This window comes from Nicotiana attenuata, unplaced genomic scaffold, assembly GCF_001879085.1.
Source record: "Nicotiana attenuata strain UT unplaced genomic scaffold, NIATTr2, whole genome shotgun sequence".
Lineage (NCBI taxonomy): Eukaryota > Viridiplantae > Streptophyta > Magnoliopsida > Solanales > Solanaceae > Nicotiana > Nicotiana attenuata.
In genome coordinates, this window is record NW_017670643.1 from 189,038 (window position 1) to 261,126 (window position 72,089).

A 72,089-nucleotide genomic window follows, 5' to 3' on the forward strand; every position below is an offset into this window, starting at 1 on the left:
GGGGATGTCCCTTCGACCAAGCCTGGTACATTTCGGCCATCTGCTGCTTTAACTTATACATCTCCTCTCTCATTGTATTCACATCCATTGCCTCCTCTTCTCTGGATGGGTCAACGATGCTTGCTTCTAGATCTTGATTGGCCATTTTCGACTTGTCTTTGGAGCGTGTGTTGTAAGAGTGGGTTGCCAGAATGCCAGTCAGCTTATCACCTGCCTGGACTCATCAACAACAACTTGTTAGCGGTTAGGGCATTTAACAAATAGGTAACCGCACATTGATGGATGGATGCACCTAAACAATCAAACGTTGCTATTATGTCGCTGTTCGACTACATGCGTCATCCCGGCTTTTATTTCTTTCTCTTGCCAGTTAGTTCCCACTCTTATCTTTCCTTCTTGTTTTTCACCCTTGCCTTTGTCTTCTCTCGTTCCTATTTCCTTCCTTTCTTGAGTTTTGTTTTTCCGCTCTTTTCTCTTTTTCTTTTTTTTTTCTTTTCTCTTTTCTTCTCTTTTTTTTTCCTTTCTTTTTCCCCTTTTTTTTTGGTTATGGTCGAATCCTATGGAGATTGCCTACGTATCACGACCCCGCGTGAATCAGACCGAGCGTAGTTCTTGCAAAAAAATAAATGTAAAGTAAAAGCAGAATGTTTTTTGGGAATTTCCAAGTTTATTGATAGCAACTACGTCTATTACAAAGATTCAAGATAGACTCTGATGCAAAAAGAACTACAGACTCCACATCACTATCCTAGTTCAAACAAAGTACAGACTCAATCCACTGACTGTCTTTTAGCAAAAGGGAAATACAAACTCCGACAGAAGAAATACGAGCCCAAGTGACTCCATGAAATACAAACTCAAAAGGTAAACTCTAGCAGACTCACAGACAACTATGAATACATTAAAGTCCCTGATGCCCGCGGGACATCGTTCGGTCTCGCCGCGGGCCTATATGCAAGTTCCCCTTGGAGTCTGTCTAAGTCATTCATTATCTGCTTCGCGAATATCAGGATTGATGCAAAGAAGGTGGTACTGGTCATGTTCTCGCACATCTGGCATTTCCGGGTAATAGAATGAGCAACGGTTAAGATTTTCTCTCGGATTCTTCCTTTCTCTTGAAGCAACCGCCCTATCTGCTGGGCCCTAGCCTCCAAAGTCTGCTCAAACGCATGGCTTTGTTCTCGAAGTTGTTGCAAGTCCATTTCTAGCCGTGCTAATGCCCTATAACAGTGTTCTCTCTCGACTTCGAAGTCCTTCGCCTGTTAAATCATTTGGTTTTCTGCGGCAGTGGCCTTTTCCTTTAATCTTGCGACCTTATTGTCATATTCTTCTTTTAACTGCTTAACCATGCGAGCCCGTTCTTCTGCATTTTTAGCCAACTGTCTCCGGACCCCAACTAATTCCTTTTCTGCTTTGTCGAGGTCAAAACTGTAATCATTCACCTTTTGCCTTAGATTTGCTATAAGCTTTGTATCTTTGGCACTTCTGACGGGGTTATCGGCCTCTAGCTTCATCTTTTGGATTTGGGATCGTAAGACTTCATTCTCTTTGGCCAATCTTTTTCTCTCACCTTCGTCAGCGTCGGCCTGCAAGCTATTTTCAAACCGGAGGTCTTGGACCTGTTTTTCCAATGCTCCTATGCGGGCCCTGTACTCGTTTTCTTTAGCTAACCAAGCCCACTGTTCTTGCGATGATTCAGCAAAGTCCTGGATGTGTGGTTTTTTAGCTGGCCTTTCGTGCTCACATTCCCTTCTATACCAAGCAAGATATCCTGGCGACACTTCACCTTTGGCCCGATCCCGTACGCAAGTATCCTTTTTTAAGTATTGGCATTCGTTCCAAATCTGGCGAACTATTGTTTCAGGGAACTGGCCATCAGGGCCAATCTCAATCACTTGCAAACTAAGATCTTCATCCTTGGGCACTATCTGGCATCTCCCCAGCTGCCTCAACACTCGATACGGGGTGTAAGGCTGAATGCTTCTAAGCCCCATTAGAAGGAAGTGTGGTCGGGCTGCCATATACGATTTCATCAACGGGTAACCATCCCAGTGTCCACTCTATTCGGCTAGCCGTGAGGGACCGGAAATATGTTGTCCAGCCCGTGACTCCTTCCGGCAATTTGGCTCCTTCAGTCCTCATGTAAAATTCTTCTATGCATGTTTTTTCTGGAGACCCGTAGCTCAAAAACTGCGGGCGATGACACAGATGCTCGATCATCCACATTTGTAATAACAAGTTGCACCCCTCGAAGCAAGTTTCCCCGGCTTTGCAAGCTGTAAGAGCACGAAAGATGTCGGTCAATATCATAGGTGCAAGTGTACTTTTGGCCTGGGTAATTAACGTGCTGACGACTCCGGCTATTTTTATATCGATGTTCCCATCCTTCCTCGGAAATACTAAAAGCCCCAAGAAAGCCACCATAAAAGCGAAACATCGATGCTCCTCCCACTTCTGGCGGTTTCCTTTGCTACATATCTTACTTTCTGGGTTGTTGAACCCCCCAATATGACCATAGCGATGATATATGAAGCTTAGGGTACAAAAACCATTTGCCAAGTCTGTGTTATGGACGGCCCTGACTATCTTCAAGGAGTCTAGAAATTTGTGTACAGCTACAACTCGGGGTGCAACCAAGTATTTGTTCCTCAACGGAACCTCATCCTTTCCAATGTAGCCCGCTATTTCCTCCAATGTCGGGGTAAGCTCGAAATCCGAAAAATGGAACACATTATGTGCTGGGTCCCAACATGTGACCAGTGCTCTAATAATATCTCCCCGAGGCACAATATCAAGCAGACCGGTGAGCCCTTTCAAATGTTTCTTGACCGCATCTTGCCCTTCTTTGCCCAAATCGTTCCACCACAGACGCAACTCCAAAGGGATTTTATGCATGACTGAAAAGGGTTCATTTTGAGTCGTGCTCATCCTGCACATTTATGAAGGTGATTTAATAACTTATTTGACCTAAAAAAGAAAAGCAAATAACACTATTTTTGTTCAAATTTCCAATTTAAAACAAACGGCCGGTTTTGCAGTTACGGCCTTTCAGCACTTCGGGGAGAAGATTTTAAGGCTGTACCCGTTGACCATTGGGAAATGACTCAAGATGGCCATTTTTGCACAAACAGCCTTCCGGCGCCCGTTTGGGGACATTCGGCTATTTTTGACAAAACGGCACCCCCTGATTTATTCATGACAAAATAAAAATTGGTATTTTTCGGCTATTTTTGCAAAAGGGTGGTTGGACCCGATGAGGGTTGCCTACGTATCTCACATCCGGTGAGAATCAAACCTGCGTAGTTCGGTCAAATAAATCTAACTATTTTGGAAAACACCCCTAATTTGAAAAATAACCCCCTTTTTTTTGGTTTTTGTTGGCAAACTCTCTTTTCTGAAAGCAAGATTCTTTTTATATTTTCTTTTTGATGGCAAATAAAACGAACTAATTTGAAAATAAAACTCTTTTTGTTTTTCTTTTCCATTGGCAAACAAAACAAACTACTCTTCTTCTTTTCTCAAAAATCCGGCAGCATTTCGGCACTACTTGGCCATTGATTTTTTCTTTGGTATAGGTAATTAATTCTCCCCACTGCTACTTCGCTTTTTTCTCTTTTTTTTTTTCTCTTTTTTTTCCAATATTGCCCAGATAATCAAAGCCGGTCAGCATGTAAGTCCAAAACAGATAAATGCACAAGTAGGATGCATCAGGATGGTCCATTATTCCGGGTACACCTGTCCTAGACGGACCCAACCCCTGTGTTGAGTCCCCTAAGTCAAAATGCACGTGATGCAGATAAGCGTTCCTACTAGGGATCCGGCATGGAGTCAAGTTCTTCTAGGTTCAAAACCTGGGTATGTGTTCTAGACTGTGTACCCGAGCGGACAACTCGAGTCGAGGAGGGGGCTACGTACCGGGGACCCGCGGGATCGTCCGGCTTAGTAACTTGTCCGGCCTCTTTCTTATTTCAAGGTATGACACTAACAGAATAGGGAGTCTCAACTAGTAAGCACATCCCCGGAGGTGAGAAGAGAAGGGTTTCGGCACAGTTTATATATACAGTTCAGATAATATCAAAGAGGTAAACATTTAGCACATTAAGCATGAAACATGTAAGAAAATCACATAAAGCCAAATACAACAATATATCTAAGCTCGAATTCTGAACCTTGAACCAGAGATTCTGGGTTCGATCCCCAGCAGAGTCGCCAGAGCTGTCACACCTCCTTTTATAGTACCATATAATAAAGGGAGTTATTTCCAACTTGAAGTGACAATCGGAACGGGATTTATTATTAAATTATTTTCAGAGTCGCCACTTAGGAAATTAGTGGTGTCCCAAGTCACCGGTTAGATCCCGACCCGAGGAGATTATGACTCTGTTATCAGTCCGCGAGCCAGAAATCCAGGTAAGGAATTCTGTTAACCCGGGAGAAGGTGTTAGGCATTCCCGGGTTCCGTGGTTCTAGCACGGTCGCTCAACTGTTGCATTTGATTTTATCTGATTTCAAAACATGTTATGTCCCATGTGCTTTTACTAGTAAACCGCGTTCATTTTTATTTTTAAGAATTGCAACGCTGTGAAAATGCATCACGAACCACGTCGCACCAGTGCACCCGTGATTGTTAACACACTTTGACTACGTTGAGATTTGGATTTGGGTCACATAAATGTGCACCCGAATTCAGGAAAGTGATATTATTAAAGTACGCACCTAAAGCCACTACACGTTTTATTGTTTTTGGGGAAGGTCGTGAAATTCGCTAAACGACCTATCCCGGAGTCTAAACATTTAACTTAAGCATTTGTCAAGGGACCCGCGATCTATTTGCTTAGTGACCTTGAGAAATTTGAGAAACACTATTAAGTATTCTACTAATAAGAGAAGGCCCCAATCAATTAGTTATTACCAAGATACTCAAATAGATGTTGAACAAAGTACCCAAGGAAACGTTTGAGTTTGTGGGCCTTAAAGCAGGCCCTTACGAGAAATCAGGCCTTGAAAAAACCTTAAATGTTCAATAAATAGTTGCTGTCCAGGCATGGGCCTTGTAGTAAGCCCAATAAGGAGATATTACTAATTGCTAAATCAGCCTAGCCTGGAGACAAGCCCGACTTAGTATCCTTGTCATAGTTGGGCTGTTGGTTTGGCCCAAACTTGGGCACAAAGACACTACTTTAAACCTGGGCCTGTGTCAAAGCTCAAATTGCGAAAAAACTCAGCCACTGGCCTTAAGTCATACGAGAACAGAATCAATTAAATATGAATATGTTGAATCTACACTAAATAACTTGCAACTAATTAGTATCATCTTGTTTTAATTATAGTTTGTGCCCAGGCTTGTAGATAATCGCAGGTCTTTGATATTTCTAATGCGTGGATCCTATTTTAAACTAACAGATTCCCAAGAGCTAATTTGGCACTTATCATTGGCCGGTTTTAAAATACTATTTCGAACTCTATTGGCCTACCAACATGAATCATCACAAAAGGTTACAACCAAGTAATATGAACGTTCATAGCCTTTACAGTTCATACAAATTTCAGCTCAAAACTAAACAGTCCAATCATGTCATTAACCGCAGAAAGCAGACATTAGATTCTAGCATGTGAATCGCTATAATCAGAATAAAACTCATTGCACAGTCCATATGTACAGTCCAGTTATACAGTCCAGTTATACAGTCCAAGGTTTACAATGTAAACACAAATTTAAAGCAGGCTTAACAAATGTACATCCATGAGTATCTATCCTAGCAAGATAACTTGAACACACATCTCAAGAGGTAAGCAAATGGGCCTTCATTTCAATATTCCAACTCAATGATACATCAAGTTAATCTCAAGAATATGTACCTGGAAATAAAATAGAAATGGAGGAGGAGAGGTCAGCTTAAGGCAGTAATGAACAACAGCCCAAATCCAAAGCAACTAGACCATTTTCAGATCCACAAATACCACAGCAAACCCAGGAATGACTAGCAGCAGATTAAACACCAAAAGCAGATGAAAACCAGATATGATTGGATCAACATACACTCAAAATCAACCCAGAAGTCCCTGAACCTGAACCAAACACGGTCTAGAAGATGCCCAAACTATTTTTAAACCTTCTGTTGCACTGAAATCTGATCTACAAATGAAATTCAAACTTGATCTAAGAGTCCCAATAGAACAGTACCTATTTTTGGATTTTCTACTGTTTTTCTTTGTGGTTTTTGAATTGTATTTGTTTTTGAATTTCAGACTTCAAATCTGTCAATACTGGGGGGTGAATTTTAGGCCTCTCAAACTTGTGAATCAAGGCAAATGAATGCCTATTTATAGGTGAACTTAGGTCCAATTCAGATTTTTCCCTTTACCCCTTAGTCCCTATTCTAATTTCAGTGTTTAACCTTTATTTTCTGACTTGTTACACAAGCAACTAACTTAAGTTTATTAGAACTTACACTATGGTCCCCCCTAGAAGGTTCTATGCCTATTACAATCCCTACTCTACCCTTACCCCTTTTCAAAAACTACCAAACCTGCTGAAAGTACCCTTTTCCCATGTCCAAACTACCCTTTAAGCCTTCTGAAATTGCTAGACTACCCAAGCCCCTTTTAATTTAACTTAATATTGACTATGTTAATTTCATCTAACCTAAATCAGCTATAACCATTCAATTATCCTAAATATTGAATTAAGAAACAATTATCAATTTAAATTGGAACTAACATCACCACTGCCATTAACCAGACAGTGTTTGAACAGATTTGGAACAATAGCTAAACCAAGATTGAAATGAAATAAAACACAACCAAATCAAACTACTGCTAATACAATGCTATTAGAATCACTAGAACACAAGAATAAGGATCAGAAGAAAGAAAACATACCTAATCGGATTAAGGGCTCGGACAACTTTGTTGCTTGAATCCTTGAGGATTCTTGACACGTAACATCCCCAATCATGTATTTTCATAAGAATCCACATGATTGAGGAAGTTACGGTCAGAAATCTCAAAGGTTTTATCTAGGGTTTTGCCAGTTTTTTTTAAGATCTAAAATTGGGGGAATTCCAGTAAGATTTGAACGATTTTGGTTGGGGGGTTAACGATGAGGAAGCCATAGGGACTATGGGGTGTGAATTTGGGCCGGTTTGGATAAAGTTGTATTTTGGCCGGAACTTTTGATTCAATATTCGAGAAGTTTGGCTAGGAATTGGAAGATGATATTATGGGGGTTGGAAAGAGGAGAGGAAGATGAATCTATGGTGTATTTTTGGTGGTCATTGGAGCTTCGCCGCCGGCGGCGGCGATTTGCGGCCGGCGGCGGACGGCGGCGGGACGGTGGTGGGACGGTGGGGTACGGTGGCTTATGGCGGAGACGGTGACCGGCGTTACAGGGGTGGGTTGGTACGAGGAAGAAGAGATATTGTTTTGATTTTTGTATAAAATTTCGGACAGTTATATTTGATCTTGGGGACTAATCATGGCCGTCGGATATGGGGAGATGAACGGTTGTGATTAAACGACGTCAAAACGACGTCGTTTTGTTATGGGAGGGACTGGACCGGGTGGTGTATTGGGCCTGGGTTTGGTATGTGGGCAAGGGAGGGTTTTCCTTTTGGACTAATACAAACAGCCCAATCCGGGCAATTTGTATTTTTTCCTTATTTTGCTTTACATTTTTTTTTTGTATTTTTGTATTTGTTTATTTTTCTGATTTTTTATAAAATGCCTAAACAAAGCAAAGACCTAATTAAGCTATTTTAATTCCTAAAATTTGCTTGTAACTCTATGCAAAAACCATTAATGCAAAAGACTACTTTCTTGCAATTTCTTTGTATTTTATTCTAAGACTAATTAATACTAAAATTGTGAAATTAAATCCCTAAATGCTAATGCATATTTTTGGTATTTTTTATGGATTAAATGCATAAAATGAATGCACCAATTACCAAAGAATGCCACAAAATTCACACAAAATTATAAAATATTAGAAAAAAAATTATTTTGCTTGAAATTTGGGAATTACTGCTTAGGGCAAAAATCACATGCTCACAGCTGCCCCTCTTTGCCCGGAAACACGAAGAGTTTTCGTGCAAAGATAAGTGAGCAGAAATGAACGATTTTTGCCCGTCTGCGTATTCCGTGTGAAGCGGTTTGAAAAAGCTTGACCGCACCCTGCTTCCGAGGTTGCCTACATATCCTGGGCTAAACAGGAATCAGGTCAGTGTAGTTCGGGAAGGTTTGGTAGCTGGGACTACCAGGAGCTGTGATTTCACTGCTGTTGTTGCTGCTACTGCTTGCTGACCTCCTTATTACACCGTGTCAAAACAAAAAGAAGCTAGTCTAAGCTATGAGTTACAAAAGGTCCTATCTATGCCTTCTAACTTGCTCTTTGTGTTGCTTTGAACTTGTATCTTTCTACTGGAATTCTTGCGTTGTTGCCTTGCATTGTGATTGTAGATGTTTCACCATTCCTCTGGGTGAATTTTGACTGCTACAATTTGCAATATGTGCCTCTATTCTTCAGGCGGGCTCCTGATTGCGGAACTTGCAATGTATTCCCTTGTTCTTCAGGAGGGCGCCTGATTGCAAAAACTTGAAAAGTATTCCCTTGTTCTCCAGGTGGGCGCCTGATTGCTAAAACTTGAAATGTATTCCCTTGTTTCCAGGTGGGCGCCTGATTGCTAAAACTTGAAATATATTCCCTTGTTCTCCAGGTGGGCGCCTGATTGCTGAAACGTGAAAATATTCCCTTGTTCTCCAGGTGGGCGCCTGATTTCAAAATAACGACGAAGAAATTTCTGCCCCTGTTTCAATCAAAGAAAACTTTGTTAGTAAAACGGTGACTAGCTGCTGGCATTCTTTGTTGGCCATGCTCCCGCTTCTGACATCCACTCTGACTTGCTTCCTGGACTTGCTTTGACTTGCCCCAATTTCCCGTTGACTTTCGACCCTTAAATCTCGATGACCCCCATGTTTTCTTCATGTTACTGTTTGGTGTTCCTATTCCTTTCCTGTGAACCTTGCCTCTTCCTTGCAAACGTCTGATTATTCCCCTGACTTTACTGACCCTTCATGTTTTACTCCCTTTCGACGTGTCCTCAACTTGTTGTGCCACCCAACTGGGGAGCTGGTAGTTAGCTTTGACATCCCTCTTTTGTTTTTTTTTTTTTTTTTTTTTTTTTTTTGGATGGAACTAACACTAAGACGTCTTACAGACAGATTTTAAGAAAATGAAATGCAATGACCTCGAAGGTGTTGAGGATAGAAAAACTCTGACAATGAATGAGCGGTAATGAAGAGAAAGGGACAAGACTTATCTGAATGGAAAGGCTGATTGNAAAGACCTAATTAAAATAGCTTAATTAGGTCTTTGCTTTGTTTATTTTTTGATTTTTTATAAAATGCCTAAACAAAGCAAAGACCTAATTAAGCTATTTTAATTCCTAAAATTTGCTTGTAACTCTATGCAAAAACCAGTAATGCAAAAGACTACTTTCTTGCAATTTCTTTGTATTTTATTCTAAGACTAATTAATACTAAAATTGTGAAATTAAATCCCTAAATGCTAATGCATATTTTTGGTATTTTTTATGGATTAAATGCATAAAATGAATGCACCAATTACCAAAGAATGCCACAAAATTCACACAAAATTATAAAATATTAGAAAAAAAATTATTTTGCTTGAAATTTGGGAATTACTGCTTAGGGCAAAAATCACATGCTCACAGTACTCACACTCTCAGAGTACTCAATCTCACTGCCTCACACTTTTCACTCATCATGCTCAACCACTCGGTACTGTATATGGCTCATACGGCCCAGGGAAATCCATCCCGGTACATATACAACACTGAATATAAGTCGCCCAGTACCGAGGAAAAAGGGCAATCCAACCCTATAGAGAAATCCATCTCCAGATAGTAAGTACTTCGGACAAATCCATGTCCAGTGAAATCCATCCCTCAATAGTATCATCCGCGCTCACTGGGGGTGTGTTACAGACTCCGGAGGGGCTCTTTCAGCCCAAGCGCTATCATAATCATCAATATAACCGCTGCGGCGTGCAGCCCGATCCCATAACTGTCACTCATAATCAGGCTCTCGGCCTCACTCAATCATCATCTCTCCAGTCTCACCCCACGGGCTCACAATATCATGAAGGCTAACCCGGAACAATGATATGATGTATCGATAAATAACAACTGATACTGAGATATGATATGAATGCATGAATATGGCTAAGTACTAAATATCGATGAATTCCGTGAGATGACAACAAGAAAACGACCACTATGGGTCCTAACAATATCAGCATAAAGCCTAGGCATGATATCTAGCATGATTGATAGCTCAATTACTTAATCATATGGTGAAAACATATATATCAACAAAATAGGGCCACTATACAGTGCTAGGGAAACAACTGAGTCACAATTCACAGGGTGCACGCCCACACGCCCGTCACCTAGCATGTGCGTCACCTCATCATCAATCACATAGCATGTAATTCGGGGTTTCATACACCTAGCACTAAGTTTAGAAGAGTTACTTATCTTGAACAAGCCAATTCCAATACCGAGCAAGCCAAGCGATGCTCTAAAAATGCCATCACGCGCGTAGCGACCTACGAACGGCTCACAACTAGCCAAAAGCAACTCAAATACATTAGATAAAGCCCAAGGAAACAATTACAAATGATAAAGATCGAATCCTACATCAAATCCCAAATCCAACCAAAAACCACACCCGGGCCCGCACCTCAGAACCTGACAAAACTCACAAAATTTGATAACCCATTCAATTACGAGTCCAACCATACTAGTTTCACTCAAATCCGACTCCAAATCGGCGTTCAAAAATCAAAAATTCATATTATTAAACTTTAGGCTAAAACCCCTAATTTCTCTTTAAAATTCATCAACCAATTTCCAGAAATGAAGATAGGTTCATGAAATGTAATCAAAACTGAGTTGAGAACACATACCCCAATCCTTGTGATGAATTTGCTTCAAAAATCGCCTCAATCCGAGTCCCACATCTCAAAATATGAAGAAAGAACCAAAACCTCGATTTTTATATCTCTGCCGAGCTATTCCGTATTTGCGGTCAAATTGTCGCATCTGCGACCACCGCTTTTGCGGTAAATCCTCGCTTCTGCGAAACAGCCTGACCCAACAAAACCTCGCACCTGCGGTCCTTAAGCCGCTTTTGCGCACTTGAACCGCATCTGCAGTTGCGCGGGTGCGTCCAATCACCCGCACCTGCAATCCTCACGCCCAGCTCCCTTTCTCGCTTCTGCGATGACACTGCCTCTTTTGCGGCTCCGCACCTACGCCCAACACTCCACAGGTGCGGTCATACCAGAACCAGAAAATCTTCAGCAATGCAACATGGAATGAAAATGATCTGAACCTCATTCGAAACTCACCCCAGCCACTCGGGACCCCGTCCAAGCATACCAACAAGTCCAATAACATAACACGGACCTACTTGAGGCCTCAAATCACACATAACAACATCAAAACGACGAATCACACCTCAATTCGAAATCAATAAACTTGAAACTTCAAACATTCACAACTGATGCCGAAACCTATCAAATCACGTCCGTTGACCTCAAATTTTGCACACAAGTCACATTTGACATTACGAACCTGCTCCAACTTCCTAAATCAAAATCCGACCCCGATATCAGAAATTCCACTCCCAGTCAAACTTTCCAAAATTTCAACTTTCGCCATTTCAAGCCAAATTCTGCTACGGACCTCCAAATCACGATCCAGACGCGCTCCTAAGTCCAAAATCACCCAACGGAGCTAACGGAACCATTAAAAATCCAATCCGAGGTCAAATACTACAAAGCCAAAACTTGGTCAAACCTTTCAAATTTAAAGCTTCTATCTGAGAATCATTCCTCCAAATCAATTCCGAATAACCTGAAAACCAAACCGACGATTCACATAAGTCATAACACATCATACGGAGCTACTCATGCCTGCTCATACCCAATTTTTCCCTCATATTTTCCAATTGTATATATATACTTTCAAAATAGTATATTTGCATCATCATTTTGGTTTATAAACCTATACAGGCATTTTTTATAAAAAAAAATTATAATTTTTAGAGCTTTAAATTGATTTTCCTGCATTTAAATTACTTGAATAGTTATTAATTATTCCTTCACATTATTTTATGATGACTTAATCATCCAAATTACTACTTTGCATCCTCATATATGTTTCGTAATATTTTTGCTTTATTTCGTATAATTATGTTTGCATTTTTTAAGCTATTTACCTAATTTCGCAATAATAGCCTATATTCACGTATAATTGCTTTTTATTTATACTATTTGTGTCAAAATAGCCTTTTATATTTTTATAATGCCAAATTCTTATTGCTAATCATTTTATTGCATAAATAATATTTTTATTTATTTATTAAGCATTTTATAAATTATTTTTGTTGAATTTTTGGGTATTTAAATAATAGCCCATTCTTAAAACCAAAATTTGACCAAAATCAGCCCAATTACCCCTGGCCCAAGACCAATCAGCCCAACCCCACACCCGGTTGCGACCCGTTTGATGACCCACCCCACTCACAGTTTTAAAATCTCGGCCATTGATCTTGAAAGATCAACGACCCTCGTTATTTCCCCCTTTTAGTTACACCCTCACCCCCAAACCCTTGTCATTCTCACCCGTCCGCCGCCCTTGAATCCTCTCATCTCTCAAACCCTAGCCGTCTTCCCCCAAAATCCCTCTCCTAATCCCACCTAGCATGGGATTCCATGGCCGATTCTTGCCATATATGACCTTTCCCTGGTACTGGGTCCTTCTCTATACTGCTTGCCTAAACATGGCAAGCAGATCTTGTAAGAATCGAACTAAAGTTGGTTCAAATCCTTGACTTTTCTGTTTATTCCGTCTATGTTCATCATTTGCTCTTTGTAAGTACGATTATTTTCTGTATCTCTTGTTGATTCTTACTTACCCTCAATTAGGATTTTTAGATCGGACCAAAATTTGTTTGATTATGATTTCGAGTATTATTTGGGTCTATATTCATCCTATGCTACTGTTTTTATGTATAACCCGTTGATATTAGTTTTTCCTAAAAAATTAGGGTTTACTTATTTTTTCCCAAATCTGATTCCTTATTGATTCTGTATGTTATTGCTTCTTTATTTGTGTTTGATTTTACAGTTTTCCTTGTTCACTCGTTCAGTCTCTCCTACTATACAAACCCCTCCCCATTCCCCTTTAGGACAGACCTGAATCGCGATAATCTCACTAAAATTTGAAGCTTTGTTCTGTGGTTCTTTCATTATCTTGTTCTATGCTCTAGTTCTTGGCCGGCTGAAAGCCAAGGCCACTGAAATTTTGGGTTCTTGCTCTTGTTGATATTCAGAATACTGTGGACTTTTATTTTTCTTGTTCTTCGCTTAACTGGTGAGTTACTGGACTTCGTAGTTTCATTCCTATGTATCTATGATCTGCATATGTTCTCATCTCTGAAGTTCATGGCCTAATGTGTTTCAGGGTTATTTTTATACATGACTATGTTAACGTTGCATTTGGTTTAAGTCTCTTAGAATTTAATCTTCTCCTAAACTCATTTAACTAGTGTGTTAGTGCCTAGATGTTCCTAAATATGCCTACTTGCTTCGTCCTGAATCTCTGTAATGACTTGTGTTAGAACTCCCTTTGTTAACTATGGCATGTTTATTTTTATCACTCAGCATGTTCACTTGATTTCATACACCCCGTTAGTGATTGTTTGAGGTTTTTGAACAGTCATCTCAATTTGTTTGAACTGCTTCATGATAAATCCCTAACACAGCTTGGACCTTCTTTAGTTAATAAGTCTACTGTGTCAATACTAGGATACCTACATGTGCTATTTGACATGAGTTCACTTGCTCATATTGCTCTGAATCTTTGCAATGTTTGTCTTGCATATATAATGTGTTTGAATCAGTATTAGGGCCTTTCTATCAATTATGATCATGTATCCCTCTTAACATGTCCTTCAGAATGTCTTTGGCTCACCTAATCTTTATTACTTCAGCGATTACCTGGTTTGTCATAATGTGTGCTCCCTATCATGTCTTGCTTCTTGATGAGGGTTAACATGTTTATCTTATGACGCTAAGATGTATACTTAGCATAATTTAGACCTCTTAGGTTTTCAACTTGTTTGGTAATTTCTGTCAATCTTGTAAACTTGTTTCTCCCCTAACTCTTTCAATATGTGGTTGTTATGTGTTACTTTACTAAGTGTTGAAATCCTGCTGAACCTGTTTCTGAGTCCTGCTGAACCTCCTTCTAAGCTGCTCTGTGTTCTCAACTTCCGCCCCTTAACCATTGCCCACTTTCTCTCTCATTTGTTACCTATGCTATTCCGAACCTATCATTCTTGGCTGGCTGAAAGCCAAGGCCACCAAGACTCTTACCACTGACCTCCCTAGTGTGAGCACTGCTCGGGGTCCATGTGAGACCCTTGTGAACTCTGACACACTAGGATTTGGTGCCTAGTCTTCCTTGAACTGTTTCTGATCAACTTCACTAGTGTGAGCACTGCCCTGGATTCTTGAAGCCCTTGGGAACTCTGACATACTGGAGATTTGGGTTCTGTATGCTTATCCTAGAAACATGGATAAACTGAGAAGCACGGGCGGTTGTTTTAGCAGGGGAATAGGGTCTCCCTGATCTTACGAGCACCATGGCATCCTTATCTCTTTCTTCACATGTCCTTTCATTTCTGTCTTGCAACTTGTCTTTATTAGGAGAATATTACAATACGCATAGGATCCCTTTTGGGACTTTGCAATTGTACAGAAAATCCCAGTGCATGTTGATGTTGATAGAATAGACATGGAATTCTCATAACTTGTATCCTCATGCCTGCCTCCATGTTTAATTTAGTGCAATCCATTGCCTAAGTGGATAAAGTCATCTAATGTTGTGTTAGTAGAAAAAAAACAAGTATATACTCTATAAAATAGTAAAAGTGTGCATAAACATCTCCGTTATAAGGGGAAAAAATACAAAAAGCTAAGATGAAAAAATAACTCATAAAGTTTGAGACATTACACCTAAATGATAGTACATGATAGTGTACAATTCCAATTATTAGAGAGCTCTAGTTCAATTCCCCCTGAACTCTGTGGCTAGACGAAATTTATAACGAATGTACCGAAAGCAACATTTATTTATTTTCCAGGGTTGAGCCAGCTTAAATGGTGGGGTTCTTTATGAACTTTTATCCTTCCTTTTCTTCGGTTAATGTAGAGTCTAATTCTTTTGTTATATGTAAATAGCTGATAAAAAATATTTATAAATTCTCATTTGATGACCCCGCCAAAGTTGAATGCCTAGTTAATATATTTATAAATTCTTATAATCTCAGTTTTATATTACTAAATAGATGTCAGTATAATTTTATTATTTAATTATGGTAGGCTATAATCTCATATTTTAGTCGCTTATTACACTCTAATTTACTTCATTTTAATTGAGTTTGAGCTTTAATCGCTAGTGCTTTGCACTAATTGCGTATTTTATGCCTTGTAGGAGTGATTCCGAGCTATGTAGATATTATGGAACGAATTCGAGCTATTTGGAGCTTTGAAGTCTGAGTAAAAGCCCAAGGGATTAAGCTGAAATCGCGTTCGGGGGTCAAGAACCACGTTTGGACTTCAAAAAAGAAGCAAAAAGGTTCACTCTAAGAAAAGTGCACAGCTGTGGCGCGTGGCGCGCTGCTGCTGCCCCATTTTGCTGCTGGTTGATTCTGCATGCTCTCTAATAAATTCCACTAATGCCCCGCCTGGCGCGTCACCCAATGAGGTGCGCCTATGCAATTTTTACAGAGTAACAATCCAATTTCAGCTAGGAGAAGGTGGTTTCGGTTGGGCCCGGCCCTACTTGGTATAAATACATGTAAAAATATTATTTTTGGGACTTTTGACATACTTTAGATTTAGTGAGAGCACGGAGCTGACGTGGAGGCCGGAATTCATCAGATTCCATCTTACTTCCATCAAACTTAGTAATCTTTACGTTTTTTTTGGATGAGGTGTTGTATTGCCACCATGTCTATGTGAAACTAAACTTCACGTTCCAGGGTTGTGGTTGTCATGAATATTGAAATTTATTAATTATATTACCGTTAATTCTAGTTATCATCTTTAGTTGTTTCTCTAATTCTGTGCATAATTGCTTAATTGTTTGGCCAGCAGTTGAGTTCTATTTACTATTTATGCTATGCTTGGGAAAGTCGTGCTTAGATTAGAGTAGAATTAGAGAGAGCTTGTTTTTGAACCTGTGGCTCGGGGAAAGATTTCGTGATTAGGGTAGGAATATACCTAACAGTCTTGCTTAGTTGAATACCGTATTATATTCGTTCATGATAGATTTAAGACCATAGGAATATAGGGTTGATATATTATGGATAGACGGATAGTATTGTGGGAACATTATGCTTATATAAACGATCCGGTCAACTAGCAATCATAGATAATCTGGATTAACAAGTGTGATTATTGAACTCAATAGGTTTGATAAACCGACCACAACCCTGGAATATATATCTCCCTTGGTTAAGTATTTAAATTTTGCAATAGTAGTTGTAATAGAAAAATCAAACTTTTGATCATCTTGGACAGTAATTTGATTTTAGTTTGCTTAGTTAACGGTTAATCTAAGTCTATGTGGGTTCGACATCCGACTTTCGAGTCACTTTATTACTTAACGACCACGTATACTTGCGTGTACTTGGGGAACCAACAAGTTTTCGTGGTTGTGGGCTGTGAAGATGTGGCTAAAGCTAGCCAGATGATAATATGTGTTATTGTTAGGTCATTGTGGACCTTCGGAGGGTTATTATCTATTTGTGGATGACCAGAGTTGATTTGGGGCCCATTTGGTAGACCCAATGAGGATGTGTATTCTACACCTAGTCGGATTGGTTGACTCTGTAAGTTGTTATTTCCGCATCGATAGGCTTACCTAGTTGTAGGAACTAGGTGTCATCACGACATGTTCATGGAGGGTGAACTGGGGTCGTGACAAGTTGGTATCAGAGCATTAGGTTCATAGGAGTCACGGAATACATGCCGATTTATTAGAGTCTCGCTGATCGGTACGGAGACGTCTGTACTTATCTACGAGAGGCTATGTAACTGTTTAGGAAAAATCTTCGTTTCATTTGAATTCCTTGTCGTGCGATATTTTGACATCAATTCTAAACTTCTGACTTCTATTCTCTCACAGATGTTGAGGACACGTGCCACTCGAGATGATCAGGCACCCGCGCCCCCTACTGCAGCCGTCAGAGGCCGGGGGAGAGGTCGAGGACGCGCACGTGCTGCAGCTAGAGCATCTGCACGAGCTGCCGCCGAGGTACCACCAGCAGATCCAGCCGGAGCCCAGGCACCTGGCACACCTACTACTGCCACTACTACTCGAGCTCTCCAGGAGACTTTGGCTCAGTTCATGAGCATGTACACCACCTTGGCTCAGGCAGGGTTGCTTCCCCTTGCTGCAGCCACATCCCAGGCCGGGGGAGGAGCACAGACTCCCACCGTCCGCACTCCTAAGCAGCGAGTGCAGGTTGAGCAGGCTCCCGAGATTATTCCAGCACCGCCTGTAGTGCCAATTCAGCCCGAGGATGGGTCAGCTGCTTCAGAGGACGAGCAGCGGAGACTTGAGAGGTTCAAGAAGTATGATCCCCCAGTGTTCAGTAGATTAGCATCAGACGATGCCTTGGGATTTCTAGAGGAGTGTCATCGTATTCTTCGCACTATGGGCATAGTGGAGTCCAGCGGGGTTTCTTTCACTGCTTTTCAGCTTCGGGGAGCCGCCTATGATTGGTGGCGCACTTATGAGATAGACAGTCCAGTCGAGGCTGCTAAACTGACTTGGACCCAGTTCTCGGATATATTTATGAGAGATTTTGTTCCCCAGAGCCTCAGGGACGCATGGCGCACAAAGTTTGAGCATTTGCGCCAAGGTGCTATGACCGTTTTGGAGTATGCTATCCGCTATACCAGATTGGCCAGGCATGCACCTGCATTGGTTGCTACAGTTCGGGAGAGAGTTCGCAGGTTCATTGAGGGTCTTATTCCACCCATCAGATCTAGCATGGCTCGAGAGTTGGAGATGGACAGTCCTTATCAGCAGGTAGTGAGCATTGCTAGGAGGATTGAGGGTATGCTCGCCAGGGAGCGAGGGGAGAGGGAGGCCAAGAGGTCTCGAGAGTCGGGTCACTACTCTGGTGCCCGTACCCCATCAGCACGTCGTTATGGTAGAGGTTATGCGGGTCGCCCTGTCCATTCAGCTCCTCCAGCAGCCAGCAGTGCTCCAGCTCCGCCTATACCTCAGGAGCCTTACTATGCACCTCCAGTTTCTAGCGCGCCTCCTGCGCGGGGTGCTTCCAGAGGTCAGTCTAGCATACCTGGCCCCAGTCAGTCACAACCACCCCGTCCTCCCAGAGCTTGTTTCGAGTGTGGTGATACACGCCACGTGGTGAGGGATTGCCCTAGACTTGGGAGGAGTGCACCCCCACAGACTTCTCAGCCACAGCGCACTCAGCAGAGTTCTCAGGCCATGGTCACAGCTCCAGCTGCTACCCCACCTGCCCAACCGGCTAGGGGCGGAGGTCGGGGAGATAGAGGTCGTCCTCGAGAGAGGGGCTGGGCCAGATATTATGCTATTCCTGCTCGTACAGAGGTTGTTGCCTCCGACTCCGTCATTACAGGTATTATACTGGTTTGTCACAGAGAGGCATCGGTTCTATTCGATCCGGGCTCTACTTATTCTTATGTGTCTTCTTAATTTGCTCCGCATTTGGGTGTGCCTCGGGATTCTTTGAGTGCCCCCATTTATGTTTCTACTCCAGTGGGAGATTCTCTTGTTGTGGACCGCGTTTATCGATCATGTTTTGTTACTATTCGTGGTTTTGAGACCAGAGCGGATTTATTGTTACTCGGTATGGTCGATTTTGACATTATTCTGGGCATGGACTGGTTGTCGCCCCATTTTGCTATTCTTGATTGTCACGCCAAGACCGTGACGTTGGCTATGCCAGGTATTCCGCATATTGAGTGGAGTGGTACTTTAGACCACACTCCCAGTAGAGTCATCTCTTTTCTTAAAGCTCAGTGCATGGTTGAGAAGGGGTGTACCGCGTATTTGGCTTATGTGAGAGATGTTAGTGTTGATACCCCTTCTGTTGATTCGGTTCCAGTGGTACGGGACTATCCCGATGTATTTCCAGCTGATCTTCCGGGCATGCCGCCCGATAGAGACATTGATTTTGGCATTGATCTGTTGTCGGGCACTCAGCCCATTTCCATTCCTCCGTATCGTATGGCTCCTCCTGAGTTGAAGGAGTTGAAGGATCAGTTGCAGGAATTGCTTGGTAAGGGTTTTATTCGACCCAGTGTTTCACCGTGGGGTGCTCCTGTCTTATTTGTGAATAAAAAGGATGGTTCTATGCGCATGTGTATTGACTACCGTCAGTTGAACAAGGTTAGAGTGAAGAACCGTTATCCTTTGCCTCGTATTGATGATCTGTTTGACCAGCTTCAGGGCGCACAGGTGTTTTCTAAGATCGACTTGCGCTCGGGTTACCATCAGTTGAAGATTCGGGAGCCAGATATCCCGAAGACTGCCTTCAGGACTCGGTATGGTCATTACGAGTTCCTTGTTATGTCATTTGGGCTGACCAATGCCTCAGCAGTTTTCATGCATTTGATGCACAGTGTATTCAGGCCATATCTGGACTCGTTCGTCATTGTTTTTATTGATGATCTTCTGGTGTATTCCCGGACTCGGGAAGATCATGAGCAGCACCTGAGGACCGTGCTTCAAACCTTGAGGGAGAAGAAGTTATATGCAAATTTCTCAAAATGTGAGTTTTGGCTGAGTTTTGTGGCATTCTTAGGCCATGTGATTTCGAGTGAGGGTATTCGGGTGGATTCGAGGAAGGTAGAGGCCGTGCAGAGTTGGCCCAGACCGTCCTCAGCTACAGAGATTCGCAGCTTCCTTGGCTTGGCGGGCTACTAACGTCGCTTCGTGGAAGGATTTTCATCGATTGCTGCCCCTATGACTAGATTGACCCAGAAGAGTGCCCTATTTCAGTGGATAGAGGAGTGTGAGGCGAGTTTTCAAAAGCTCAAGACAGCTTCGACTACAGCCCCAATCTTGATGTTGCCTACCGGTTCGGGGTCTTATACCGTCTATTGTGACGCCTCGAGAGTTGGCCTTGGAGCAGTGTTGATGCAGGACGGTAGGGTAATTGCCTACGCGTCCTGACAGTTGAAGATACATGAAAAGAATTACCCTGTCCACGACCTTGAGTTAGCTGCCATTGTTCATGCCTTGAAGATCTGGCGTCATTATTTGTATGGTGTGCCTTGTGAGATCTATACTGATCATCGGAGTTTGCAGCACTTACTCAAGCAAAAGGATCTTAATATGCGTCAGAGGAGGTGGTTAGAGCTGCTGAAGGATTATGACATCACTATCCTGTATCACCCAGGCAAGGCCAATGTGGTGGCGGATGCCTTGAGTCGCCGGGCGGAGAGTTTGGGGAGTTTGGCATATTTACCAGCTTCAGAGAGGCCTATGGCGATGGATGTTCAGGCCTTAGCCAGCTAGTTCGTGAGATTGGATCTTTCAGAGCCAGTCGAGTTTTAGCTTGTGTGGTTTCCCGGTCTTCCTTATTTGATCGTATCAGGGAGCAGCAGTATGAGGACCCTCATTTACTTGTCCTTAAGGACAAGGTTCAGCATGGTGATGCCAGGGATGTGACCACTAGAGATGATAGAGTATTGAGGATGCAGGGCCGGATTNGAATGGTGTTATACACTTAGCATGGTTATGACTGATGCTTAGTATCTTGTTGTAATGAGCAATTTAGCTCGATGTACATCTCCTTATGTGAGCTCCATGTGTGGATCGGGTGGCACACCGCCACGGGTATGTTATTTGGATCGGGTGGCACGCCGCCATGGTTATGATTGCTCGGATCGGGTTGCACGCCGCAACAAGTGTGATGTTCAGTACAGTTTCCCATATCTGTTTATTGTGTTCTGTTTCCTATTTTCTGGAGGAAGCTCATATTAGCTGTGCGCCCGCGTCGCATGTATGATTCGCGAGCGGGGTAATTGAAATTTCTTTTCAGAGTTCATTTTTCCTTTTTTGTATCGCATTCTAATTGGTAGCTTATTGGCGCATTGTGTCCTCATATAAGACTTTTGGTCATGTTGGGGTGGCTTATTGTCTGAGCATTCGTACTGGGTGAGACGAGATTGTTGGATTTAGGATCAGTGCAATCTGATTACGTGAAATATCTATTAGAGGCAAAGACCATTAATTGGTTCAGAATGAGGTAATGCTTCTTGTCAGGAGTATAGACTCAATGATTGGTTGACTCGGCAGTCGATTATGAATTTCCGCACATCTCTCCGTTGTGACGGCATTGTAAGAGTTAGAGTGAGACCTGTGCATGTCATGGGGTGCAACGAGAGCATCAGATTCGTGGAATTTTTGACTAAGTCGATCAGGAAATGTTACTGTGGTCCGGTAAGTAAAGTGATGCGAGGTGTGAACTTCAGCAAGTTATGCAGCCATGTTTGGGTATAGCGTGTAGTGATTGTTATGGTGATCATATGTTGGAAACAGGTCGGGCATAGAATTCCAGATGTTGGAATTGGGCTCTAAGGCTTATTTGCTTGAATAAAAAGGAATATCTCCAGAATTGATCGAGCTGGTGTGCTCAACTGAGTTGTGGTTGCACGGTAAGGTGCATGAGGAGTTAAACATTGAATCATGGAACTGGAGGGTCTTGGGATCATTTCTTGCCACTGGCGGAGTTTGCTTACAACGATAGTTATCAGTCCAGCATTCAGATGGCGCCGTATGAGGCTTTATATGGTAGGAGGTGTAGATCTCCGGTGGGTTGGTTTGAGCCGGGTGAGGCCAGGCTATTGGGCACAGAGTTAGTACAGGATGCATTGGAGAAGGTTAAGACGATTCAGGATAGACTCCGTACAGCCCAGTCCAGACAGAAGAGTTACGCAGACAAAAAGGTTCGTGATGTTTCATATATGGTTGGTGAGCGGGTTCTGCTTCGAGTCTCGCCTATGAAAGGCGTCATGAGGTTTGGGAAGAAAGGAAAGTTGAGTCCGAGGTTTATTGGCCCTTTTGAGATCTTGCAGCGAGTTGGGGAGGTTGCCTATGAGCTTGCCTTGCCTCCCAGTTTGGCCGGAGTTCATCCAGTATTTCATGTTTCGATGCTCCGGAGGTATCACGGTGATCCGTCGCATGTGTTGGATTTTAGTTCAGTCTAGTTGGACAAAGATCTATCCTATGTTGAGGAGCCAGTGGCTATATTGGACAGACAGATCAGGAAGTTGAGGTCAAAGAACATAGCTTCAGTGAAGGTTCAGTGGCGGGGTCAGCCGGCCGAGGAGGCGACTTGGGAGACCGAGCAGGATATGCGCAGCAGTTACCCTCATCTTTTCACTACTTCAAGTATGTTCTCTATGCTCGTTCGAGGACGAACGAATGTTTAAGTGTAGGAGGATGTGACGACCCGTCCGGTCGTCTTAAGAATTAATGCCCCGATCCCCTATTAACTGTTTCCCCTGAGTTCATTTCTGCTATTTTGGTTTGCCGGGACGTTCGGTGTTGAGTTTCGGGGAGTTTTGGGACACTTAGTCCCTAAATGAGAGCTTAAGTGTTGAAAGTGGTTCGTAGTCGAAACAGTGTGAAGACGACCTCGAAATGGAAATTCGATGGTCCCGTTAGCTCCGTTAGGTGATTTCGGGGTTGGGAGCGTGTTCGGAATGTATTTTGGAAGTCCGTAGCTCATTTAGGCTTGAAATGCCGAAGGTTAAATTTTTGAAGTTTTCGGTCCGATAGTGAGTTTTTGATCCGAGGGCCGGAATGGAATTCCGGAAGTTGCAGTAGCTCCGTCGTGTCATTTGGGATGTGTGCGCAAAATTTCAGGTCATTCGGACGTGTTCTGGTTAGGTTTTTGATTGAAAATGTATTTTGATGGAATTTGAAGTTCTTAGGCTGAATAATTGATTGATTCAAGTTTCCGGCGTTGTTTTAGGTGGTTTAAGGATTGGTACAAGTTTGATTGAGGTATTAGGTGTTATTGGTGTTTTTGGTTGAGGTCCCGGGGGCCTCAGGGTGATTTCGGGTGGTTAACGGAAGAATTTTGGAGTGTTGCAGCAGCTGAAGTTTTTCTCTTCTGGTATTTTCGCTTTTGCGGCTTGGGAACCGCAGAAGCAGAGCCGCAGATGCGGCGTGGAGGACCGCAGAAGCGGTTTTGGTCAAGGCTTTCATTTTCCACAGATGCGGTGGGTGGTCCGCTGAAGCGGATGTTGGTTCTTTAGTGAAAGTCGCAGAAGCGACTCATTGTCCGCATAAGCGGGACCGCAGAAGCGGTCCCTTGTCCGCATAAGCGGAAATCCCTGTTCAAAAATAGTGAAATCGAGGGTTTAATGTCAAAAGTTGGGAAATCAAATTTGAGCTCGGGAGAGGGCGATTTTGAGAGAGTTTTGAAGAGGAGATCATTGGGTAACGTTTCTTTAATCCCTTCTAGTTATATTTCATCATTTTGTAGTTAAATCCATCATTAAAATTCGAATTTGGAATCAAAATTGGAAGAAATTGGGTAAAACTTCATAGGCTAAATCATTGAGTTTTGAGTGGGCATTTGACCTCCGATTTGGGAGATTTTTATATGGTTAGACTCGTGAGAGTACGAGGGTTTTGAGAATGTGAAAATTATTCGATTCCGAGGCGTTGGCCTGAAGGGCATTTTGGTTATTTCACCTAATTTCACACTGTAGCTTTGAATTAAATAGCAAAACCAGTTTGTTTGCGATGTTATTTACGATATGTAATTGAATTGAATAGATTTGGGCCATTTGGAGTCGGATACTCGTGGCAAGGGCGTGATTTCTAGTTGATTTTTTAGCCGGTTCGAGGTAAGTGGCTTGTCTAACCTTGTGTGGGGGACCTCTTCCCCTTAGGACATGATATTTGATATTTGAAAGCCTCGTACGTGAGGTGACGAGCGCGTACTTGAGCTAATTGTTGGGGATCCATTTTACTTGAAGTATTTAAATTTAGTTCTTATTGCCTACCTGTTTATTTTGAATTGTAAGCTTATCCTATGCTAGTTTAGAGGAGCATGTTTAGTTGACTTACTTGCTTAAGTGCTTAACTGTCTTGTTTGTACTACGTGAAGCATGTTAGGCTAGGATTTCTATTACTTGTTCTGAGTTTAGCATTTATCCTAATGTTTTTGCTGTTATTGTGTGATATAAATTGGGACTACGGGACGGCATCCCGGGAGATCCCCCTGTACTTGTTATGTTCTGAACTGAGGTGTGGGATACCAAGAGATCCCTTGCACATTCAAATGTAAGATTTGAGGATACTAAGAGATCCTCGGGATACCAAGAGATCCCTCGTGTATATGATGAGGATACCAAGAGATCCTCGGGATACCAAGAGATCCCTAGTGTATATGATGAGGATACCAAGAGATCCTCGGGATACCAAGAGATCCCTAGAGTATATGATGAGGATACCAAGAGATCCTCGGGATACCAAGAGATCCCCGGCTATTACTTCCTGTTGTGAGCAGTATTCCTTATATTGTTTTGTTTCTGTTTCCTATTACTGTTTCCCTTATTTATCCTATTTAGATTCTCGCGGTATGTCGTTTTCCTTATCCTATCATATATTATGTTTATCTCAGTAGGGCCCTGACCTTCCTCGTCACTACCCAACCGAGGTTAGGCTTGACACTTACTGAGTACCGCTGTGGTGTACTCATGCCCTTCCTGCGCATGTTTTTCGTGTGCAGATCCAGGTACCTCCACTCAGGCGCACTATCCTTGAGTCGAGGAGATACACGGAGACTTCGAGGTATATCTGCCGCGTCCGCAGACCAGGAGTCTCTATTCTGTTCCAGCTTTAGTATTTAGTTTATCCACTTTCTCTCAGTTGTTTAGATATTCAGGAGTTAGAGCAGCGTACTATGTTTCTATAGCCTGTGGTTCCCGTGAGTTTCCGGGTTTTGGGATTGAGTTGTAGACTTCCGCATTTCTTTGAGTTGTATAGGCCGAGCGGCCTTATATGCAGTTATTATTTTTAATATGTTTAGCTTTATTTAACCATCTCGCTAGTTAAGTTGTTATTTCCGCATCGATAGGCTTACCTAGTTGTAGGAACTAGGTGCCATCACGACATGTTCATGGAGGGTGAACTGGGGTCGTGATAGACCGGCATGACCTAGTCTTCTATGCCATAGCAGTGGGTCATCTTCCACTACACTTAAGCATGTGTGCTCACTCTGAGGAAGAGACATAATAGATATCTTGTAAACATTTTTATGTCTCTTACCTTTTAACACAACTTCATCAGTATCAAGCTTAGTGACAGTGCAGATTTTGGAATTGAATTTTACTTCATTTCCTTTATCACACATGTGAGAGATGCTAAGAAGATTATGTTTGAGACCTAACACGTAATACACATCTTCTATAGCATGAAAGAGTGACTTACCAACCTTGCCAATGCCTGTTATCTGGCCCTTTTTCCCATTTCCCAATGACCACTCCCTCCTTGGAAGGCTGTCAGGGAGAGGAAGTTTTTCTTTTCTCCAGTCATATGTCTTGAGCATCCATTGTCTAGATACCAGTCTTGATTGTTCCCTCTCACTTTAGCCTGCACCAAAAATCACAAGTTAATCTTGGGAACCCAGACAAGCTTGGGTCCCTTTTTGTTTGAAAAGGGATGAATCAGATCTCTTATTGCCTAGAAGGGAAGAGGATTAGCAGCTATTTTCTTATTAACCTTAATCCACTTGGTATGGACAAAAGGCTTTGCTTTTCGTTCCTCTTCCTTCTTCACATTTTTAGCAAGACCAAGGTGTTTCTAAATTGAGCATGAATTAAGGCATGACAAGTATCTCTAAAGTGTCCTACATTTCCACAATGAGTGCATATTTTATTATCAGAAATTCCTACATACTTTGGATCAAAACTTGGGAACAGGTTTTCTGTAGCCAATTCCTGATTTGTTAGAGCTGCAGTTTTCATTCAGCCAATTCAAGGCATCTGAAGATCTATGCCATTTGCTTAGTCTAGATAGTTCAAAATTATCCTTTTCTAGATTTTCTTGCAGGAATTTATTCCTACATTCAGCATCACAAAGATTATCTTTAGCCCTTTTTAATTCTTTTTCAAGCTTATCCTGCAAATCACTCATTTTTCCCTTACCATGTATATCATGAGATTTCTCATTTTTAGAAGTGAGCTCAAGAACTTGGTTATTAAGGTCTTTGACATGTCCTTCTAGATTAGCTTGGTCATATTCAAGCTCTTTGAGATCAAGTTTGACACATGAAAGATTGCTTATTAACTGATTATTTCCAGCACTCATTTTATCCATTTCACTCATCATGGTCACAATTATGGCCATCGGTTGTTTTTTTAGACATAGCATGAATGTTTTCTTTTAAGTTAGAGATACTTACCCCATTTGTTTCATCTTCGGTTTCTAAATCACTCATGGCCATCATCCCAATCACTTCTTCTTCTGTTTGTCTTTCTTCAATTGCCATCAGTGCCACTTTGATGTTTCCATCTCCAAAGTCAGCTTTCAAGGTCCCCCATATATCATGGGCAGAGATATAAGAGGACATTTTATAGATAATATTTCTGGGCAAGCTTCTGTAAAGCATGTCCTTGGCTTTGGCATTTTTCTAGACTAGGTGACGATCTTCATCATCGTATTCCTCTTCTCTCTTGTTGCACTTGTTACCTTCACCATCCATTTTGGTCGGGAGAACTGGTCCATGACAATAACCCATAGGTCAAAGTCAGTGGCCTGAAGGAACGTTTACGTAGCTTCCATTCATCATAGTGATGTCCATCAAATAGAGGAAGTCTTCCAATGTGCATTCCAATTTGTAATGGAGGCTCTGTCTCCACAATATGATGTTCATCAATTACAGCATAGAGACTTATAGCCTCATCCTCCTTTTCTTCCTCTTTATCACTTCCACTCTCCTAATATGCTGTCAAGAAGGCTTGTTTCATTGCTTCAGTGAATCCTTTACCTAGGATTTTTCCTTTGTTGGAACCTTTTTCTCTCATCTTCCCCCGTTTCTCTTTTTCAGCTCGTTCTTTCCTCCACTCAATTTTCCACATTGGGCAGTCTTTGACCATGTGGTCTAGCTTGATACACTTGTAGCACCCATCATAATTAGCTTTGTCAATCTGTTTAGGCTTAACGTTGGTCTCTCTCTTAGATGCATTTTTGGTGTTCTTCATGAACCTCTTGAACTTAGCAAAGATTGCTAGGTCAGGATCATCACTGTCAGATTCATCTTCCTCGGACGCTTTAAGGACCAAGGCTTAATCCCTCCTTGGTTCTTCCTTGCGAAGTTCTATCTTTCTCATTTCATGAGTCTTTAAGTTTTCAACCAACTCATCAAGTGGGATTTTGTCTAGCTCCTTGGCTTCCTGTATTGCTGTGCGTTTTAATTCACATGAAGCTGGAAGGATCCTTAGAACTTTGCTGACCACTCTTCTGAGGTAAACACATTTCCAAGTGATTTCAGTTTATTAGTTATTATGGTAAACCTAGTCATCATCTTCTAGATGGGATCAGACTTCTTCATGAAGAAGAGCTCATAGTTTCTCATAAGTAGTTCTATCATTGATATCTTCACTTGGTTTGTTCCTTCATGAGTAGTTTGGACTGCATCCCATATCTCCTTTGCATTAGAGCACGCATAAATTCTGTTGTACTCATCAGGACCAAGTCCACATATAAGGATTTTCTTAGCCTTTGCATTCTTCCCCATCATTCTGAAATCTGCTGCCACAAATTCAGAGGGGTCCTTAGGAACTGTTTCATTTTGTGCATTTTGTTTAGTAGGAGACTAGGAGTCAATGGACCTTGGTTCACTTTGGTCCATAGTTCATAATCTTCAGCTGTCAGAAAGTCTTCCATTCTTGCTTCCACCAACTGTAATATTTTCCATTGAACATGGGTGGTCTGGTAGTTGATTGTCCTCCATTCCAGGTGGAGCACTCATCTTGCTTCCAATATCTCTCTAGGTGTTAACCGTGTGTGAAAGAGAACTTGCTCTGGTATCAGTTGTTAGTTTGAGTGCCCGTATGAATTACTAAAGAACTTGGTGCTTTACCATGTTCCTTAAACGTGAAGTAAAATAAGCAATAACGTAAACACAACGATTTTTACGTGGAAAATTACCCAGCCCAAAAGGTACAAAAACCACGACCTACTGCGTAGGATTTTCAATTTCAACTCAACTAGAACAATAAGCCAAAATGTATCAATTACAAGACTATAATTCAATACTCTCCAGTACTTCTACTACGTCTATTTGATTTACAAGCTACTCTAACTTGTAAAGCAAACACTCACTCCAACTCACTAATTATTTGTGACACTTTGATTACAACTCAATTTCCTAAAACACATTCACTAGACTGACTCAAGAAGAACACAACAATGGTACTCGACTAGAGTGTACAAAATGTAGTTCTTCAGTTGATGTGTGAAAGGATAATCCCAGAAGTCCAAAAGAGATAGTATTTAAACATGTGAACTTCAAGATCTTATAGGAGTCCTATGCATAGTCAGCTTCTCATTTGATAGGACTCCTACTGTTTCAAGGACTCCACAAGCTTTGGGACTCTTGTCTCTAACTGATTTATTCATATCTGCTTGGACAACAATCCTTATCACATGTAGCAGACTTCTTCCACCAAACTCAGACCTAAGTAACTTTGAGATAAAGTTACTGCCTTGCAAAGACGTTCAATTATCAACCTGAGGAGCTGGTCCTTTACCTTGAGGAGTTGGTTCTTATAACAATTAAGTAGCTACGTTGAGGACTTGGTTCTTCGAACATTGTATCTGAACAAACTTTGTTAATAATCAAAATCTCAATACTCAACAGTTGCATATTGGGTGGATACCCCAGCCTGGTGAAAGATTCATCTAGTCTTCCATGTCAGCCTTTTGAAACCTTTTCGGGAAGACATGGAGGATCCTTCGCGGAGCCAACTCACAATACCCAGTATTCGAGGCCCTAATTCAACCGAAAAAAGGCGTGCATAAGCTATTCTCGATGATCGAGTGATCCATGCTTCAAGGAAAGACCACCAAGAGTTCTTGGTGAAATGGCAGGCTTATGATACAGAGGAGAATACTTGGGAGAGGAGAACAAACCTCAAAGCCTACAACATCCTGATCAATGATTATTTTACAAGTAAGGCAAGGACGTCGTCAACTCAGGTGGGGGAGAATGTCATGGGCGGCTTTCCAGCCATGCCCCATGACCCTTTGGACGTGCCCCATGGCGCCCTGGCAAGCCTCCCAACGCCTAGCGCCATGGACAGCCCCGTGGTCTTAGCCGTTCCAAGTGACAAGCGCGCTTCTACCTATGTTACCACATCGATAGCCCTCACCAGCGCCCAGCCGCAGGGAGATGCCAACAGCGCCGCGCGCGCAGACTCTGATGCTAAAGACAAGGTTGCCGCCAATGGACCTGCTTCAACCTTGTAGGAATCTAAGTCCTTTTTATTGTAAATATAGAGTAGTTTTACTTCTTGTATTTCCATTATGTCTCTCTAGCTTAGTTATGTCAAGTGTAACTTTGATTTTTTTTTTTTAAGCATTATTAGGGGGGAATCAAGTAATCAAACTTTCAATCAAGCAAACAATTCTCTGTATTGGTGTCCCTCCCCCTCGACACTGTGTTGCCTTTCTGTAATAGTTTTCATTAATGCAATCAAGCTTTCTTTCATTCCCATTCTCTTTTCTGCTCTCTCAATTGCTCCTGACATTGGTTTTTTTATACGGCACTAACAGTCTCGTCTAGCATATGGAGCGGACCCCAGTTGGCGGATAGTAACCGCACCGACATTGATTGTTTAGTCTTACGTCACCCTTCCAAGAAATCTTAGGAAGGCGCCGCATAACATTACTATTGAATCAGATATACTTTGTTTGAGTAATTTAAATGGTATTCTTAGTTTTCTATACAGTATATCATGGTTACAATTGAATCATGATATACTATGATTACTAATATATCATGGTATACGGTGGTGACCTTCATGTTAAATGGTATTCACAATATAGTACTAGTGTATTTAATGATACATAAAAAAAACTCAATATATTTTTTATTAAAAACCCTAAATTATTTAAAGTATAAAAGAAAATCATCTACAACATAAAAGAAGATAAGAAAATTTCAAAAATACAGTAAAAAAAGTGACAAGATAACTCTCGATAATCATGATTGATAATTGATTATGTAGAAAGTAATATAGAAATTTTTAGATTCACCGGTTTAACCAGAAAGAATTAGGAAAAAAGTAAAAAAGTGTGACAAAAGTTTTGGAAAAAAGAATTTATTGAAAAAATAGTACAAGAAAAAAAAGTTTTTTACTGTAAAAGGTCTAGATTTTGTTTAAAATTATACCAAAAAAATATTAAAAAATCAAAAAGAGCAACACGATAACTTTCAGTAATTATAATCAATTAGTGATTGCATAGTAAGTGCCCCAATATAAATTTTATAACTCGGGTATTTGACTAAAGAGAACTAAATAAAAAAATAAAAATAAAAAAGTAATAGAAGTTTTGGAAGGATGAATTTCACTAAAAAATAAAGAAAAAAACAAGACAAAAAATAATTAAAAACAAAGGGAGAGAAAATGAAAAAGAGTGACAAAATATTTTGGACGAAAAGATTTTATTGAAAAGAATAAAATTAAGAAAATAAAGAAATATAGCAAAAGCATGCCGCCCTCTGCAGCTGAACTTTCTTTCTTATGCCATGAAGAGCCTACTTAGTATTGAAATCGAGTTGGCAGAAAGTACCGAAAGTCGGCCGCCCGCCCTATCATTCCGTGTCTCAACCAACTTTTTTCTTGTCGGAATATCTCTCTTTTGGCTTTTGAAACTTCGATTCGTGATAGCTACTTATACGTACCAAAGAGACTTCCTTCCCTTACTCTCGCATGCATCAGGTGTCTAGACTTACTAGACTAGTCTCATAGCCATCTCTTTTAACATAACCTTTCGACGTATTCCTTTATGCTTCCCTCAAATCAGTACCCCTCAATCATCCCTTTATTCAATATCCGTATAGTTAAAAACTTAAGACAAAAAAAATAAAGTAAGAAAGGGTGAGAGATGCATAAAAAAATAACTGCAAAAAGAATAAAGACTAAAAACTAAAAACTAAAAAAGAGTGCATAAATTTATCATAAATAAAACCAATGTGAAAAAATAACAATAAAATTGAAAACAAAAGTTAAAAAAAATGAAAAATATTTTGGATGAAGAGATTTTAGTGGAAACAATAAAACTAAGTAAAGTGAAAAAATACAACGAGAAATAATAATAAAAATAAGATTAAAAAATAAATTAAAAAAGAGTGAGAAATTATTACTAGAAAGAAAAAAAATAAAAAAATCCTATAAAAAAAGAAAAAATAAAATGAAAAAAATGAAAAAGAGTGCATAATTTTTTTTTTTTTTAAAAAATGACAAAGTGAAAAAACAACAATCAAATGAGAAAAAATAAAAGAGAATAAAAAGACAATAAAAAAAAGTAAAATAAAAAGGGGAATGGCCTTTGGTGGATCATGGGCATAGGAAAGGAGGGGCCAGGTAATAACATCTTTAAAAGGGGCAGAATTTGTCAAATTTGATAAAGGAGAGCATTTTGGTCATAAATTTTTAAAGGAGGCTCTTCGCATCCTTTTCTCTTTATTATTTTATGCTGAACCTAGGGGATGTACCATTTTACAAAAAAATTCGAAGGTTTTAAATTGGGTGTATTGATTTGAGTCCAACTTCAAGTTTCAATCAAGTCCAACATCCCAAGCCATTTGGATTCAACCCGATCAATACGTATAAGTCCAAATGACTCTCTCAATTAATGTACATATTAAAAATATTAATTAGGACACAAATACTCAAAATAAGGTATATGGTTGTTATAATATAGAATCTAAGATTTTAATTAATAGTTTAGAATTTGGGTTCCATTCATTGAATCAATTACTTTGTTTGAATTTTGGGTCCATACTTTAAAATTTGCCAAAATTTCACGGTATAGCCAGTTTTCGGACTGGTCAATCAAAAATAGCCAGCGTTTACCAAGTCAATGAAAAATAACCACCGTTTTGCTGCAATAGAGACCGGTCCAGCATAATATACTGGAGTTCGGTGCACTTGTGTATGAACTCCAGTATATTATGCTGGACCGGTATACTTTGTTGGCTCCAATATAATATACTGGAGACTGGAGCACTGGTGCTCCAAACTCCAGTATATTATACTGGACCATTATACTTGCTGGAACTCCAGTATATTATGCTGGAGTTCTAGTGTATTTATGCTGGAACTCCATCATATTATGCTGGAGTTCCAGCATACTATCCTGGAACTCCAGTATAATATGCTGGAGTTCAAGTATACTTATGCTGAAACTCCAGCATAATATACTGGAGTATTTTCCGGGTTTTTAATAGTGTTTTCGCTCAGATTTATCTTTACATAAAAAGTGGCTAAATTTCGATTACTTTTGAAATTGGGCTATTTTTGAACGACCAGTTGTAAATCTGTCTATTTTTAAAAATAGCTCTTAAAATTTCCAGCAATTCCAATAAATTTTATACAAATAAATATATAATCTAATATTTCAACAATTTCAATAAATTTTATACAAACAAATTTATGTTTATTAGAACTTTACCTTGAACCCACGTCTAGAAAAGTATTAACTCAAATTTATACCCTAAATAAGTTAATCTAAGCAGCCAACTGAATAATAAAAGTTAGGCAATCTATGTAATAGGCAGCTTATTAGAATTGGCCGTTTATGTAAATAATAAAGTACGGAGAAATAAATCATACTATAATTAATTTATGGACAACTTTAATCGGACTTTTGTGGCATTTTTCACTTTCAATTTATTGCTTCAAACGTGAACATGGAAACCGAGTTTAGTTTGCCCCATTTGTAGAGCAAAACAAATGAGCATTTCAGATTTAAAAGAAACTGAAGGAAAAAAAAATAGAGATTTTTCAATTTTTGTACAATGACTAATTTTGTTAAAAAGAAAATTGTTGTAATCTATACTAAGTTAGGGTCAATTTTTTACTTTTAAAAATTACAACAATGATATTTTGGCTATTAATTTTAAGGTCAAAGGGCCCATTCCTTTGACAAGGTTAAGAAAGTAATATTTATTTTCAAATTTAAAAGCTTAAGTATTTTGGTGGAATTTTAACTTTAAAATTATCCGACAATTAGTTTATTTTGTCATCTTGCAGTTAAGCTCCCTTCTGCCTTTGCACTCGAGGGCCAATCTCCGTCCGGCCCGAGGAAATCTTTGCACGCCTCTGTTACCTTTTGGGAGGCCTACGCCTCATAAAAACTATCTACCTGAAACCGTCCCTTGGCCCGTAGGTCCTGACATAAAGACGTTATTATCTTCTCAAAGTTACTTAAACCTCATTGACTAAATATGTAAAAAAGGAGAGTTTAAAAGTCAGTAATGAAATTAACTCATTCTGTATACCAACAATTCATTAGATTTAACTGACGGGACCACTCTAATTGACAAAAAGAAAAAGACATTTACCAAAACAAAAACAAACAAAAAAAAAACAAGAAACATTCCTAATCTAATATGGAAATATCCAAAATTTATTTGAAAATAAAAATAAATGAGAATTAAGCACAAAGAAGCGGACAGGTAGTAATCATAATTCGTCAGCTTCCTTTTGTTTTGTTGCAAATAAATTATTAGTCCGTTAAATGATAGTACTAATCAACTGTTTAACGTGCACCAAAAAAGTTTCTTCTTCTTTTCAAAGAAGCTCAATTTCCACTTTCCAGATAGATCTTAATATTCTCTCTCTCTTAATTCTCTTAATAATTCTTCTGCGGCGATGAACAGTATCGTGATGTCTCAACTGCCATCGGAGAATGGAATCGACGGCGACGATGAGAGAGAAGAAGAAGATTCTGAAGAGGATTCTGGAGAAGAAGAAGAAAAAGAAGAAGAAGAAGAGGAGGAGGATGAGCCGAGGTTGAAGTATCAGAGAATGGGCGGTAGTGTGCCGTCGCTACTATCAACTGATGTTGCCACGTGTATTGCCGTCGCTGAACGAATGATCGCCCTTGGTACACACGCTGGAGCTGTTCACATTCTAGATTTCCTCGGTAACCAGGTGATTAGTATTTTCTCTTTAATTGAATTGAACTAAATTGACTTCTAAATCATACTTTAGTTTATTTGTGACTGAAGTTAATGCTACTTTGTGTAATTATTTGAATTCTCTATGAAGCATTGATCAGTCAATCACCTTAAAGTAAACTATATCAAGTTTTTTTGCCTTTAATTTGATTTAGTCGTGATTGATAGTTTTAACATATTTTATTGGATTATTTTGTTGTTAATAAGGCTCTACTTGAATTGGTGCTTCTACTTGATTTTGTAAGATTCTCTTTTAGATGATTATGGTAACATGTGCATAAGCACTTAACACCTAATGGAGACGATGAGAGACTCGAGTTCAAATCTTAGTACACGCGAAAAAGCTAGGTGATTTTTGTACTGGTGAGAGGATGCAGGTACTCAGTGGGGTTGCGCGCAAGCTTGTCCGGACCCACTATTGTAAAAAAAATATGTGCATTATATATACCCTATCCTCATAAAAAACAAATAGAAAAAAAAAATAACACCATCAGGAGCTAAGCCTTATGGACTTCTCTGTATTTTCACTATAGGCAAAAGGATTCATGTTCTACCAGTGTGCATTTCATCATTTAGTTTGTACATAAAAGCAACTTTAATTTTCTACAGATTAAGGAGTTTGCTGCTCACACTGCTGCTGTCAATGACCTTTGCTTTGACACAGAAGGGGAATACGTCGGTAGCTGCTCTGATGATGGCTCTGTTGTAATAAATAGTCTTTTTACTGATGAGAGAATGAAATTTGATTATCACCGACCGATGAAGGCCATTGCTCTAGACCCTGATTATGCAAGAAAATCTTCCAGAAGATTTGTTACTGGTGGTTTGGCAGGTCATTTGTATTTAAATGTTAAGAAGTGGCTAGGCTATCGTGACCAGGTTTGTTGTATGTTTTTGTCTGGTAATTATTTACCTGCACTTTTCTGTACTGAAACACTTGGAAAGACCTCGGGAGTCTTTTTGATTATTCCTAGTGTGTTTTTATTTGGCAGGTTTTGCACTCTGGTGAGGGTCCAATTCATGCGGTGAAGTGGAGAAGTAGCCTCATAGCCTGGGCAAATGATACAGGAGTTAAAGTCTATGATGCTGCCAATGATCAGCGTATTACATTTATTGAAAGACCTCGTGGGATTCCTCGACCTGAACTGCTGCTCCCTCATATAGTCTGGCAGGTGGGCTTTGAGACCCTCATGCAGCTTACGAGCACCAACCATATCCATGAATTATACTCATTTTGAGTTATACATATTTCTTTTCTTAGAAGAGATAAAGAAATGTGATAATGCAATTTAGTGCTGCTACTCTGTGTAGCCTTTCCCTGCATATTTTGCTAGGAGAATAAGATCATAGTGGTAATCTTAATCTTTGTTGAATAAGTAAGAATGCAGTTGTACTTTTTGGGGCTCAGTTATCATGTGTCTTACTTCTGATTATTCTGGCTTGTTCTCTTGTTTTATAATTACATTCAGGACGACACTCTTTTGGTCATTGGTTGGGGAAATTCTGTGAAAATCGCATTGATAAGAACAACTCAAAGCAAAGGCGTGAATGGGACGTATAAGCATATACCTATGTCTAGTCTGAATCAGGTGGATATAGTGGCATCTTTTCAAACCAGCTATTTCATTTCAGGAATTGCTCCTTTTGGTGATTCTTTGGTTATTCTAGCTTATATTCCGGGTGAAGAAGATGGAGAGAAGGACTTCAGCAGCACTATTCCCTCCAGACAGGTAACTGTTTCCTTTCCTTTTCTTTTTTTTTGGACCTTGATCTTGACTCGTGGATCAAATCTCTTTGTACTTGGCCCTTTTCCTGCATGGATCAATCTCATTATTTGCTCTACTTGTGTTTGGTGAAATGCTCTCATGTGCTCAACATGTATGTGTAATTCAGATAGTGATGAAGGGTAGTATCGTCGAGAAGTGTCGTTACGCTACTTCTGTGAACCTATAATTTCCTTTTTTTGTTGAGTTTTCAACCACGATTGCTGTTTTTAACTACACCTAAAGCTTAGGGAATGAACTATGATATTTTAAGCAATTTGTAAATTCTTCTGCATCTTCTGTTACGGTAAGATTCATGATTCACAAACTAAGCATTCAGGAATCCATTTTTCAATACGACAACTTTAACGCCAACCTATTTTTCATAAAAAGTTTAGCAATTTAACTCTTGACTTTCAACACCAAAAAAGAAGAAGATAAATATAGGACTGGAGGAAGTGGATAGAGGCTCGGGATGGAGTCAACTGTTCCGGATGAAGGATTGGACTGGGAGCATAGGGGCTGAAGAGGGGTGTCTTTAGTGAGAAGGTTAATCTAGTCCACATGCAGCTCACTTTGGTAAGAGTTCTTGCTTTTGAAAACGAAAATGGGTTATGCATACACTTTTTGCTAACTTGGATGAAAATGTACTGGATATCACTCCAATGCACAGATTTGAAGGAGTTATTTGTATAATAGAAGTTGAGGAGGGTTAATGGGTCAAAATAAAATAGTACAAAAAAGAGGAGGAAAGTGCATTCAACTACTGTAGCCATCTAAAAAGTCATGTCTGTGCAGTGTTTTAACACATGAAACCATCTTTGTATGCATGAATTATATGGTTTCCTTCACTTATCCTCTTTATGGTTTGTTCTTGAAGAGTTGAGGGCGTTTTTCTGAACTTCAAGTTTTGCACACTTGAGCCTACTAATGTCCCTATTATTTTATAATTATGGTAATAGTTGATGGACTTTATGAATCTATAACAGGGAAATGCTCAAAGACCAGAAGTGCGAGTTGTGACATGGAATAATGATGAGCTCGCGACGGACGCTCTTCCTGTTCACGGCTTTGAGCATTACAAGGCCAAAGACTATTCGCTTGCTCATGCTCCATTTTCTGGTACTGTTTGCTTGACTATAGCTAGTTCTTTAGTTCCTTCTTCTTTCACATTGGCATGCAGTGAGAGTTTTTATGGGACAAGGTAACATGTCCAAATGATTATAGGTAGCAGCTATGCAGGAGGTCAGTGGGCTGCTGGTGATGAACCCTTGTACTATATTGTGTCCCCAAAGGATGTTGTTATTGCAAAACCAAGGTTTGTAAGCTCTTCTTATTCTTCATATGGTTTTGAAGTTTTTGTTACGTACACTATTATTTATTACTATCTTTTATTAGCACTAAGATAAAGTGGTATTTTTATAGGGGAAATTTTCCGTTGCATATCCTCCATTTTCTCGAATAGAATAGATAGTTTACTACTAAAGTAAATGTTATGAAGTATAGAAAAAAGGGGACAAAATTTCCTCAGTCAACATAACACGCAATGATTACTAAAAGAAACTTTTGGACATATGCGCACATCTATTGTTTTTGAATGTCCAATGAATGAAGACATTCCTTAGCTAAGTTATTTATATCCTTAAGAGGCCTATTTCTCCTTAACAGAAAAATATTTTTGACTATCGGTACTAGCATTCTTGAAAAAAGATAGCCATCAAAGAAACCAAATTTTCTAATCCCAGACTTCCACTTTGGCATAACAAACTAAATCCCAACTCAATTAAGTAGTTCCTCCATAAAATAAGATATACTCTTCCCAAAGAAAGTCACCAATAGCACACTCAAGCCTCTAAACTGCCTTTCAAGAATTCTGAACAAAGACATGTAGTACAGTGGGATGCTATAAGTACGTTATTGGATGAGAGTAGCATGCAACCTCCGAAAGCGAAGATGCCCCATCCAATTTACATTAAGGGCTCTAACCTGTTACTTAAGACACAAGTCCCTCGACCTTTGCCAATTGAGCTAACCCCTGGGACAACTATTTTTATCCCAAAAAATGGAAAACCCTCCCCCTTTTCAGATATATGAATGCAGATTGACTATAGTTGTCATTTTAATATGCTTATATTCTGAGGTGGTTGTTAGGGATGCAGAGGATCACATTAATTGGCTTCTCCAGCATGGATGGCATGAGAAAGCTTTAGAAGCTGTTGAAGCCAATCAGGGCCAGAGTGAACTACTTGATGAGGTATTCAATCTGAATTTGGTTTCTAACACTCAAGGGTGTAATATTAATATAAATTCAGCTGAATGTAATGTTAATTTCCTGCTATTATACTCTATATAGCTCTCAACTGCTTCTTCACTTGTCATTACTTATCAAAAAAAACTGCTTCTTCACTTGTCTTTACGCGTAAACGGATCGGGAAGTTTCTGGAAAGGATTCTTTTTTCCTGGGCTTGCATGCTTTCCTATAAGACGATTAAATTGATTCAGCAACTAGTAGTCTATTTGTGTGCACTCAATCAGGTTGAGTACTGATGGCAATGGGTTGGAATTCCCAGCTCACCCCACAGTCAAAAAAAATTCTCTTCTGCTGCTTATTTGAAAGACACCTCCACTAACAGATCTCATTTGTTTGCTATTATGTTTGTTGTTTTTTGTTCTATTCGTTCATTTTTTTCTTGTTACTGAGCAAGTGCCCTGTTTGCCCTTTAGAAAAAGAGAATCCAATGTCACCTTCAAATCTCCCAATATATAAGTATTTCAACTTCCTTATGATTCATGGGCAAATCATCAAATCAAACTAGCATTAGATACAATTAGGGATCTGTTTTAGTTGAAGTGTTATAAATCCATTCATTTGCAAATACGAGATATAAATATGTGTGTTCTTGTGCCTAAAAACATTTTTGATTTATAAGTTAACATGGGTTTCAACTGACAATGTAAACATTTTGCATTTTGCACTTATGAAAAAATATAATTACGTAACTTTACAAAAACCTTATAAAAAAAGCATCTTTGCATTCTTGCAACCATCTTTGATTGGGTTTGAAATTACATTTTACTTTGTCACTAATGTAGTTCTTTAGATTTTAGAATTCATGGAGTCTCATCGAACAGGAAACAGGAAGTTTGATGATGGAGACCCTGGGATGGGAGGACTAAGTAAGATTTATTTCAGTTGCCAATGGCATATGAAACTCACTGTCTAAATGGTTAATGCAACACGTTCAATTGGATGAATCTAGTTGGCTTGTGAGGAATTCAATAGCATAAAGGCAGTTGGAGACAGAAAAGAGATACTTCATTCTACAAAAGAACTGAAACCATTGCGCCACGTACATCTTCACATCAGACATAGTCTTCTCTGTTGTTCCATCTGTCTCACACCCTTACTGATTCGATAGCCAGGAAATAGCACTTTTATTTGGGTGTCTTTGCTACAGCTCGTAGAAATCTGTGTCAGTCTCACTTTAGAAAATAAATTAACAAAGAGAAAGAAATGAAAGATTTTTTTTAGTTCAATCCAAAAAACAGAACTAATAAGATGAGATAATTAGCTTTATCGCTGTTTATATAAGAAGGTAGTCTGGCTATGGGTTACGATTTCTTGATCTCTTCCAGAGATTTAAGGCACCCTATCAGCTGACTTTCAATGACATAAGCAATATTTGGATCTAATTTATGTTAACTATTCTTTTGATTCTTTTGCAAACCAGAACAAGCGATTTACAAATCTCATTAACTGTAACTGCTTTCCTGAGGTCAGGTTTATAGATATGCTTTAGAATTGTCAAATTACTATTTTGAGATTATTATAATCTAAAATCAAAGAAACCAATTCCCCCAAGTAATTAGATAAATGACATACTGCCAAAACAGTCTAGTTTGAGCTTTAGTTCAGTACTTCAGCTACAGATAAGAGCTCATGCTCCAGCCTCGTACCCAATTATTTGTCCCCACTTCCTCCCATACTGGGCTGCGCAATTCTTGCATAAATCTATCACATTGCATTGCCTAATTATTTGGTGTTTGTTCATCTTACCTTTCTGCTCTTGCTTAAGTTCTATAAGCTCACACGGGAATAGCCTCTTCAACAACATTACCTATTAATGAGATAACTTTCCAAGTAATCATTTGCTACCAAGCCCTTTTCTTCTTTCAGTTTCTGCCTCTTATTCAGAAATGGCAGTCCGAGAGGTAGCAAAATGGTTACTTAGTTAAAAGTTTCAAGATAATTTAAGTAAAAAAGTTATTATAATTTACAAAGATTAATCTTTTATTAAAATCTTAAATCTGAATTTAGTTATTTAATAAACCATTAGTTGAAAGAATACTAGACTAGTCGACCAGCCACCTACCAGCAGTGGATAATGGTTTCCATAAGCAGAGGTGCCGCCAGCAGGATTGCACAGCACCAGAAATTTCCCACCACTGGCCGGTGGCTGTCTCCTACTATTTATTCAGTATTAGAAATCTCCTACTATTAATTCAGTATTAGAAAGTTTAAGAAAAACATTTATGGTGATTATAGTTGTCTGATATGATGATTGTTTGGTGGTTATACGCAATAAACCATGTATATAATGAGTGTTAGTGGCTACCCAGTTATAACACTTGTTGACTACCCAAACTCTTAATAGAGTAGTTGATTAGACAGCATTGTGTTTGCACCCAATTCCAGCACTGGTTTTTTTTAATGGAGATAAATCATGCTTGAAGAGGATTCATTAGGAGGTTGCTCAATTTTGGCGTCGTCATTTTCGATGTTAGATAATTGCCATGTTAAGAACATTCTTGATCTTCCTTTTTCCATTTTGTATGTGATTAAAGATTGCATAACCAAGTAAAAATCTCATTATTGTTTGTTTCTCATTCAGGTTGGTTCTAGATACCTTGATCATTTGATTGTCGAAAGAAAATATGCTGAAGCGGCATCTTTGTGTCCAAAGTTGTTGCGAGGATCAGCTTCCGCATGGGAAAGGTATTTAGTGTTGTTAAAATCGCTATCTTTAGGAAGTATACTTTTAGTAATTTGATTTGGATATTGTACCAGATGGGTTTTCCACTTTGCACATCTCCGGCAGCTTCCAGTTTTGGTTCCATATATCCCAACTGAAAACCCAAGATTACGCGATACGGCTTATGAGGTCTGAACATTGCTGTGATAGGTTTTTCTTTCACTTCTCGGTACGACTTCTCTTTCACAGCTAAAGAAACTCAACTGGTGAAGCGTCTGTTGTGGTTTAGGTAGCTCTTGTTGCTTTGGCAACAAATCCATCTTTCCACAAGGATCTCTTATCAACTGTCAAATCTTGGCCACCTCGCATTTATTCGACAGTGCCTGTTATCTCCGCTATTGAACCTCAGATTAATACCTCATCTATGACTGATCCACTCAAAGAGGTAAATGCATAGAGGTTCCTGCCTATGACTTATATCCGAGATGCTTTTTGGTATATTCACTCAGCGTGCTAGTTTTACCATGTAGGCGCTAGCAGAGCTATTTGTAATTGATGGACAACACGATAAAGCTTTTGCTCTTTATGCTGATGTAAGTTCCACTTATAATGATCATCATGCTGTATTAAGTGCATCACTCTGAAAAGGGGTGTGGTTTCTGTGCTTTAACATTGATTTTTTGTTTTGTTTTTTAAATTTATTTCATAATGTTTTCAGCTTATGAAACCGGATCTATTTGACTTCATCGAAAAGCATAATTTGCATGATGCTGTTCGTGAAAAGGTATGATTTATGATGGATTGGCTGAAATATATCGTGCTTTGAGAGAGATGTAATTCAGCTCAACTCAAATTCATAGTGCAACGTTTTTTTTTTTTTTTCAATTGTTATTTACTATCTTCTACAGAAGTAGGCCAATTAACATTTTACAATTTGTAGAAAAGATAAACCATGTTTTTTGTATATATGGTCTCATTTGGAAAATGTAGCACTAACTCCTCAATTTATCAGTCTTAATTCCTTTGACATGGATTGATAGGTAGGCCAACTTATGATGATTGACTGCAAGCGTGCAGTACTGCTGTTAATCCAGCAACGTGACTTAATATCACCATCTGAAGTGGTATCACAGCTTATTGCTGCAAAGGATAAGTGTGATTACCGATACTTTTTGCATCTCTATCTTCATTCACTATTTGAAGCAAATCTCCATGCTGGAAAGGATTACCATGATATGCAGGTTTGTATAAATTGACTTTAAGAAGTGTTGACTCAAAACTTGAAAAGGTCTTGAGGTAAAATTATGTGACTTGATGAGACGTCTTCCACAAGCGAGATTATATCTCTTCTTGTGCTAGTTTGGGGCTGTTTTGTGTTTTAATGTTACCTGACAGTAGAGACGGTGTCTTAGTAATATAATTTTAGGTGGCCATGTATTATTAATACTACCTGATGTCTTTGTTCTTTTAGAATTATTACTTTGGTTGAACTTTACAAATCATTACCCGGGAACCCCAAGTCATTGCCAAACGTTAAATTGTTTTACTCATTCCAAATATGTTAAGTTTAGTAATTTGTAGCGATTCAATCAACAAATATGTATAGCCGATAGTTTTGATATCATTGTATCACCGTGGCTTCTTTTTCAATATTTGTACGAGCCTTAAATAGCTCAAGCAAAAGCTACTGCATATGTTATGGTTACCTACTCACGTTAGTAGTTTGATAATGAGACAATCTTCTACCAATGTTCCGTATCTTATGTCTGGTTGTTGTCAATTGCATTCTCAATCCATACACGAAAGATAAGATCCAACCACATTTTACATTAATGTTCCAACAGTTTGATTTTCTGATCTTTTGGCTGATTTAAGTATCTGTAATCAATGAGGCTAAAAACAAAGTAGATGTGCTTTATGTACTATAAGAGAAAGAATATGTAATTGTAACCTCCAAGAAAATATGATGTCGGGAAAGGCAACACAAGTACTTTACTGTGTCTTTCCTTGTCTTTATGTTCCTGTATTCCCAAAAGTATATGCATCTAATTTTAGTGTGGATGCTCCGGCACCTTTTTTAAAATTGAAATGCCTTTATGGTGTTTCCTATATTGTTTGTTACTATTTGATAGTTCTTGTTATGACTTCCATAGGTTGAGCTGTATGCTGACTATGATCCTAAGATGATGCTTATCTTTCTAAGAAGCAGCCAGCATTATACATTGGAGAAGGTTTGTGACATGAATGGCTGACAATCTCAATCTTTGCTTGGTTGGTCTTCTTATTCACCTTGTTACAGCAAAATTTTGTCAGGCTTATGAGATCTGTGTGAAGAAAGATTTACTGAAAGAGCAAGTTTTCATCCTTGGAAGAATGGGGAACGCAAAGCAAGCCCTTTCTGTTATCATTAATAGGTTAGGAGATATAGAAGAGGTACTTGAACCTAATTTTATGATCTTCATCTTATTTGCAAATTTTGGTGATGAGACAAGCCACATAACTAAAATGCAGGCCATAGAATTCGTAAGCATGCAACAAGATGATGAACTCTGGGAAGAACTGATACAGCAAAGTTTTCATAAGCCTGAAATGGTGAAGTTCATCACTTTCTTTTCTCCCGTTATATTTGCAAAGCGGCATATTAAGTGTCCGTTTCTATATTTCATCTTATTGACAGGTTGGTGTACTGTTAGAGCATACTGTAGGAAATCTTGATCCCCTTTACATTGTCAATATGTTGCCAAATGGGCTGGAGATACCTCGGTAAGTTAGTCCGGAAAACTCGTTCTTCTGTTCTAAGTATGAGCCGGGGGGGATCTTACTGGTCTTCCTCGCAAAATTTGTATTCTGCTTCAATCATGGATTTAGACTTTCTTCCTTTCTGTCTTGGATAAAAGCTGCATCTTATGCTTATAAAGTAGACTCTCCATGCATTTGGGTCCACTAAATAATTATTAGGGAGCTGACAGAGACTCTACTTCCAAAAAGAATTGCTTTATCAATCATTGTGGACACTATATACACTTGGGTGCAGAAGATCACTGTTCGAACGCAGCTTGAGAATCTAAGAATCTATCAATTGTAAATAATAAAGGGTAACTTGTTCTAAGGCAGCTTGAGAGTCTATTCATAAAATTCTATGTTTGTTCTCTGTAATTAGTATTACTTGATCTGGCCCCAAAACAGAACAGCCAATCGCTTCTGTAGTTGTCTAATATCTTTTTGAAAAATTGTAGATGTTAAAAACTGTGACCAGCCTACTGGATGATGACATTCATGTCTCCAAGTATTGAAAACAAGTTATTTGTATAATTTTGTATGAGCTTTTGTTAACAAAGATCCTAGGAGGCCACCTATGAACATTTTAGCCTTACATGCAGAAAGTGGAGTTTTCAGTTTAGAGATGAGTTTTGGTGGATCACCATTTATAGAGTCCAAATTATTTTATTGGTTAATATTGGTTTAACACTTGTAGCTTTAGTCAGCGATTGGTCCAAAGATTTCCCAACCAATGCTTTATGATTCAATTGTATAAGAATCTACAAATCCAATGGCTATTAGCAGGGAATTTCTTTTCCTTTCAGAGGAACCTCTCTCCGGAGGTTGTAGAAACTAGAGAAGACTGCCTGATAAAATATGGAATATTGTCATTTTACTTGTACTGCATTAGAGTTGTCCTTTGCTTTACCCTCAATTTCAGTCAGCTGGTCTTTCTGAGTGCTATTTGTTGATCTGGATTTTATTTAGAGCTAACAACATAAATGTAATTGCAATATTGCTTTCATTTGCAGTCTGAGGGATCGTCTGGTCAAGATTGTGACCGACTACAGGACAGAGACTTCTCTTAGACATGGGTGCAATGATATACTCAAGGTATATATTATTCTATGTATCTACCTTCCATGGTATCTAGTGGAAGATTCACATTATCTTGGAAGTTGTACTGGGCAGTTCTTTGACACTTTGGGTTTTACTGCAGGCTGATTGCGTGAACTTGTTAGTTAAATATTACAAAGAAGCGAAACGTGCTGTTTGCTTGAGTGATGAAGTAGATGAAGCATCTTCCCATAGGGGTGAGAAGAGGGCTCCACATCTGGGAGAGAGAGTAATGAGCATGAAATCCATGGAGGTTAAGTCTAAAACCAGGGGAGGTGGAAGGTGTTGCATATGTTTCGATCCATTTTCTATACAGAGTGTGTCAATCATTGCCTTCTTTTGTTGTCATGCCTATCATACAACATGTCTTATGGAGTCCACCATTTCCATTGGTGGCAAAAAAGAGGCAGGAGCTGCTGCCCAGGGAACTGTCTCATATGATGAATATGATAATGGTATTCACGATGATGATGAGGACGAGGACGCCTCAGGTGCCCCGCGGATGCGTTGTATTTTATGTACCACAGCTGCAGGTTAAATATCTGCTAGTTTTGTGCCTGTACCATAGTTTTGCGTGGTGTGTGCATATATGATGAGCTTGTGATATTATTTAGGCACTAGCTTCTTGTTGTTCTACAGCCTGTATCTTTAGTAATTTGTACTATATTATTTATTGTTGAGTTCAATTCTCTTCTTGCTCAATTCCCTAATATAGTAAGGTGAGGTAATAATGCTGTTTTCCATTTCCTGTGGTAAGGTGTTTTTTTCTATTGACCATATTTATGCTCCTTTCTCTTTTTAGGGATTTCTTGACATTTAATCGTGTGATAGGTTAGTGATTGTTGAGCAGTAAGAAATACAGCACAAGATGACTGATAAAATAAACTATTAAAGCCATAGACACATCAGCCTGATTGTGAAGGCAAATTTGCAGAAATCTGATGAGGTGCTAGAAAATGAAAGCATGCATCAAGAGCATCCTGTCTCGTTTAGTTTCCGTAACTAAACAAAAAGACCAAACAAAAGTTTGTGGTTCGACTAGTCTGTTTAATCCAAAGCTTCGTCTTTAAGCCTGTCTCGTTTAGTTTCCGTAACTAAACAAAAAGACCAAACAAAAGTTTCTGTTTAATCCAAAAAAAAAAAAACCAACCTTAGTCACGGAGACTTGATATGTAAGTTATGTATGTCCTGTAATTCGATTGGTTTTAAGTTAATTTAACTTCATTTTCTAAATTATTGATTCTTAAAGACAAATCAATCACGGACCAAAATAAGTTGTATTTAATTCCTTATTTGTTTTGAATTCTAGCTTGCATAAAAGGGACGTTTTAGGGCCAGAATTTTGGCCAAGCCCTGGCACCCCCACATCACTGCATGCATCTGCCGTTATTGTTGGCTTCATTTCATTTCAAGCCCTCTACAAGTAGCCTTGGACATGAAAGGTGGACCTTCCATGTAGAACTATCTGAAGCTCTTTTGCCTTATAGACGAAGACTAACTTTTTTGCCATGTCAATTTAACCCTCCCAGAATATACTAGTACTTGCTTTTTGTTCTAGATATGGAATAAATACATATATATATATATATATATACTAGATGACTACACAACAAATATCATTATCTTGATCTTGCCGGAAAAAAACGACAAAGAAATGGACAACTGAATGTACTCGATCCTTATAATCTTTCTGATTCGCTTAGGTGAATAACATGTTACCTTCGAAAGTTATCTTATAAGATACTCCGTAAACAGGGACTGATAAAGATAGAAAGGCACACACACACTCATAGGCATATAAACCTCCAACAGAAAATTTAAAAGCTAGACAGAATATACCTGAAAATTACGTAAATATAACTTACACTTTTTTACCGTCTGTTGTAACCATTAACATCCGAAACCCAACATACAGTTGCAAAAAAACAAGTATGTTACTCTGCGGGTTTGTGTCAAACCCACGGGCCAGCAAAACGCTGATAGTATATCTTTCAACTATTTGTGCATGGCAATCTGTTGTGATAAATAACAAAAATCCAAAAGAACATTTCTACAGAACTCAAAGATAAAGGGAATCCTTAGCAATAAAACATGACATCCCTCACATTGTCCTTAATCTTAGGAAGCGGCTTGACCCCTGCCGCCTGCTCCCTGGTTGCTCTACCACCACCACCACCACTAGTTGATCCAGTATCCGACATATCACCCTCCAAGTAGTAGCGTGCACGAAACGCAGCTAAATGGGCGTAATAGGCAGGTGGCACTGCATATACAGCCACATATAGTTAAAAATAGAGCACTTGATAAATGCAAAGAGACAAGTTTTGAAACCATTGAGCTAGCGAAACTGACCTATGGAAACCGAGCGTGTACACCTTGCATAGCTGAGATGAACAGATGTGGATTATAAGATACTCTGAACATAAAGAAATACTTCTTCCAAGTAAATAAAGTTTGAGAGATCTTACGTGTAACACAAGAAGTTTGTTAAATTCTGTATGGCATCTGCAGTGAATCCGTTCTCATCAAACAGGACATGGTAATGCGTGGGACGACTAGTACCCTGATGAATACCAACATGAGAGATCATAAAGGATCATACAACTGATAATGCACCAAAACATCAAATTTACCTTGATCCCGGCATGGCTACACAAGTAAAAATCAAACTCCATAGGGTGACAAATCTTGGTATCAACAACAGTACCTATATTGAAAAAGTAATAGCAGTCATACTATTAGTTTTTCATCAATGTATTCACACAAAAATATGATCAAATGCTTGTATCAGATGCTTGAAGAAGAAAATTTTGTAACCTGGAAGAATGTTTCCACTCTTGTCCGTCATATTACGATCATTATGATTAACAGGGAACAGACGTGTATGGTGTCTCTTCTGCACTACCACAAAGGTAACTCGTGGCAGATAACCTTCTTCCAAGGATGAGCATGCCTAAAGAAAGGTGAGTTTTTGCATGTAAGAAAGGCTGAATTTCAGGACTTGTGATGTAACCCTTACCATCTCAAATGTATTTCATTAACATACATCCAGTTAATTTCATTAACTTGTGGATTCATCAGTCATATATCAAATTTGTCTAATTTGACAAAATCAAGAAACAATAAGTGAGAAGATATAAGAAACAACATCTACAAAATGAAAATACAGAAAGCACTAAGCCTTGGGACAGGTACCTTGCGGATTGCGTCCATTTCTTCCAATAAAACCTGATTGAATTGACCTTCGCTCACTCCATCTCTGTCATTTTACAGTGAAATTGATTGGCTAATGTGGAAAACGGAGAGCAAAATCACCAACATAATCAAATGGAAGAAAACAGACCTATAAAAGATAATTCTACCAGGCTTAATCCCTGTAGATCTTCGAAACGCAATCAGTAACTCCCTGAAAAGAAATAATTTGTAAGATAACAAGAGCTTTGGTATGGAAAGCACAAGCATGGAACAAAATTAAGGACTACTACCTTATCATTCCGCCATGAACAATCCCTTTTTTAGGATCTTCATGCTTTTGATACAAGTCCTCAATAATCTCTTTCCTGTGGGGCTGTGCAGAAACAAGACACCTATATTGACTCACTTCAGGCCAATCCATTGAAGCAACTACCTGCAAAAGAAAACGCATCATTTTAGTTTGACTGTGGAAGAGCCCCTTTTTAGCTTTCAATAGCTAAGCAATTTAAAAGAAGAGCCTTTTTAGCTTTCAATAGCTAAGCAATTTAAAATTAGAGATGGGAAGTAATACGACATACAGCAGCTATAGATGGACTAGAATCTTCTCCTGGTTGTGGATGTGTCACATCAGCACCAAAGACAATTGTGGGGATATCAGTGAGGAAAGGTATTCTTCCATGAACTGCCTGCTCCAGGACAGAGTTTCTTCCACCCACCTGAAGTAAAAGTGTACACCAAACATTGGTAAAAGACGACAGAATCTCTCTTGAAAACTCTTAAACAGCTTTGCAATACTAGGCATGACAAACCTTGACATTTATCTTTAAAGCAAGGTTTTCAAGATACTGTTTGTTGGGTCTCGATAAATTCTTTGGCTGACAGCACTGGGACACAATTCCCAAATCTGTTTCACAGACTCGCTTAATCGTCCCTGAAAAACAAAGATGTCATCCAAGATAAATCATCATTTAACTTTCAACTACATTACTTCAATATTGTGGTGCTAAATCTTTCCTACTGTTTGTCAATTAATCAACAATCTGATATCACCCCCTCGACAATCCAATATAACTCACCATAATATCCAGTAACTTCCGGTAGAATAACAATTAACAGCTGAAGATGTTTCAATTTATGCTCCATAGTTGCTAGCTTTTGAGTAGACGCTGTATGGATATCAACCAGAGTCTTCTCAATCTGCCCAGCATGAGCTGAGCGAATGGGCACCAAAGGCTGAGGATTGAACACCTACAACCAAGCACAAGAAGTCAGATCAGGCATGCCGACTTGATAAGCACGTGCAACTGCACAACTATGGAAGTGAAATTTATAGCCTTACCATCCCTTTACTACAGCACATTTCAATCAGTGCCTTGCAGAACGGTGATGGATCAATCCGTGAGAAGCTGACACAAGTCCAAGTGTCTACCTTGCCACCATTGACCATTTTCTAAACAAAAATCACAGATTGAGCCATAAATACTTGCAGTGGATAATGACATGATAAAATATTCAAGAACATTAACACCGCTGAATATGACAGCTTTTGACAAAATGGGAACAGATGCATTTGCACTCAGTTCAAGTTCAAGTTCTATATACAACAACATACCCAATATTATCCTACACTGTGGGGTCTAGGAGGGTAGTGTGTACACAGAACTTACCCCTACCTTGTGAGGATAGAGAGGCTGCTTCCAATAGACCCTCGGCTCAAGAAAGCATAAGCACCACATTAATGAAAATATAGACACGAAGGGACAGTATCAAAAAGCCATACAAAAGCAGAATAAAAACAACAAGATAGTAAGGTCAAGTTCTATATGACTCTGAAAATAAACCCCACACTACATTCATATAATGAGAAATAAGGAATAAAGAGCAGCCCATCAAATTTAACACTAATAAGAACAAGAAATCCTAGAAAAATATCAGGAACAACAAGTATTCAAGCTTTTACCTAAAAACTCAGATGAATGCAAAAACACTCAAGAGGATAAGTGACAATCGAATACCTTATTAATCATGTTCCACTGACCAATCCTAGGATCCACTCGTGATTCTTGACCAGATTCATGATACTTTAGCTGCAAGACCAATAACGATGCAGATGCTAAACACACATGAAATTAGAGCTTTAATGATGCATGAATGCACCAAAAACATAGCCCAAGGAATTACCATCGGAGGCTGAAGAACCCGTGCTTCAATGGTTGTGAGTTCGCTTCGAACTTCAATACCAAATTCTTTCACCATTTCGTCAGCACCGTAGTTGTTAGAACTCACAATCTACAGGAAAAAAAAACATCTAATTAAAACACATGTTAAAAAGCATGTGAAACTAAGTGCGACGAGGAGTCGTGTTGTCTAGATCTGATGTATACATGCCTTTTCAATGCTTTTCTCTCTATCAACAGGTCTCTGACAAGTTGCCTTTAGCATCTCTGTGACCTGCCTGCCACTCAACATTTTTGTGAATCTTTGTCCTGGAACGATTCGGCAAATCTGAAAGCAAACATATCAGAAGAGAAAAATTGTACACGCAGGGAGATAACAGCAAAGCAAAGGTCAAAAATAAAATGAAAAGAAGCAGAATGGCACTAAGAGTAAGTAACCTCCATAGGCAGATACACGGGCTTTGCATCGCTGCCCGCCTGAATCGCAGGCAACATTGGAAACCTAAGTACAATGTTGTACTTCTGCCTGAAGTAGTCAACAACTGATGTCTTCAATCCAGTGCCATCAACGGAAAACCTTAATCAATAGAAATTGTCAAAATAATTAGTCATGCCTAGAAGAGCACAAAATAATCCTGAAAAATATAATTGCAACAGCTAACAACACAAGAAGAGCGAAACTAATAAACAAGGCTATAGCCATACTAGAGATAATTCCTTCAAACAAATCCTACGAATATAGAACAAAAAAGGATACAATAAACAATATTAATAGATGTTTGCATTAAATTGATGGTGAAGTTGACAGCATTAACTTTTTTGATAAGGGTGTTAAAAGCATTAACAAACTGCAAACCCATAAAATAACAACCATAACCATCCTTGTGAAGTGAGTCTAATTGTCTCACTTAACTCATAGTACCCAAACTAATGACATACATTATTTCCTTCACTGGTTGAGCGGACAACCCGGAGATCCTGTAGCGTCTGATGCCGTGATGACTCACCTCAACTTTAACACCTTTCAGAACCCTTTTGACCTGAAATTAATAGTGGAACAAACGTATGACCTATGTGAAATAGAATGAACATCTAAAACATTTTTCAGATAAGTAGAATAAACATCTAAACCACTTTCAAACTAATATCCAGAGGATATCTAGAGAGTAGAGACATAATGATCCTACAAATCTTCAATTCTCTTTGACATACACTTTTCAAAGACTTCAAATTGTGGCAAACATAAACAGAGCACAAATAACAATTACCAATAAGCAATTTTCAGTTACCTTGATACGGTCGCGATCAGACATCAACCTATTAAGATCCCTGAGATTCAAGTACCTCGCAACATACTCATACACATAAATAGACTCATAGAATGCTCTGGCTGACATATCTGTAGCATAATAGCAGGAAATAGCATGTTAAAAGGAAGTAATCCAATTAGCCTGAAAGAAGCCAAAAGAGAAAACTAAAAACACAAAATGTAGCAATCCACGTCCCAGGCTTCGTTGTGGGTTCATACCAATATTTAGAGAGAGGCCCATCTGGGTTGGCCGAAGACTTTGATAATACCCTTTCCAGTATTCCAAACCATCAGTAAGCAAACCATAATCTCCCAGTGTCTTATGGAAAAAGGACCTTCCCACTACTTCATATCTGCAATTGACAAAGGTCAAGGTGTCTCAATTATCATTCAAAAGGAAAAAGGGAAAAGAATACAAATAGCTAGGAACATACTTGGCTGATGGTGATGCTCGAAGCACCACATCCAAAGCTTGTATAGTTTCTTGCGGGGCATCTGATTGCCTACATTGCAAGAACTGTTTCAAGTGGTGAAGATCAGCTTTGGCAGCAAACTTGATAGAGACCTTAAACTCTCTTTCCCTCCTGAAACAAAAACCAAACAAAACAGTGCAGCAACAAAAGTCCATAAAAGAAACACTAATAGTAAATAAAAACAAGACAGTGGTAAATCATCAAAAACTATCAATCTATAGCTCAAGCCTTGGAATCCTGATGAGCTTGGAACTAAAAGTATCTCCATGGGCTTGATCACTTTACAAGGAAAAAAAGTGCTTGAAAACATGTAAACACCAAAAGCAAAACTTACTTTGCTCCACCACTATTGCCATCTAGCTTGATAACGAAGTCCTTGGAGGAGAATGGGAGCGGCCCAGCAGTGTAAACACTCTTCCCGCCATCATATGCTAAATTCCGACCACCCATGTGTGACTGTTTATAGTCATTAACTAGCTGGCTCATAATCTCTCTGCATACTTTCTTTGACAGAACCTCTGGAGAGATTGTAACCTGAAAATTCAATATTAGAAGTTATTAATAAAGGGAGAATTTGACATGTAGCATCGAAGAATGGATTAACAGGGATTGAAGTGGCAGCAAGTGTGCTCGGCACGTATCAGATCAACAAAGAAACACAGATTTACCAACATTTGAATATGCAAAGACAATACCAGCGCTATGACAAACTCTACATTTGGTCCATCATGACACACATCTAAATTTTTATTAATAGCTATGAAATAACATTGTTAGGACATAAGGACAACACAAAATTCTAAAACCACTTCAGATTTTGTTAAACTCAGATGAAGTTTCAGTAAATTCCAAATATTATAGAAATTAAAGATAAAATAAGTTAGAATTTACTGGTCGTAATTAGTAAACGTATTTATATGCATAATGACACATATGATGTAGATATATACATAAACGATGCTAGACACACAAATACATATACACAGAGAGATACCATTACACTTTAGCGCTAAATACCCACAGACGCACCAAAAATTAATATGGTATTGGACACCACACATATAGTGTTACATATATACAGACGATTCAGGTATATAACTATACGTACGTACGTACCCACACACATACAAAAATATATACAGATGTGCGTGTGTGTATAGACACACGCACAAAGAGAGAGATAGAGAGAGAAAGAGGCATGGTGTTAGCGCTATATACACAACACTACTTTTATATACAGACACACATGGTAGTAACAAAATTATTTATAAAATGTACGGAGAAAGAAAATGACGTTTAGCATGATTACCTAACACACATCAACTAGTAACACATAAATTACTTACATCATAGTGATGCAGATCCCGATCAGCAACATGAACGAGAAAATGATTTGCTCTTATGAGGCACTTTCGTCCAACAGTTCCGTATCCCGGTCTATTAGGAACCCGAATGCTCCTCGATGACGCCGGCGGCCGCTGTAGAGGTTGTACACCAGTCGCCGGTGCCGGTTGTTGCACAGGCTGGGCCACAACAGGACGTTGTGATGATGAAGGCTGAAGCGAAAGCTTCTGCTCTACCTCGCGAGACACCGATGAAACCGTCATTGCCGGTCGTTGAGGTTGAGCCGCCGGTGGAGCATTGAAAGCCGGCGAACCTCTACTACTAAATGTTCCACGACCCTGACCACCGGAAGAAGACGGCCCTCCGGCGCCCCGACCACCGAATGAAGACGACGGTGTTCGACCGCCACCACCTCTACCACCACCGCCTCGACGTCCTCGTCCACGTTCCGACATTGTTATCGACGCAACGAGAGAGAAAAGGAGTAAGTAGCAAATGCTCTGTAGTGCTGATTTTGTGAGTGTTGAGACGTGACCACGCAAGAAGTGGAAAAGACTGGGAAGTTGTATTTGCCTTTTAAGAGAAAACCGATTTTTGCTTGGACGAATTTACCCTCAGGTCCTCCACTCTAATGTTAATTATTTTCAGGTCCACACACACGTAATTTCCCTACTTTTCTGGAGTTTTAAATTTCCCTATTTTTACGGTAAAAATTTTATAACGAGATAACCGCACGATTCACTTGTCAATATTATAATTTGAAAGGTATAGTACTTAATAATTTACTAGGAGCATAGAGCTAATATAGATCTCTAACCATCTGGTATTTTATATTTATTGGCTTTATTAATACGTAAAGTCCTTTTACGTAAAATTCATTAAAAAGCAAAATATATTTTTATTTTTAGGGCTCGAGTCCGAAACTTTTTAAAGCCGGAAGGATCTTGAACATTTCATCACCCTGATGGCGCGTCTGTACACAATTTTAGTCTATGAGTAAAGTCTCAGCTCTCTTAGGCTAGGGAATATATTTATCTTCTTTTCTCTATAGTTTTATTGATTTTTTCTAATTTTTTTGCTTGTTGTGCTCTTTATTACTTCAAAGTGAAACTCGACAAAGGTTGTACTAATAGGCTTTATTATTTTATATAATATAACTAGTTATGTTATGCTGGCCCTTTATTAAATAAGGTCTGTTTCTGTTCTCAAATTTAAATCGGATAGTTAATTCGCATATAACATCTATCAGAAAAGTTTACAATTTAGGAGTACGTTTTAGTTTTCTTTTTTTTTTTTTGTAATTCACAATATTATTAATCACCAAAGAATCAAATTACATTGTATAGTGGCCATCTCAGCCTATACACAATTCTACCCTATACTCCTATCCTTAACAATCTGATTCATCCAGTCTACACATATAACTCTTATATCCTATAAAAGCCTTTGCTGTAGGACTTCTTTAAGTTTGCCTTCAGCCCGTACATTATATGTATATGATATCTCTCTAATAATGCTCTTAGTATCTTTATGTGTTTTTTCAAAAACTCTATGATTTCTTTCAGTCTATATACTATACAAACATGTAAAAGTACTTTTTACTTTTACATGTTTTAATGAATAATCTATTTTGCCTATTTATTTGAGTACTAATAATTGATATCTACAATTTATTTAACAAGCCTATTTCCTCCAATTATTGAAAAGCACAATAATCATATATAATTGCATTTTTAGTTCTTCATTTATCAATCAACATTTTAGTTAAAGACCATTCTTATTCCCGGTAAGTGGTGGCTGAAGAGCATAGTAAAAGGCTTGTTGAGTCCTTCCTCTATCACTATAATAATTAATATTTACAATATAGTTAACAAACTCTCTTATCCGGTGCAACTGAAAAGCATAATATTAGTAAATGAAGTTGTCTCTTTAGCTCTCCATTTATCATAATAATATATGTATAATTAATTTGGTTGAAAACCATAACGATAGTTCTTCATTTATTACTGTAATAATTAATGTAAAAGTCATAATTATCAATTATGCTGGGATTTAAGTCCATGATGGAGTTGCGATTGTTATGAAAGTTTAACAAAAATCTCAAATCTCTCAAATAAATTTATAAGGAAAAAAAATATCAATTAGCATTGAGCATCATTGTCATAGAAATTGTACAAGGAGAAATTTGTGTACAACAATAATAGGACCAAACTTACTGGGTTCTTTACATTTTTTAATGGAAAAGATTGTTTTTTATTTACATGTCATTGTTATACGGAAAGGAAAGATGGCGGCAGAGGACAGAGTAAATAAATGCTATCCACAAATAGTGTATGTCTGTATTGCAGCGTCGTTTCAGTTTTTTTACAGCACAGGTAAAGCCAAAATAGAGATACGCGTCTCACCTTTTAAATCTTTAAGCCGCTACCACTATCAGGAGCTGCGTCGTACAATGTGCACAGGCGCTACAGACCAGTGTTCCTGCACACCGAAATTCAGCCTTTAGGCGTATTTTTTTTTGTATTTATTAAATTTTATTATATAATATTGAAAGTAAGGAATTTGAAAAAATTTGAGTAAAATATTGAAATACTAATTTGCAACTGTATGTTTACCTATAGATTTTTAGTTTTACAAATCCCTTGTAAAATTTATATTCAAACACAATTCCTACTATATTTCAGGGTGGAATGTCTTTTCTATTCTATGTTAGTCCAAATATTATCCTGACATGCAAAAAGTGAGCACTCTTGTCTTGCGTGGCTGTTGCTTCTTTCATTTCAAGGAAATATTGCTTCGCCATTTAAATATCACTCTTTCATTTATTTATATGTATCTGAAGAAAAAGCTATCTTCACATTATATAACAGAAAGATATAAGAAAGAAGAATATATAATTAAGAAATCAGAATATGCTGGGGTGCCGTTTCATAAAAAAAAATTATGACGAAGAAAGATTATACAAAACGAAAAACATATTTTGATAATTATATTATAGATTGTGAGTACTTTGAAAGCAAATAAGACTTCTTCGTAAAACAGGGTGAAACTAATTACTCTTAAAAAGAATATCTTGATATTTTTTATATACTACCTATCTAATTATTTATATAAACGCATTTTCATTGAAAAAGCTTTTATAAGGTTTCACAAACTTTTTCATTGGAAAGCACCATATATTTGAAATAAGGAGATTAACAAATAACCCACAACTCTTTTAACTAGGGGTAACTATTAAAGAAGAGGAAAAAAGAAAAATTTGAGTGTCCAGTACTCCTACGTGTAAAGGTGACAAAAATCTGTTTTGCTTACGAGGATTCAAGTGGGGCACAATGCACATATCTGCAGACGGCAAAACGACAAATCCACAAATTCATGACATTTGCAACAATGGAAAGTACTGCAATCTCCAATTGAAATTTGACACACCGTTTTATATTCACACCTTTGCCCCTTATTTTTCCATGACATTTTTTGTACGAGTGCTTATTAGCTTAATATTCAATTCTTTAGGGTTTTTTAGTGTCCATAGTCAGTTAAGATCCGACAAATTTAAATTCAAGCAAAAAATCTCGGTTTTGAGTAAGCCCCTTCATAGTAAAAGAGTACTAAAATAACTATCGAAACATTACTTTGATAAATAAGTCATTACATTGATTTTAAATTTAAAGAATCTAATATACATATTAAATTCTCGAAAATGGTTCAAGTGTTTCATAACAATTAAATAGAACGTTTTGAAGTCCTATAAGGGTATTATATCTTTTAGTATGATGTTGTGGCAAAGGCGGAGTAATTTCAAGTATATATATATTTTTTGATTGGTACCCTTAGACTCAAATCTTAGGCAGTCGCATTATCGATTTCATGGGAAGGGGGAGAACTTGACTTTTAGTGCATTGTTTGAGTTCGATTCGTACTCCAACATTTGCTCAAATTTATATTTCGATAATGATATCCCTGACACTTTCAAATTTTGGGTCCGCCTATGTGTTGTGGTTGCATGAAGAGTTAGAAAAATAACAACAAAAATAACAAACCCAGTAGTTTCCCACAAGTGGGGTCTGGGGAAGGTAAGATGTATGCAGCCTTACCCCTACCCCCGGACGGGCAGGGAGGCTGTTTTCAATAGACCCTCGGCTAGAGAGCGGCTGAAAAAGAAAAGGTAATTGCAACAAGTAGGAATAACAGCAAGATAAATAAGATCAAATCCAAGATAATAAAAAGATATCCTATTAACACTAATGCTAGCGAACTAAGTAAGACAAAGAGAAACGCTCGACTACCTATGAACCTTCTACCCTAATCTTTGACCTCCACACCCTCCTGTCTAGGGCCATGTCCTCAGTCAACTCCAGTTGTGCCATGTCCCGCCTAATAATCTCTCCCCAAGACTTCTTAGGCCTACCTCTACCCCTCCTACTACCCACCGAGGCTAGCCTCTCATACCTTCTAACTGGGGCTTCTATACTCTCCTCTTAACATGCCCGAACCATTTCAACCTCGTCTCCCTCATCTTATCCTCCACAGGGGCCACTCCCACCTTTTCCCAAATAACTTCATTCTGAATCTTATCCAATCGGGTATGCCCACACATCCACCTTAACATCCTCATCTCAGCTACTTTTAGCTTCTGGGTATGAGAGTTCTTGACAGGTCAATACTTTGCTCCATACAGCATGGTGGGTCTAACTATAACCTTGTAGAGCGTACCTTTAAGTCTCAGCGACACATTCTTATCACACAAGACATCGGAAGCGAGCCTCCACTTTATCCATCCTGCTCTGATACGATGCGTGACATCTTTATCAATCTCCCCCTTACCTTATATTATAGATCCAAGGTACTTGAAACTACCTCTCTTGGGGATGACTTGCGTATCAAGCCTCACCTTCATATCATCTTCCTAGGTACTGTTGCTGAACTTGCACTCCAAGTATTCCGTCTTGATCCCGCTCAACTTGAAACCTTAGACTCTAGGGTCTGCCTCCAAACCTACAACCTCTCATTAACACCACCCTGTGTCTCGCTAATTAAGACTATGTCATCGGCAAATAACCAACACCGTGGCACCTCACATTGAATGTGTCTCGTCAAAACGTCCATTGCCAAGGAAAATAGAAATGGACTAAGAGTTGATCCCTAGTGCAACCCGATCACACCCGAAAAGTGTTATGAGTCTCATCCTGCTATCCTATCCGAGTCTTAGCTCCATCATATATGCCCTTAATCACCCTAATGTAGGCTATTGGGACCTCTTTAGCCTCCAAGCATTGCCAAAGCACCTCTCTCGGGACTTTGTCATATGCTTTCTCTAGGTCAATGAACACCATGTGCAGGTCCTTCTTCATCTCTCTATACTGCTCCACCAATCTCCTCACAAGGTGATGGCTTCCATATCAAACGCCCCGGCATAAGACCGAACTGGTTCTCAGAAATGGATACACTAGTCCTCACCCTCACTTCAACCACCCTCTCCCAAACTTTCATCGTATAGCTAAGCAACTTAATCCCCCTATAAGTATTATAACTTTGGATATCGCCCTTATTTTTATATAGCGAAATCATCGTACTCCACCTTCATTCATAGGGCATCTTCTTTGTCCTAAAAATGACATTGAACGACGTAGTGAGCCACTCCGAACCTGCCCTACCCGCATTCTTCCAAAAATCCGCAGGGGTTTCATCTGGCCCGGTAGCTCTACCCTTGTGCATCTTACGCATAGCCCCCTCGACCTCTTCTACTCTTATGCGCCTACAATACCCGAAATCCCGGTGCATCTCGGAGTGCTCCAAGTCGCCCATCACAATGTCCCTATCACCTCTTCATTCAGGAGTTTATTGAAATATGTCTGTCATCTTCGTCTAATTTGAGCCTCTTCCATCAAAACCCTACCTTCCTCATCTTTGATATACTTAACTTGATCCAGATCATGGGCCTTCATGTCTTTCTCCTTGGCTAGCTTGTATAACTTTTTGTCCCCTTCTTTGGCCCCAAATTCTTCATACATACGCCACAGTCTTAGCCGTAGTAACCGCTAACTTCACTTCCTTCTTAGCCCTCCTATACCCCCTCCTTGTTCACCCTCTTCGCCTCTTCGTCCATGCTCTCTATAAGCTTCAAGTACGTCGCTTTCTTGGCTTTCACTTTCTCTTGAACCTCCTCACTCCACTACCAGTCACCTTTGTGGCCGCCAGAGAAACCCTTTGAGACCCCTAACACTTCTCTCATAACTACTCTAATACACTCCGCTGTCATAGTCCACATACAGCTTGCGTCCCTACTACTCCTCCAGGCTCCCATAGCTAACAACTTCCCCCCCCCCCCCAACTCCTGCTCTTTGTCATTAGTCAAAGCACCCCACCTGATCCTGGGTTGACCATGCACAACCCTCTTCTTCTTCTTTCTCGCGATCTCTAAGTCCATCACCAATAACCTATGCTGAGTCGTGAGATTCTCGTTTGGTATAACCTTGCAATCCATGCACAAATTCCTATCGCACTTCCTGAGAGTAGATAATTAATTTAAGTCTTGGCCAATTAACTCTAGAATGTGACAAAGTGCTCCTCCCTCTTCGGAAAATACGAGTTAGCAATCACCAAATCAAAGGCTTTAGCATAGTCCAACTACAAAGTACCTCCTCTGTTCCTAACTCCACAGCTAAAGCAACCATGCATACCGTCATAACCCCCCAGAGGTCGCCCAAATGGACCATTGAAATCACCTAAAATGAATAACTTCTCGGTGTGCGGAATGCCAAGGACCAACCCGTCAAGGTCATCCCAGGAACGCCTCTTAATCTTCTCGTCCAAATTAGTTGAGGTGCGTAAGCACTAATCATGTTTAAAGTAGACCCAAAAAAATCGATAAAAATTTTGTTAGATAATCTGTAAATAAGCTCTATTATAAAAACTACAAGTATTGAATTATGTAATAGACGAATTTCCTACTTCACTTTTTACTAATATTCAAAAGTTAAAGTTTTATTTCCGAATTCAACTTATAATGTGTCTAAGCTATTCTATCTTACTAGTCGTAAGGTATGCGCTTTGCGCGTGTAGCCATATCAATGAATAGATTATTTATAAAAATACAGAAATATTATTAAATAATATTTTTACGTTTTAAAACTAAAATTAAAGAAAAAAATATAAATTCTTGAAATGATGAATGTTGATATCATTGAGCAAGGCGAAAAAATAAAATAAATAAAAACTTTTTCAAGAAAATATCAAATTATATTTAATTCTGAAAATATAATATAAAAAATACCTTTTCAAGATAGAATTAAATTATTTTCAATGTCAAAGTTCATAACATAAAAAAAATTATTTTTATTATTATTTTTAGACTATGAAAGTTTATTTTCAAGAACCCTCAAACTTTAGACTTAGGAAGTGCTTAAATCTTTGTTTGATATACAAACGTTGGAATACTTTGAGCTACTAACTGCTACTTCTAATTTTTTTTAATATAATTGTAATCTTACATACTTGAAGGAGATGTATGAACAATTGTATCTCAAATGTATAAGTCTCTTATCATTTTATTTAGGTAATTAAAAGATTTAATAAATAAAATTTTAATTGATTTCAAAGTTTTAGATATTAAATTTATACATAAGTTTTATGTTCCTTAGTTCAAATTAAAAGGGATTTACACAAGGTAACATTTTAGTCCATTTATTAGGACTTTCTATTATCCAAATAAAAAAAATTAATAACCAAATTGCTAGTTGATTTCAAAATTCTAAATATTAGGCAACAATAAATTACAAATTCCTCATCTAGCTTCACTTTTAGAAGAATCAATAGTCGTAACTTTTTTTCTTCAAATAAAAAATTGTGGCGGTTGTTCAACTTTTTCCTTTAATAGTTGTTTGGATGTTTGTTATCCATTGTTTATATCGTATTGTTACTTTAAATATAATATTTGTATTGATTGTTACGTAAATTTTATTATCGTTAAATCTGTCATTACGTAACGATAAAAAGTGTCACTTTTGAAACGACGAATTTGGTGTGGTGGCGTCGTTACCTTGCTTTTTTCTCTCATCTTGCCATTCCTTACTATTAAATAATCATATTTCATTCGTTATCCTGCTTTTTTATACAATAATATTATTTTGTATCCTATTTTTTCAATGGTAATGTCGCAAGTTTATTCTTCATATCGTTGGTATGTGACATCGTGAAACTATAATAAACGATACAATCTATCGAAACGTTATATTCAATAAACAATACATTACAATAGGATACAATACAATACGATACATTATGAAACTATACGTAACAACCCTCCAACCAAGTTGTAAATGGCTTTGAATCCAAGTCTAATGGTTATCAATGGATACTGAAAATTTTGAGTTTCTAAAAGTATTTCAACGTAAGTTAGTTCATATATTTGGTCCTGAATATTAGAACTTTAATTTATAAAGATTTTTTGTTGAGTTTAATGTCCTAAATATTAGGAATTTCTACATAATAATTTAAATATGGAAAATTTTAATAGATAAAATTTTATTTAGTTTTAAAATCCTAAATATTAGAAAAAAATAGGTAAATGATAATTTTTTCTAGTGTAAAATCTTTTTTTTAAAGGTAAAAAAAAAGGCGAACGACATTTCGCAGGGGCCTTCGTGCTGTTAATATAGTATAGATAAATAAAAATAGATAGATTATATAAGTCTCTTATCATTTTATTTAGGTAATTCAAAGATATAATAAATAAAAATTTAATTGATTTCAATGTTTTAAATACTAAATGTACATATAAGATATATGTTACCTAGTTCAAATTAAAAAGGATTTACAAAGGTAAAATTTTAGTCCATTTATTAGGGCTTTCTAATATTCAAATAAGGAAAATTTAATAATCAAAATTTTAGTTAATTTGAAAATTCTAAATATTAGGCAACAATTAAATTACAAATTCCTCATCTAGCTTCACTTTTAGAAGAACTATTAGTCGTAACTTTTTTCTTCAAATAAAAAAATTGTAGTAGTTATTCAATTTTTTTATTTAATGGCTTTGAATCCAAGTCTAATGGTTAATAGGCCTCATTTGTTTGCACTTAATGGACTGAATCTTAATCATTCTCACATATTAAGTGCGTTTGTTTTTAAAGTATGAATCTTAATTATTTAGATCTTAATCGTTAAGTGTGTCTGTTTTTTTATTTCACAACCACTTAATGGTTCTGAATAGGTCTGTATGATTAAGATCTATAACAGAGACTTAATTTCATTAAGATGCTATCATCCATATTCATTATTAACTGCCCCCTCCGCTTACCATTATCAACTAACACCATGTCACCCATCACCACCATACTAAACCACCACAACCACCACCATCATCCTTAATCATAGCCTCCACCATTGTCGACTACCACCACCCACCACTCTCATTGCTACAGGGCCAATTTTTGCAACCAGCACCACACGGCAGTAGCCTGACTCTCAAGCCACTAAGCCTTATTTTCTTCGCACACAGTTTGACACTTAGAATTATTTCAGACTTGTAATATGTAAACAACACACAGTACTACCTTTATTCTATTCTCGCAGAATATACAAAGGACACTCAGTTGGAAGGCTCGTATATGCTTACTTGCCTTTACCAACGAAATACAACAATATAAAGGGGGCTGTCTATAGCAGATTTACAAGGGGGAGTTACACGGAGCAGTTATACAATGTGCTTGGCACATGCCATGCCTAAAAACAAGCCTAAACACTTAGCCACGTTTTTGAATCCATCGTCCCACGAAATGCATTCAACTTTAGCACATTGGTCAACTGCAACATGTGCATTGCACATGGCTAACTTCCACAACACATGCACAACACACTTATTCTAAGTCACATGACTTGCAGACTTGTTCTTCAGCTTTGCCCACACTTTGCCTTCTGCTTGCCTTGCCTTGTCTTTGGATCATGCCTCGCCCATAAGCTCATGACAATGCCTAGTCACAACCTTTGTCGTCCCACTGATCCGCACGCATGCCTTAGTCAAGCGCCATGCGCCTTCATTTTCCATAGCCGCCGCCCACAATCAAGATTGCCTTGTCAACACTCAAGACACCTTGTCTAGCTGACCTGCCCAAGTCCATCCACTAACTTAGGCACACTCCCAGCTCCGCACATTGCTTGCCAACAGCTTCACGAACCTATGCCAAGGGGCAATGTACAAGCCCTTGAAATTGGTTCTGCCCGACATCCGTCATGTCTCAATATTAGGGGATAACAAACCACCCCACTAGTTGAACTCGACGTACTCGTCGAGGCTGACTTTAATTAGTCCTCAATTTGTTGTTCATATTGACACAATGAAGCACCCTTTTCCCAAGTCGCATCTGCCTCGAGCTTTCCTTTCCACTGAATCAGAAATTCTGTCTGCATGTTTTTCTTATCCATACCAAGAACCCGGTGGCCAAGAATCTTCTCAATTTCTTTCTCAAGTTGAGTGCGCACCTTAGGAGGATCTCTCTTTGTTTTGTGCCTGTCCGGATCTTTAGGATCTTCCACATAAGGCCTTAGAAAACTGACATGAACGGTCGGATGGATCTTCATTCTTTCAGGCAGCTTCAATCGGTAAGCAACTTCACCCACCTTTTCAGCAACTTTGAATGAACCGTCATACCTTGAAACCAAAGCTCTATGTCTAACACGGCTGTCAATCTTCTTCCAAATCTGAGGAGTAAGTTGTAATAGCACTTTCTCACCTACTTTGAACTCCAAGGGACTCCTGTTCCGATCAGCATACTTCTTCATTCGCTTCCGTGCCTTTTTAAAGCTATCTGTTGCTTCTTCCATCATAGCTTGTCTATCCCAACCATAGCGATAGGCAGCTTGACATTTACCCCCAATTTTCTGTTGTGCAATCTCTGTAGGTTGTGCAGGCTGCTCCCCCAAAACAATCTCAAACGGGCTCATCTCCATTGATGAAGAGTTGTGCAAATTATAAGAGAATTGTGCACAGTCGAATAAGTCTGTCTAGTTTTGCTGACTCGCAGTCACGAAGTGCCTCAAGTATTCTTCTAAGAAATGGTTGGTTCTCTCGGTTTGGCCATCAGTTTGGGGATGATTAGCCGTCGAAAACTTCAAGTTCGTACCCATGAAGTTGAACAAATACGTCCAGAACCGGCCTGTAAATCGTGCATCCTTGTCACTAACCACATCCTTTGGCATTTCGAAATATTTAACCACGTTATTGAAGAATAATTCAGCAGCAACCTTTGAAGGACATTCTGTTGGGGCAACAATGAAAACAATATACTTGGAAAACCTGTCGACCACAACCATGATTGAAGACAACCCATTAACCTCAAGGAACCCACTGATAAAATTCATAGAAACAGATTGCCACGTTTCTTCTGGAATAGGCAGAGGTTGCAGCGAACCCGCCTCCTTCTTCCGCTCTGTTTTGTCAAGCTGACACATAAGGCAACTCTTCACATAGGCTTCAACATCATGTTTCCTTTTGGGCCAAAAGTAGTATTGCGACAGTAAAGCCATCATCCTTTCAATTCCTGGATGACCAGCCCAAAGAGTCATGCGTCTCTTTCAACAGTTCACGACGCAACCCATCACCAAGTGGCACCACGATTCCCCCCCCGAAATAGAGGAGATCGTCCTCGATCCAGTACCGTCCCTTCTCTCACATTATTCATTGTTTTGATGTAGAATGGATCATTAGCAGCACGCGACTTGATTTTATCAAGAAAATCAAATTCAAGTCGAGTAATGGAATAAACAGCAGCAAACACCTCTTTCCGACTCAAAGCATCCGCAACTTGGTTGTGTTTTCTTGGTTGTGCTCCCAAATAAAATCATATTCTGCCAAGAATTCTTGCCAACGTGCCTGCTTCGGACTTAGCTTTTTCTGCATCTTGAAAAATGTATTAGCCATATTATCCGTCCTCACAAAGAATTTAGTTCCCAGCAAATACACCCGCCAAATCTGCAAGCAATGAATCACAGCAACCATTTCTTTCTCATGAGCCGAATACCTTTGCTCCGCTTCATTCAATTTTCTGCTTTCAAATGCCACTGGGTGGCCTTCTTGTACCAACACACCTCCAACAGCCTTGTCGGAAGCATCAGTTCCGACTCAAAGCATCCGCAACTTGGTTGTGTTTTCTTGGCTGTGCTCCCAAATAAAATCATATTCTGCCAAGAATTCTTGCCAACACGCCTGCTTCGAACTTAGCTTTTTCTGCGTTTTGAAAAATGTATTAGCCACATTATCCGTCCTCACAACGAATTTAGTTCCCAACGTATACACCCGCCAAATCTGCAAGCAATGAATCACAGCAACCATTTCTTTCTCATGAACCGAATACCTTTGCTCCGCTTTATTTAATTTTCTGCTTTCAAACGCCACTGGGTGGCCTTCTTGTACCAATACACCTCCAACAGCCTTGTCGGGAGCATCAGTATGAACTTCAAAGGGCAGTTCAAAATTAGGAAGCCGCAAGATAGGTTCTGAGGCAATAGCTTCTTTCAGCATATCAAACGCACTGAATTTTTCAGACCATGCCCACCTAATATTCTTCTTCAACAAATCAGTCAAAGGAGCAGCTTTCTTTGAATAGCCAACAATGAATTTCCAATAATAATTAGCTAACCCAAGGAAAGATCTCAACTCTTTCACATAATTAGGCGCCTGCCACTCCACAATGACCTGCACCTTTTTTGGGTCCATCCGCACTTTATTTTGGCTCACCGAGTGCCCAAGAAATTTGATCTCCAAACTCACACTTTTCCATCTTCGCATAAAGCTGGTACTCCCTCAAACGAGACATCACCTTAATCAAGTGTGACATATGTTCATCTAAGGCCGACTATAGATAACAATGTCGTCTAAGTAGACAACGATAAAATCATCCAAGTACTCATACAGCGCATCATTCATCAGGTTGCAAAAAGTAGCAGGGGCATTTGTCAACCCGAATGACATAACAATGAATTCATATGAGCCATACCTTGTGACATATGTAGTTTTAGACTCATCACTTCAGCTATCCATACCTGCCAATAATCGGACCTTAAATCAAGCTTCGTGAACCAGCAAGCCTTGCTCAATCTGTCCATAAAATCTTGCACCAACAAAATCGGACATTTGTTCTTTATAGTCACTTTGTTCAACAACCGATAATCAACACACATACGAAGCGTCCCGTCCTATTTCTTTTGAAATAAAACAGGCGCACCAAATGGAGCTTTTGATGGCTGAATCAGTCCCGCATCGAGCAACTCATTCAATTGTTTCCGTAATTCAGCCAACACTTTTAGCGCCATCTGATAAGGAGGTTGAGCAGGAGGCATTGAAACAGGCAGCAACTCTAACTTGTGATTATAGCCCTTCGTGATGGCAGAATTTTAGGCAATTCTAGTGGTATCACATCAACAAAGTCACTCAATATTTGGGCGACGCAGTCCGGCACTTCACCCTTCACATCAGGCTTTACCTCAACCATAGCAGCAAAGAAAGTATCATCTCCCCTTTTCAAACCTTTTTCGACCATCATGGAGAAACTAATGAAGCCTTCCGTTGAGTTTCTTCTTTACCATAAGGATGAACAACCTTCATAAAACCCAGAGTCATTTCATGCATGATAATCACTCCGTCCAGGTGAGATTAAAATAAAGCGATTTTTCCGCATAAAGTCTATTCCGAGGATCACCTCAAAGTCCTCCAACGGAATGACCATCAAGTTAACTTTCCCTTTCCAGTTCCCAACATACATAGGAACGTTGTAAGCCATACCTACAATGGCTTGCGCTTTCGCATTTACAGTCTTCATGTAGGAGGGACACTTGCTTACTTCTGCACCAATTTCGCCGAGACAAAGGTGTGAGTAGCGCGAGTATCTACCATTGCTATCACGCCCTTTTCTCGAATTTTCATTTCAATGTGCATCAGCAAAGAGTGAGGGTTTCTCTTATCGCTTGTAGCATTAAGCAACGAAATGTCACGACCCGGATTTCCCACCATCGGGATCGTGATGACGCCTACTCGTGGTAGCTAGGCAAGCCAACTTACCTACCGTTTTCATTAGTAAAGCCATTCTGTTGACAATCTGTAGCATCAATAATAATAACAACAATAACTGCGGAAAGTCTAATTTATAAGTCTGAAATAAATACGGAATACTTAACAATATCCTCTACCCAAGATTTGGTGTCACATTACTCACGAACCACTAAGAATAAACTAAATACAAAGGTCTGAAAGAAATATAACAGCTGTCTGTCTCGAAACAAGGAGGCAACAGTCTAAAAGAAAACAATGAGAAGAGACGCCGGGCCTGCGGACGCCTGCAAGGCTACCTCAGTCTCGTGATATGAAAGCCTGCTGCTGAACTACCGCTGCTGCTGCTCAAAACCTGGACCTGTGCAAAAATGCACAGAAGTGTAGCATCAGCACAACCGACCACATGTGCTGGTAAGTGTCTAGCCTAACCCCGGCGAAGTAGTGACGAGGCTAGACTGGACACCACATAAACCTGTGCCGTAATAAATATACAGCGGAAATCGAATACCAAGTAATTAACATCATGGGAGGGGAAACATGCTATGGGGAGTTACAATAATAACAACAATCCAGAGTAACAACTAAAACAACTTAGGTTCACAGTGAACAAGGAATCAATACTCAAATGTAAACACATAGCCTCAATAATTGTTGCGGCGTGCAACCCGCTCCATAATTACCATTGTTGCGGCGTGCAACCCGCTCCACAATATCATTGTTGCGGCGTGCAACCCGACCCATATCACTTATCATATATCATTGTTGCGGCGCGCAACCCGATCCTCATATATTATTGTTGCGGCGTGCAACCCGATCCTCAACATCATTGTTGCGGCGTGCAACCCGATCCTCAATATCATTTAACAGTCTGACTTCCCAAACAACAGTCACAATTAAGGGGCACAAAATAAGCAAATATTTGACAAACATCCCGGCAAGGGAAAGAATCAACAACGCTTTCTCTTTCTTACTTTTCTTATCATTTAATTCACTTTACTATTTTGAGCCAACGCTCCAAAGAATCAAGTCATTTCGTATACTTTCAAGATTCGTATCACAATTCGAGCCAATGCTCCCAGGAATCAAATGAGCATATTACCGTTCACATGTTATTCACAACAAATAGAAATCTTCCAATAAACACGGAGTTCACAACCAAATCATGGTAATCACATTATAAGGACTCACGGTCATGCTAGACACCAATGTATAGATACTCGTCACCATGACTATACATCGTACTCGATCACATAGCAATTAGCAACAAGATTCAACTCCTATTCCCTCAAGCTAGGGTTAAACCAAACACTTACCTCAAAGCCTTGAAATCCGCTTAATCCTCAACTATTGCTTTACCTCGTGATTCAACCTCCAATCCAGTGATATCTAGGCATAATCAATTTAATAATATCAATAAAGACTCAATGGTAACATCCCATAGCCTAGATATGAATTTCCTAGCATTATTCCAAAAATACCAAAATTAGACACCGGGCCCACATGGTCCAAACTCTAGGCTCGGACCAAAACCCGATCACCCATAACCCCACGAGTCCAAAGATATAATTTGTTTTAAGATTCGACCCCAAATTGAGGTTGAATCACCCAAAATTCTCAAAACCCTAACTCTACCCAAAACCCATAATTTCTACTTTGATTTGATGATTTAGGGCTAGAATTTTGCTAAATGATGAAGGAAATTGAAGAAAACAAGTTAGATAATACTTACCCAAGGATATTTGGTGAAGAATCGCTCTACAAGTCGCCTAGGGGCTGTGGAGAAGAAGAGCTCGTGTATTTTGGTGATAGAACCCGTAGTTACTGTTTCTGTTCTTTTAAAAAAAATTCGCTGGGCAAAATTGCCCTACGCGATCGCGGAAATAGGGATGCGATCGCGAAGGGTACCACTGACTGGTCATCGCGATCGCGTGGAGGGTTACGCGGTCGCGTAGAAGAACTACTGGGGGTCCAAAACTTGGTCTATGCGATCGCGACCCTACTGGTGCGAACGCATTGAAGGAAGTGCTGAGGCAGTGCGATCGCGTGATCAAGTACGCGATCGCGAAAGAGCAAAGAGCCAAAGGAACGCGATCGCGGGCTGAAGATTGCGATCGCGTAAGAGGAAATCACTGAGCAAAAATTGCAGAAAAATCTGCTACCATTCTAAGTGCAAAAACACCCCGAACCACCTCCAATTCACTCCCGAGCCCTCGGGGCTCCTAACCAATCACACACACTAACTCAATAACATCCTACGAACTTACTCGAGCGATCAAATCGCCAAAATAACCTCAAAATCATTGGATCAAGCCTCAAAAAATCATCATTTTCCTTTCAAACTTCATAAACTTCAAACTTTAGATATTTAGGTCCGAAACACGTCAAACGACGTCCGATTTCGACCAAACTTCACAGAAAGCGCTTAAACAATATATAATACTTGTGCCGGGCGTCGGAACCAAAATACGAGCCCGATACCACAGTCTTTTAATCAATTTTCATTTCCATTTTCCTTAATAATTTCAGAAAAACAATTTCACAGAAAAATTCATGTCTCGGGCTCTAGACCTCGGAATTCGACTCCGGGCACATGCCCGAGTCCCATATTTTTCTAAGGACCTTCCGGGACCGTCCAATCTCGGGTCCGGGTCCGTTTACCAAAAATGTTGACCAAAGTCAACTATAATCATATTAATATCAAAATTCTTCAAATTTTTCACAGAATTCACATATTTCAACATAAAAGCTTTCCGGCTACGCGCCCGGACTGCGCACGCAAATCGTGGCGATAGAAAATGAGGTTTTCAAGGCCTCAGAAGCACGGAACAAATGAGGAAACAGGTGATGACCCTTTGGGTCGTCACAAATGATGTACAAAACACTCATTGACTTTTATACGCTTTGAACTAGACAAATAGAATTGGTTTTCTATTGGGGTTGTAATAAGAGTTAACTTAGTTTGGTTAGCTTAATGTGGTAGTTCTATTGAACTTCAAACTTTGTTGGTTTTAATGTTGTTTTTGTGTTGTTGTTGTTGTTGTTGTGTTGTTGTTGGTATTGTTGTTGTTGTTGCTTGTAATAGGGATTTGGTATGACTGGCAGGTGGTGTAGCTGCCAAAAGTGGCAGTTTCTGCCAAAATAATACCCAGAAAAGCGACCAACTTTGGTCTCTTTTTGGTCGCTTTTCTATTAAAAAAAATAATTTTCTGGCAATAGCGACCAAAGTTGGTCGCTATTTACCCAGAATTCTCAAAAAGCGACCAACCTTGGTCGCTATTCCATTAAAAAAAATAATTTCTGGAAATATAGCGACCAACTATGGTCGCTTATATTTAAAAAAAAAAAATAAATTCTTGATATTAGCGACCAAAGTTGGTCGCTAAGTTTTAAAAAAAATTAAAAAAATTAATAAAAAAGCGACCAACCTTGGTCTCTATTTTCTAGATTTTAAAATATAATATTTGGATTAGAGACCAAAGTTGGTCGCTTTTTTATGATTAATAATAAATAAATAAAAAAGTATTGTACATTTAGAGACCAACGTTGGTCGCCAANAGGACGACTCAGCTCTATGCGATCGCGTGGGGAAGAGCGCGATCGCGAAGAAGGAAATCCCTGTGTAAAAATTGCAGAAAATCTGATATCATCCTAAGTGCAAAAACACCCCGAACCACCTCCAATTCACTCCCGAGCCCTCGGGGCTCCTAACCAATCACACACACTAACTCAATAACATCCTACGAACTTACTCGAGCGATCAAATCGCCAATAACATCAAAATCATTGAATCAAGCCTCAAGATCATCATTTTCATTTCAAAATTCATGAACTTCCAACCTTAGACATTTAGGTCCGAAACACATCAAACGACGTCCGATTTCGACCAAACTTTACAGAAAGCGCTTAACACATATTTAAGACTTGTACCGGGCGCCGGAACCAAAATACGAGCCCGATACCACAGTCTTTTAATCAATTTTCATTTCCATTTTCCTTAATAATTTCAGAAAAACAATTTCACAGAAAAATTCATGTCTCGGGCTCTAGACCTCGGAATTCAACTCCGGGCACATGCCCGAGTCCCATATTTTTCTACGGACCTTCCGGGACCGTCCAATCTCGGGTCCGGGTCCGTTTACCAAAAATGTTGCCCGAAGTCAACCTTAAACATATTAATATCAAAATTCTTCAAATTTTTCACAAAATTCACATATTTCAACATTAAAGCTTTCCGGCTACGCGCCCGGACTGCGCACGCAAATCGAGGCAAGTAAAAATGAGGTTTTCAAGGCCTCGGAAGCACAGAATGAATGAGGAAACAGGTGATGACCCTTTGGGTCGTCACACGAAATGACATTCAGCAATTGCAAAGGATTTACTAAGGCAACATCAACTTCTTTACCTTCTCCTTCCCGATTATTTTCTGTAGCAAGCAAAGCATTAACCCGTTCCTGATTTGGACAGTTTTTGGCAATGTGAGGTCCGCTGCAAGTCCAACAACCATCACCCTTTTTGTTGGCAATGTCTTTGTTTCTAGAAGATCCGTCAACGGTAGCATTGCCCTTTT

General features: G+C 39.1%; 2 protein-coding genes across 2 annotated transcripts; one reads left to right on the forward strand and one right to left on the reverse strand.

Annotated features, from left to right (window-relative positions):
- The first annotated feature begins 33,932 nt into the window (after positions 1-33,932).
- Positions 33,933-45,720, forward strand: LOC109241837 (vacuolar protein sorting-associated protein 41 homolog). The gene is made up of 19 exons (XM_019408654.1): positions 33,933-34,342; positions 34,978-35,247; positions 35,361-35,540; positions 35,838-36,098; positions 37,121-37,253; positions 37,359-37,449; positions 38,283-38,385; positions 41,024-41,127; positions 41,200-41,293; positions 41,394-41,549; positions 41,635-41,697; positions 41,823-41,888; positions 42,145-42,345; positions 43,258-43,335; positions 43,418-43,537; positions 43,616-43,696; positions 43,782-43,867; positions 44,896-44,977; positions 45,084-45,720. Exons 1-19 carry the CDS (start codon positions 34,061-34,063, stop codon positions 45,516-45,518), a joined length of 2,886 nt encoding a protein of 961 aa, XP_019264199.1. The 5' UTR covers positions 33,933-34,060; the 3' UTR covers positions 45,519-45,720.
- Positions 45,721-46,791: 1,071 nt separating this feature from the next.
- On the reverse strand, positions 46,792-54,020 carry LOC109241838 (protein argonaute 5). The gene is made up of 22 exons (XM_019408655.1): positions 53,481-54,020; positions 52,469-52,668; positions 52,096-52,245; positions 51,881-52,014; positions 51,642-51,751; positions 51,292-51,392; positions 50,791-50,929; positions 50,564-50,680; positions 50,357-50,464; positions 50,191-50,262; positions 49,515-49,625; positions 49,252-49,423; positions 48,985-49,106; positions 48,754-48,891; positions 48,466-48,608; positions 48,324-48,386; positions 48,176-48,239; positions 47,798-47,933; positions 47,614-47,687; positions 47,449-47,543; positions 47,333-47,364; positions 46,792-47,243 (listed from the first exon to the last, which is right to left on the reverse strand). Exons 1-22 carry the CDS (start codon positions 53,931-53,933, stop codon positions 47,059-47,061), a joined length of 2,919 nt encoding a protein of 972 aa, XP_019264200.1. The 5' UTR covers positions 53,934-54,020; the 3' UTR covers positions 46,792-47,058.
- Positions 54,021-72,089: the final 18,069 nt, after the last annotated feature.

Coding starts and splice junctions, on each gene's coding strand:
- LOC109241838 (XM_019408655.1), bottom strand. CDS start 53,933: ATGTCGGAACGTGGACGAGGACGTCGAGGCGGTGGTGGTAGAGGTGGT. Junction 50,681..50,790: donor CCGTGTATCTGCCTATGGAG/GTTACTTACTCT, acceptor GTTTGCTTTCAG/ATTTGCCGAATCGTTCCAGG. Junction 49,626..50,190: donor AGTGGAACATGATTAATAAG/GTATTCGATTGT, acceptor ATTTTTGTTTAG/AAAATGGTCAATGGTGGCAA.
- LOC109241837 (XM_019408654.1), top strand. CDS start 34,061: ATGAACAGTATCGTGATGTCTCAACTGCCATCGGAGAATGGAATCGAC. Junction 41,294..41,393: donor TACGCGATACGGCTTATGAG/GTCTGAACATTG, acceptor GTTGTGGTTTAG/GTAGCTCTTGTTGCTTTGGC. Junction 41,889..42,144: donor ATGATGCTGTTCGTGAAAAG/GTATGATTTATG, acceptor ATGGATTGATAG/GTAGGCCAACTTATGATGAT.